Source organism: Nothobranchius furzeri, chromosome 1, assembly GCF_043380555.1.
Source record: "Nothobranchius furzeri strain GRZ-AD chromosome 1, NfurGRZ-RIMD1, whole genome shotgun sequence".
NCBI lineage: Eukaryota > Metazoa > Chordata > Actinopteri > Cyprinodontiformes > Nothobranchiidae > Nothobranchius > Nothobranchius furzeri.
The window spans coordinates 64304934-64373644 of record NC_091741.1 but is presented as its reverse complement, the minus strand read 5'-3'; the positions used below and the strand labels follow the sequence as shown (position 1 = coordinate 64373644).

At 43.3% G+C, this 68711-nt stretch overlaps 7 protein-coding genes across 11 annotated transcripts in view; 3 read left to right on the top strand and 4 right to left on the bottom strand.

Moving 5' to 3' along the window:
- The window catches only part of LOC107381130 (TBC1 domain family member 9B), a 12623-nt gene extending 1538 nt beyond the window's left edge, over positions 1-11085 (top strand). Inside the window, exons 2-23 of the mRNA XM_015952689.3 lie at positions 1302-1412; positions 1489-1607; positions 1692-1923; positions 2031-2289; positions 2380-2587; positions 3767-3964; positions 4038-4154; positions 4226-4376; positions 4464-4678; positions 4955-5072; positions 5475-5677; positions 6070-6152; positions 6264-6393; positions 6517-6615; positions 6699-6767; positions 6878-7118; positions 7215-7280; positions 7445-7513; positions 7663-7716; positions 9680-9724; positions 9865-9956; positions 10035-11085. Coding sequence (XP_015808175.3) covers positions 1302-1412; positions 1489-1607; positions 1692-1923; positions 2031-2289; positions 2380-2587; positions 3767-3964; positions 4038-4154; positions 4226-4376; positions 4464-4678; positions 4955-5072; positions 5475-5677; positions 6070-6152; positions 6264-6393; positions 6517-6615; positions 6699-6767; positions 6878-7118; positions 7215-7280; positions 7445-7513; positions 7663-7716; positions 9680-9724; positions 9865-9956; positions 10035-10631 — 3476 coding nt within the window. The 3' untranslated portion in view covers positions 10632-11085. The remainder of the gene's footprint in view (positions 1-1301; positions 1413-1488; positions 1608-1691; positions 1924-2030; positions 2290-2379; positions 2588-3766; positions 3965-4037; positions 4155-4225; positions 4377-4463; positions 4679-4954; positions 5073-5474; positions 5678-6069; positions 6153-6263; positions 6394-6516; positions 6616-6698; positions 6768-6877; positions 7119-7214; positions 7281-7444; positions 7514-7662; positions 7717-9679; positions 9725-9864; positions 9957-10034) is intronic.
- On the top strand, positions 11054-16052 carry mrnip (MRN complex interacting protein). 2 transcript variants are annotated; one of them, XM_015952727.3, is made up of 7 exons: positions 11054-11338; positions 11989-12048; positions 12675-12781; positions 13326-13377; positions 14210-14331; positions 14560-14623; positions 15666-16052. In XM_015952727.3, the coding sequence occupies exons 1-7, from the start codon at positions 11279-11281 to the stop codon at positions 15798-15800; spliced, it is 600 nt and encodes a 199-aa protein (XP_015808213.3). In that variant the 5' UTR covers positions 11054-11278; the 3' UTR covers positions 15801-16052. The 2 variants fall into 2 exon arrangements, with proteins under 2 accessions (XP_015808213.3, XP_015808205.1); XM_015952719.3 differs by having other exon boundaries at positions 15662-16052.
- Positions 15984-18911, bottom strand: sqstm1 (sequestosome 1). Of its 2 annotated transcripts, none has more exons than XM_015952700.3 (8): positions 18518-18911; positions 18260-18355; positions 17914-18188; positions 17643-17796; positions 17465-17533; positions 16637-16791; positions 16362-16560; positions 15984-16277 (listed from the first exon to the last, which is right to left on the bottom strand). In XM_015952700.3, exons 1-8 carry the CDS (start codon positions 18678-18680, stop codon positions 16117-16119), a joined length of 1272 nt encoding a protein of 423 aa, XP_015808186.3. In that variant the 5' UTR covers positions 18681-18911; the 3' UTR covers positions 15984-16116. The 2 variants fall into 2 exon arrangements, with proteins under 2 accessions (XP_015808186.3, XP_015808194.3); XM_015952708.3 differs by having other exon boundaries at positions 17643-17793.
- A 5024-nt stretch (positions 18912-23935) lies between these two features.
- rnf4 (ring finger protein 4) lies at positions 23936-47055 on the bottom strand. 2 transcript variants are annotated; one of them, XM_054739439.2, is made up of 8 exons: positions 46910-47055; positions 28408-28461; positions 28163-28310; positions 28011-28093; positions 27826-27838; positions 27626-27737; positions 24583-24634; positions 23936-24271 (listed from the first exon to the last, which is right to left on the bottom strand). In XM_054739439.2, the coding sequence occupies exons 2-8, from the start codon at positions 28417-28419 to the stop codon at positions 24122-24124; spliced, it is 570 nt and encodes a 189-aa protein (XP_054595414.1). In that variant the 5' UTR covers positions 28420-28461; positions 46910-47055; the 3' UTR covers positions 23936-24121. The 2 variants fall into 2 exon arrangements, with proteins under 2 accessions (XP_054595414.1, XP_054595415.1); XM_054739440.2 differs by having other exon boundaries at positions 46865-47009.
- Positions 47056-47820: 765 nt separating this feature from the next.
- On the bottom strand, positions 47821-51084 carry selenot2 (selenoprotein T, 2). Of its 2 annotated transcripts, XM_015952739.3 has the most exons (6): positions 50802-51084; positions 50437-50547; positions 50231-50357; positions 50056-50143; positions 48663-48797; positions 47821-48282 (listed from the first exon to the last, which is right to left on the bottom strand). In XM_015952739.3, exons 1-5 carry the CDS (start codon positions 50990-50992, stop codon positions 48676-48678), a joined length of 639 nt encoding a protein of 212 aa, XP_015808225.1. In that variant the 5' UTR covers positions 50993-51084; the 3' UTR covers positions 47821-48282; positions 48663-48675. The 2 variants fall into 2 exon arrangements, with proteins under 2 accessions (XP_015808225.1, XP_015808232.1); XM_015952746.3 differs by lacking the exons at positions 47821-48282; positions 48663-48797 and adding an exon at positions 48843-48982.
- Positions 51085-54533: 3449 nt separating this feature from the next.
- Positions 54534-57867, top strand: cox18 (cytochrome c oxidase assembly factor COX18). The gene is made up of 6 exons (XM_015952793.3): positions 54534-54991; positions 55487-55587; positions 55727-55881; positions 55952-56067; positions 56900-57007; positions 57559-57867. The coding sequence occupies exons 1-6, from the start codon at positions 54668-54670 to the stop codon at positions 57721-57723; spliced, it is 969 nt and encodes a 322-aa protein (XP_015808279.3). The 5' UTR covers positions 54534-54667; the 3' UTR covers positions 57724-57867.
- A 504-nt stretch (positions 57868-58371) lies between these two features.
- Positions 58372-67359, bottom strand: polr2b (RNA polymerase II subunit B). Its single transcript, XM_015952780.3, has 25 exons — positions 67225-67359; positions 66640-66712; positions 66389-66539; positions 65704-65816; positions 65409-65628; positions 65175-65333; positions 64928-65092; positions 64657-64853; positions 64467-64586; positions 64001-64187; positions 63715-63858; positions 63492-63631; positions 63293-63404; positions 62644-62798; positions 62372-62570; positions 61882-62050; positions 61477-61573; positions 61300-61394; positions 60916-61166; positions 60510-60599; positions 60241-60348; positions 60010-60123; positions 58934-59094; positions 58661-58856; positions 58372-58588 (listed from the first exon to the last, which is right to left on the bottom strand). Exons 1-25 carry the CDS (start codon positions 67241-67243, stop codon positions 58499-58501), a joined length of 3525 nt encoding a protein of 1174 aa, XP_015808266.1. The 5' UTR covers positions 67244-67359; the 3' UTR covers positions 58372-58498.
- Between the last annotated feature and the right edge of the window lie 1352 nt (positions 67360-68711).

Below are 68711 nucleotides of genomic sequence, written 5' to 3'. Positions count from 1 at the left end.
TTCCTCCGGATTGGCCACTCCGAAGTTCTGCTCAAAAACTAACTGAATAACTCAAGAAGTCATCCTAGTTTTATTGATCCACCATGGTATGACTCTGGTGAATCAGAATTTGACATGTTTGTTGATGTTACCAACATCCCTCAGAAACTACACCTTCATCAGATACAAAAATGTTCTAACTCTGTGGATAAATAAACTTTAAACTTATGTGAGATGTGACCTTAACCATAATTTGTATCTTATGAACATTGTGTATGAGTGTGGATAGTGATTCACTTGTTAAATCAAACATCACTGATCATGACATATAAATGTTTCATTGTAATAATCACATTCATTTTAACTTCGTTGAATTAGGCACAGATTATCCAAACATTAATATTATTACCCATATAACATCTGGTTCAGTCAACCATATGATTATTTAATGATTAACTTATGAGTTGTAAAAGTTCACTTTTCATTCAGAGTGTGGAATCAAGTAGAAGCGATAAGGGGGAAAGCCGAGGCCATGAGAAGAACAGTTTGTTGACAGTAAGTAATCTTGTGTGCCAAGCACTGCAGAGGCCTGGACTTTAGGAGACAGCAGAGAAAATCCACCCAGATAGTGGATTTGTTCTCGCAGATGATGTGCTGGTCAAATATATTGGTGAAATCTGACCATTTCTGGACTCTACACCTTGTTTTGCGGTTTAGATCCATGTCTCAGTGTCATGTTCTGAAGATGGAAGGGCTGTAGTTTAGGCTTTAGTTCAATCTGACATTTATCTAAAATGTTTTAGGATCTTAAAGACATGTTTTACTGTCATTTCTCCATTTGAACAGAATCAGTGATCATACACTCACACACAGTTAAACCCAAGCATCTCATCTCCTGCTTGTCTAGAACTTCTGATCCACTCCAGAACTGCTTCATCCTACCCAGAACTCCTGATACAGCCTTGTTCCAAACCCCTGATCCAGGCCAGAACTCCTAATCCAATCCAGAATGTTCTCACCAGGTCTGTGATTGGGCCCTTGTTGGAAACCTGCTACAGAATGCATGCAGTCGCACCAATGAAGCCACAGTGACACAAGAACTTCTAGAACCTGGACTCAGATTCAACCAGCAGCAGGTTTTTAGGAAGATCTGGGATCTGGGGCTCTTTTACTTGAGTTGCCAAAATATGTTCAGAAGTGGTCTTTTTTTTACAGTCACTGGTTCAGACAGAACCAGTTCTTTATAAACCCTCAGACTAGTCTTTACAAACCAAATTTAGGACTTGAAAGCTTTTCTTCAGATCTAACAGGCTGCATTGCAGGTCTCCTGGTTGGGACTCTGGATGTGGTTCTTGACTCCAGTGCCAGGGTGGCTCCATACAGAATCCTTCTCCAGACTGCGGACTCTCAGGTCTACTGGAACATTGCCTGTGGTATGTCACTTGTTCTGGAAAAGCCAGAGAATGGTCTGAAAGCTGTCATTTGTTCACCCTCTGTTTTGTCTTACAGGCTCATCCAGGAAGGAGATTACGGAGCACTGGGATTGGCTGGAGTCCAACCTGCTTCAGACCATCTCCATCTTTGATAACGATGAAGATGTCATCACCTTTGTCAAAGGAAAAATTTCTGTGTGTCTTTAAATGTTTTATACATTTACTGTGTTTTTTTTTCTGTATTGGGTTTCTGATGCTGAGTGATGTCACTTCCTGCAGGGCATTATCGCTGAGGAGAAGCGTCTAAAGCAGGGTGAGGAGCAGGAGGAGGACAGCGGGAAGTTCCGGGAGGCGGAGCTGAAGATGAGAAGGCTCTTTGGGATGCCTGAGGAGGAAAAGCTGGTGAATTATTACTCCTGCAGCTACTGGAAGGGCCGAGTCCCCCGGCAGGGCTGGGTCTACCTGTCCATCAATCACCTGTGCTTCTACTCCTTCCTTCTGGGAAAGGAAGGTCCGATCAGCCAGCCGTATCCTCAACACCACCTGCCCTCAGGGTTGCTTATCTTTGTTGTGGCATCATTCAAAATCATAATTTGTGTCTGTTGGCTGTGACCTCAGTGACCCTGGTGATTCCCTGGATGGAGGTGACCCAGCTGGAGAAGAATGCCACACTGGTGTTTCCGGAGAGCATTCGTGTGAGCACTCGTCACACTGAACATTATTTCTCCATGTTCCTTAACATCAACGACACCTTCAAGTTGATGGAGCAGCTAGCCAACATCGCCATGCGCCAGCTGCTGGACAATGAGGCCTTTGCTGCCGACCGCTCGCTGCCCAAACCCTGCAAGACCCTGAAGAATGTCTCCACACTGAAGAGGTCTCACTCTGCCTGAAATAAGCTGACAGGCTTCCTCTGATCCATCACTCCTGTCCCCTTCATCTTTCTTTTTTTTTTTTTTATTTACAGGGACTTTGACGCCCGGGCCAAGAATGAGCGGTACAGGGCCATGTTCCGCCTTACGCAGGATGAGCGTCTAGACGGACACACGGACTGCACTCTGTGGACACCGTTTGCAAAAATGCACATCGTGGGACAGCTGTTCATCTCCAACAACTACATCTGCTTCAGCAGCAGAGAAGAAGACCTGTGTCAGCTAATCATTCCTCTAAGAGAGGTAAAACCAGAACCCGGGTCTGAATCCGTGCCTTAGCTCCTGCAGGCTGAGACAGATCTGTTTGTGACTGAAGAGAAGGACATTGGGCTGATATTTCTAATGTGAGCATCTGAGGATTTCTTTCGTTCACAACACTCAGAAACAGACCATAGGTCAGGAGCAGGGTTAGGGGTGGGGTCAGGTTAAAGTAATACATTTAATAAATGAATGTAATTCTTAGCTGCGTAATTACGAGATTTATCAAAACGATCAAATCAAACAGCATTTCAGACAACTTAAGTTAGAATTACGATTGAATCCAGGCCAAAAGAACAAATACAGAGGAAACCCATTATAGTTGTCATCAGGTGAAAGTCAGAGCTACACCTGCCCAGGTGGCCGGTCCATCGCAGAGACACAACCTTCAACCTGCTGGATTCTCAGTTGACCCAACTCAAAGAGAGGATGTGTTGTTTTTACTGTTAAGCTCTGAAAATATCCATGGAAATGTTTTTAAAATGAATTAAATGATGCCCAGATGTTGAAAAACATTGGCGGCTTCATAACCTATAACCATAAAAATCGGATCTAAAATACATGGGAGTGGGTCTAAGTCTCTGGGCGATGCTATATTAGACGCCGTGTTTCCTTCTATGGAAGGCTGTGAGGACAAAATGCATTTACTGATTTGTAACAAACGGTTACAAAACTTTCCTTGTTCATAAACATTGTTTTACACATTTACCTCTTTGCTCGTTGCCAGTGATGGAAGGGAGTCTGATGTGCTTGTCATTTTGCTGGAGGTTGTGCTTCCAGGGAATTTTGACCCTAATGGCCATCCGTTGGAAAGGTCTTACTTTAATACAAAGTTACTGCTTGCTTCCAATGATTTAGGTATGTACTGCCCCCTATCACCAGTGAAAATCATTCCATTGAAATAGGTTCTGTTATTTTAAACTCCTGGATTTGACCAGACTGAACTGAATCAGAGTAAAGTGGACTGTGATGGACTGGACCGAACCAAACCTAAACTTTAGAGTCTTTATTTCACCTGCACCTGTCAGGTGTGGGAGGACCCCACCCCCACCCCACACATGCACAAGGAGAACATGCTAACCAACACAGAAGGGACCAAGCAAGTTTCAACCCTGCAACGGGAGTGCCTACTAGTAATTTTACCCACAATTCTCTGCTCCTCAGGTGTCCATTGTGGAGAAGGCAGACAGCAGCAGTGTCTTGCCGTGTCCTGTCTCGATCAGCACGAAGAACAAGATGACTTTCCTCTTTGCCAACCTCAAAGACAGAGAATTCCTGGTCCAACGCATCTCTGACTTCCTACAGCGGACCCCCGACAGCTCATGGTTTGATACCAGCCCCCCGTCCCTGATTGGTTCCTCAGTATGTCAGTCATATCTCACACTGTTTGGTCCTCAGAATCACATCAGCCAGTCTGAGTTTCTTTTGTCCTCAGGTGCCCTCTGACTCCACCTACAAGGGGCGCCATTACCACTCAGGCCTGCCAACTGCTAGCCAGAGTCTGCTGCAGCTGTTCCATCAAAACAGTCCAGAGGACCTGGGACCCAAAGCTGTGAGTACCTTCAGATTAGAAGACCCATGACTACAGAGGAGATGCTGACCCCCTTGACCTTCTCCCTGTAGATGAAGGAGAAGATGAAGGAGGAGGCATGGAACATCCATTTCTCTGAGTTCGGTCGAGGTGTCTGCATGTACAGAACCTCCAGAACCAGAGAACTTGTTCTGAACGGGATCCCAGAATGCCTGAGGGGGGAGCTGTGGCTGCTGTTTTCTGGTCAGTGTTCAGTTCTGTGTTAGTTGGTTTGAGGAGAGCCATCTTGTTCCTGTCCCCTCCTATCTTCATATCTACCTTTTGTCCCAGGAGCTCAGAATGAACTTGCAACCCATCCTGGTTACTATGGCGACCTGGTGGAGCAGGCTATGGGGATGTGCTCATTGGCTACGGACGAAATCGAGCGAGACCTTCATCGCTCCATGCCTGAACACCGGGCCTTCCAGAACGAGACCGGTATTGCTGCTCTGCGCCGCGTCCTCACTGCCTACGCCCACCGGAACCCGGGCATCGGTTACTGCCAGGTGAGACCACACCTGATGACACCGCAATCAGGATTCTTCAGCTGCCGGTGTCATGCTTTGGCTGTACTTCAGACAGTTCTGGTCGCATAAGGTTTTATTTCTGTGATAATCCTAATTCATGTTTAAATCCAGTAACCCTGTAGTATATTCTTGGTTAGGGTCATGATGGCCTGCTGCTTGTTTCCATGGAAACGTCCTTTTAGCGTCTTTTTAATATGACATGTTTTTAAAGCCAGTGGTGTTCATTAAAGTTCAACTCTTTGCTCTCTCCTGTAGGCGATGAACATCGTCACCTCTGTCTTGCTGCTCTACTGCACAGAGGAACAGGCCTTCTGGCTGCTGGTGGCGCTCTGTGAGCGGATGCTGCCAGACTACTACAACACCAGGGTCGTAGGTCGGTACCAGCAGCTCAGAGGAGGACTAGAACCAGGATCTCAAACCAGAGCGGACAAAAGAAAAGTCCAAACATACCAGGCTCAGTCCCAGCACTGAACCTGCTCCTGAAAACATTAAAAGTTTACATAAACTAAAAGATTAACGTTTAAACCAGCTCTGAATCAGAGTTTTAAATAACAGGTGATTTATTTACTGATATCTACACTATTTATGAATCAGGAAATTATGGTGACATCGTGACAGAAATTGTAGCGGCTCTGCGTTTGGGGCCTCTCACCACCAGATGGTGCTGTGGAGCTCTAATTTGTGGGACAGAATTGTGTCATGATTATACCTAATGGCTTAAATGAGACATTGGTGTTGGAGGCTGAAGGATCTCATTGTGTCTGTGTGTTCATAGGAGCTCTGGTGGATCAGGGAGTGTTTGAGGATCTAACTCGGTCCTCCCTCCCTCAGCTCTATGAACACATGCAGGAGCTGGGAGTCATCTCCACCATCAGTCTGTCCTGGTTCCTCACCCTCTTCCTGTCTGTGATGCCGTTCGACAGCGCCGTGCTGTTGGTCGACTGCTTCTTCTACGAGGGAATCAAAGTCATCTTCCAGGTTCTGACTGACTCTCACTTTCACCGACCGTTTACAACAAGCACATGATCAGAGTACCAGGGAAGACAAATCCAGTTTAGTTTGATTCATCCGTTCATATTTTATACCCTTTTGATCCAGTCCTGAGGCAGTGTTAGACCTGGACAGGTGAGTAGTCACACAGGGACAAGCACACACACACACACACACACACACACTGGGGAACATGGCATGATTTTGCTTTTTGAGGAGAAGCTAGAAGAAACATTCGTGCAGGAAGAGAATGATTTTTGTGTGATTTGTTGTTTTAGTCTAGTTATGGTGAGAGAGTCTGAAACTCAGCTGTGAAGGAGAGCGTTCTGAGGGATTAATACCTGACTTAACTATCAAATGTTTGTCTAATTTGTCTGCAGGTTGCTCTGACCGTCCTTCTTGACAACATGGATGCTCTTCTGTCCAGCAGTGACGAGGGTGAGGCCATGACCGTCCTGGGCAGGTAGGACTAGCCCAGAACCATTTCAGACCTGGTTCTGGTCCAGTCTTAACTAGGTCAGACCCAGCCAGATACGAGAATGATGGTGCAGATTGAGTCACACCTGTGTTGCAGATACCTGGACAATGTTGTGAATAAGCAGACTGTGGCTCCGCCCATTCCTCACTTGCATGCCGTCCTGACGAGTGGGGATGAACCTCCGCCTGAGATTGACATCTTTGACCTCATCAAATCTTCGTATGAGGTCAGAGTGAGGTTGTTTACTTAAGACGTTTTCACCTCCTGCCATCACTTCCTTTGTGTCTGTCTCTGTCCCGCAGCTCCAACGTCTCCTTCTAAACACTGACCACTTTTCTTTCCTGTGCAGAAGTTTGGCAGCCTGTCCTCTGATGTCATCGAGCAGATGAGGTTCAAGCAGAGGTTAAAGGTCATCCAGTCTCTGGAGGACACAGCCAAGCGGAGCGTGGTGGGTGTTACAAAACTGTGAGCTAATTCTAACTCTTAACAGAGACATGAGGACACATTTCATAGGTGTGTGTCTCTGTGCAGGTGAGGGCAATGATGACTGAGTCTGCGTTCAGCATCGAGGAGCTGGAGGAGCTCTACTGTCTCTTCAAGGTCAGAAAGACTTAAAAATTCAGTCACCAGTCTCTACGTTCTCCTGTCTTTAAGGTCTCTGGTCCATAGCACATCTAACCTGTTTGTGTCGGTCTCTGACCTGGTTTCAGTCCAAACATATGACCAGCTGTTACTGGGGCTCTAGTAGCTCTGCAGCGGAGCGCCATGATCCCAGTCTTCCGTACCTGGAGCAGTACCGAATTGACCCAGTTCAGTTCTCCCAGCTCTTCTCTGCCCTTGCTCCGTGGGTTTGTGGAGGCCACACCACCACGCTGTCAAGCCGTCTCTTCAGACTCCTGGATCAAAACCAGGATCAACTCGTCAACTTCAAAGAGTTTATCACCGGACTCAGTGAGTCCAGTTCAGATCCAGCTTACAGACGTCCATTCTCACCTGGCCCTGGGTCCTCCTGGGCTTGGTTTCACCTTGGTGCTTGTATTTCTGCAGGTGGGATGTACCATGGAGACATGACTGAGAAACTGAAACTGTTGTACAAGCTCCACCTCCCTCCAGGTAACAGCTCACTTGTAGCACAACACAACATCAATCGTGATGACACACTTGTACTTGACAGTGGTTTTGTATTTCTCAACTAGTCTGTTGTGTTACCTCTGCTCTCTGACACACACGACCCACCTGAACCCACCTACCTGTGCTGTCTGTTCATATTTTTGCAGCTTTGAGCCCTCAGGAGGCAGAGTCTGCTTTAGAGGCCACACACTTCTTCACTGAGGATGAACCAGAAGGTGAAAACACACACATATTCTAACACACACGCACACACACACACAGTGTTCTTTTCCTCCTGCTGTCTGACTCCGCATGCATCAAACTTTGGTTAATTCTCTCTGTCTGCCTCTCTTCCTGCTCCTCCTGCTCCTCATGTTTTCTCCAGAATCTTCATTCTTGTCTGATCTGGACACTTTTCAGCAGCAGGAAGTGGCTCCAGGTTTGTGTCTTTTGATTTGATAAAGTTCTGTAAAAAGCAGAAATTGACTAGCTGAGGTTCCCTCAGTTCAGAAGCTAGTCGACTTTGGCACTTGGTTGTGTTACTATGGTAACAGATGCTGGAAAACTTGACCAGAGTTTAAGATTTGAAAGAAACCCACCTTTATGAACTGACCTTTAACTCGTGACTCTGAACTGGGTTACATTTGAGCTTTTAGAGCTTTTATCTGTATTTGTTGAATCATGAATCACCTCTGTGTAATATTTTAGCTCTCTTAGTGTTTTTATCTGTATAATCTTATCCGGTATTACTGACTGGTTCAATTGGCCAATTGGACGTCTCATGATGGCTTGTTAGTCTTGTATAATTACTGTATCACCTGGTCAGCTCACATGCTGTCTTTAAATGCACTTGATAAATAAACTGGTATGGCATTAGAGCTCATGTAAGACAAGAAACTGCCTCTCAGCCAATTAACATCATTTAAAACTTAAATAACATTCTCAGCGTCTGACAGAAAGTCTCTTTTTCTTCTGTTCAAGATAAACTGTGTTAACTGAGAAATCTTAGAACTAGATCACATAGGTTCTGTTAATCCTGACAATCCACACGTCTGTTTCCTACGCTTATTTGGGGTTGAGTCACGGAGGCAGCGGCCTAAACCAAGAGGCCCAGACCCACCCACCTGGGCCAGAACCTCCGGGCGAATCCTGATGCTCTCCCTGGCCAGCTGAGGAACATAGGAAATATCCTGACTGCATTTAGTTAATCCTGACCTGGTCAGATTATTTATAGAGCTGACCAAAGTTTTGTACATAGAAGCAAAACCAAAGTGACAGGTATAGAATACGTAAAAAGTAGAATAAGTGTGAAACAATAAAAAACAAGCAGGTGAAGTGATTATCTGGGTTGAATGCCAAAGATTAGACGTTGGATTATGAAAACAGAAAGTGATGGAGCCTGCCTAACATTTAAAGGGAAATCATTCCAGGATTTTGGACCTGAATCAAAAAAAGTTCTATCCTCTCTAACATTGTGTCTTTTGAATAAAAGCATCTGGTCTGCTGATCTAAAAGAAGGGTGGCAAAAATTGCTGGCCCCCCTGGAAAAAGCCAGTGTTAATAAATCGTTAATTTTTACTCAAAGCATAAATTCATCTTATTTATTCAATACATAAATGTAAAACACAATGAAAATTAAATAATTAATGAGTAAAGAAATAATCTGAATAAAAAAATACACATGTTTATTCTGTTCGTCCTTAAAAAAATGTTTTCATCTCCTTCGTTTTTTTAACACAGCAACAGGTGAATTAAACTAAAAAAAAAAATTTTAAATAAATTTTGAAATAACTGAAATGTATTTTTCTGAAATGTTTGTAAAATTAAGTGTTTCGACCCCGTCTGGCCACCCTTATCAACATTTTCTGGAGGCGCCCCTGGGCTGGATCAAAAAAAAATTCCATGGATGCAAGATTGTCTTGGATGCAAAGCTTTAAAAATGACATGGACTTGGGGGGAAGTCCCTGTATCATATGTGGTCCCGACTTTTAGGAAAGAAGTTCCACCTGCAGCAGGATTACACTTCTCAGCCTCCTGAGAAAGGCGTACTTAATTGAATCTCAGATTGAGGAGGAGCACTGTGGTTATTTTCCGGGCCATAGGACTATGAAGCAGCTCTTTACCCTTGCTAGGGCTGATGCCCCTGTAATCTAATCCCAGATAAGTGGTTGATGATGAGTTAATAGATGCAACAAAGGAGCCTTTGGACAACTCTATCGATGTGAAAAGTCTTACCTGTTTTCAGCAGCTGCACTCTTCTCACCTGTCCTGTGATCTCATTACAGAAAGTAAGACTGTAGTGCAGTGTTATCTGATTTCTGTCTGTGTAAACCTTTGCCTGTTAAATTGGTTCAGGCCACTTCCTGTTTCTCACCTGGTGACGAGGAGTTTCTTCTGTACAGGTGAGGAGGTGAAAGACAAGGGAGGAGACGTTGAGGAAAAGAAAGGTGAGAATCAAGGTCCACGTTGTCATTCAGCACGACCTCAAAACATATTGCAAAGTGTTTGTGTAAAGCTCATGACTTAGTGAAAGGCGGTGTCAGTTTGTGAGGATGCCTCACGTTTTTTCACCTGTGTGCTGTTACAGAGGTGAAGGACTACAGGTACTATCTAAGGATGTGGGCCAAAGAAAAGGAGCCCAAAAAGGAGACCATTAAAGATCTGCCGAGGATGAACCAGGTAAGTAGCACCACAGGTGAGCACGCAGAATGGAGAGCAGCACTGTATTTACCTGTATTGTTGTGTCCATGTGTGCAGGAGCAGTTCATTGAGTTCTGTAAAACTCTGTACAACATGTTCAGCGAGGACCCCTCTGAGCAGGAGCTCTATCACGCCATTGCCACCGTCGCCAGCCTGCTATTGCGCATCGGAGAAGTTGGAAAGAAGTTTGGCAATGGTGGGAAAATGCAGGAGACCACCTCTCAGACCTTGCCCATAAGCGCAGAACAGGAGGAGGAACCGGATGAGGGAACGTCAGGTGAAGCTCTGCTGTGCCAGGCTCTCGCCGATGCCCAGCTGGAGCCGGCCGTGCTGCAGACGTCTGACGAGGAAAACAAGGACGACACGGAGTCGTCTTACTCAGTAGTGAGCTCTGGCTCACTGCTGTGTGAAGACATCGCTCACGACACGGTGCTGATAGGTGCGGAGCAGAGACAGGGCAGCACGCTAGATGTTGATTGGTCAATCACCTTCGAACAGGTGTTGGCGTCACTACTGACGGAGCCAGTGCTTGTCGAATACTTTGAGAGGAAAATGGACATTCAGGCAAAAATGGCTACATGTAAGGCTCAGAGGGTCGTGGAGCGCCAGGTGAGCTCCCCCTCCGAACAGGAACTCATGCATCATTCCACCTGATCACCTGTCCGCCTCCAACAGGCACCAGATAACCCATCAGCTGATTTGATCACGTCACCATGTCTGATAACGACATTTGGATTGGATGGGCCTGTATAATGAAAATCATTCTAACATGCAGTATTTCACTGACTTGTGACATCATTACGTCATTTTTTTCCCGATGTTAGAACACATCTCCAGTCACATGATTCTGTTCCAGTCAGCTGTTTTACTTCCCCATTTTCAGTGATTTTATTGAACTTTTGACTGAAAGAAAACCATGTTTATTTACTTTTATTTTGAAGAATTTTTAATGCACTTGTTTTTTCTGTTTCCTGTTTCTAATGACATCACTCATGTTTACTTCTAGTCAATATTTTTATCTCATCTCTGCTGTTTAATTGCTTGCTTTTGAATCTGTTATACTTACCTATTCTACAAAGTTATAATAAAAGTCGAAGGAAATATTAAATTTGGTTTTATCGTTGGTCTTTTTTTAAAACATTTTATTTTGATGTACCTGCAGAGCAAAACCTTGTTGCCAGTTTGCCAGCACTGCGGTTAAGTCACGTGGGACGCGTCACGACCGGAAACGTTTCAAAACAGACCCGCGAAAGTAGTTGTTGCGGAACCGACCCAGAATCGGTACCGAAATAGTGTCCGTCATGGTGCAGGAGTTTCACGTTGTCAGGTGTTTCAGCTGTGAGAGCTTCCAAGTCCAACAGGTAACACACCTAAAGTACGACCTATCAGTTAGCTATGGGCTAACATGAAGCTAAACGCTAACACGAAGCTAAGGGCTAACTTCATGCCGACAGACGGTGAGTCTGAGGAGAGAGAGGAGGATTCCTCGTTTCAGCATTAAACCTGACTGATGACTGTAAAAGCATCAAAGACCCAGGAGAATTACAACCTTTTAATGTTAATTTGAAATTCACGTGTTTTTCCTAAGGAGTCATGGAGTCAAATCTGTGAATAGCTACTCTTTTTATTTATTTATTTATTGTCCTGTCATTGTCAAGTTTTTAATTGAATATTGGTATGACTTACTGGATTTACAAGTCCATTCCTCCATATATCCAAATGTAGCAACATATAAAGACTTGTTAAAAATTCAGGCAAGGGAAAATTTTTATTTGTTCAAAATTCAATGAAAACATTCTTCATACAATGAAATTTTTATTTTTAACAGACTACTATTTACGTTTCCATCTGTTGGTTTAAGAACCGCATCTCTGATATCAAACAAGAAACAGCTGCAATTTATCTCCCTAACCACCAGGGGGACTGTTAGTACTAGAGAGGCAAAGGCTTCAGAAGGCTTTGCCGCAAAGCTGCTGGTTGTTGAATGTTTGCCCTGGGTTTTGTCTGTCAGGTGAAGAAGGTAAACAGGTGGAGCTGTAAGCTGTGTGGACAGAAACAGTCGCTGTTAAAGGTCAGTACCAAACTTGTTCATTAAATGTGTAATCACTCCTATGTTTACTAATTTATTTCTAAGTACTGGACCATTTTACGCTCAACAACACTTCACTGATTAAAAGGCCTATAGGAGCACTTTTAGATCAGATAACCCTAAACCACTGTCCACATTTATAATATATGGGTAATCTTTAGTCCAGATTTATATTGGATAAGCTTCAGTCCAGGCTTATGATATATATAACCCACCAAAGTTTAATAATAAATAGATAACTCTTTCAATAGACATTTAACATTGTCACGTGTTGGCATCATTAGGAAGAATTCATCAAGCGATAAAGACCCAAATGACTTGCTTGATGAAAGGGTGAGTTGACGACTCACCTAATCATGATTTTTCTGTGGCGACTAATGAGGCCTGATCTCCCAACCTGTGATCAGAACAGGATTTAGAGGTGAAAAGTCTTCAAGCAACAAGACGAGTAGTTGTCTTTTTTTAACCTTATAAAAAAAATAAGTAACCCTCCCAGGTTTGTAAATAATGGGCTCATGGAAGCTCAGATAACAGAGCTTGGTGCTGCTGTCCAGCTGTGAGTGCAGGACCAGCCATTGGTTCATCTAAAAACTGGATTTGATTGACAGGAGTTTGGAAGGGGATCCGGAGCAGACTGCCGTCGGCACGTTCAGAAACTAAACGCCTTAAGAGGAGCCCAGGTCGACGAGCAAGAACACAAAACCTCATTTCCATGGTAACCATGCAGTCCATGCACATCGGCCCAAAAACAACTGACATGCATGTTTTTATCTGATTAGTGTTGCTGTACAGTGAGTGTGTGTATGTGTGTGTGGGGGGGGGGGTGGGGGGGGTGGGGGGCTGGTCTCACTCTGATCTTTTAAAATTCAAGATTAAAAATGTTCAGAAGTTTAATAACTTAGAATTTATCTGTCAGACAAATCAGCTGATCAATCACATTTTGTTTGTTCGAGACTTTATGAACCAGGTGAGAATAAATTTGGCTATTATTGATGTTTGTGACTCAAAACCAGGTTCAGCAGGTGGGACAAAAAGGACCTGAAAACAACAATTATTTTATTATAACAAAAAAGAAACCATGAACACAATCTAAGAAAGAAAATCACAAGGAGGCAGTGAAGGGCTTTGTGATGAAGCAGCAGTTAGGTTGGGTTTTATATCAGCTGGAGACATCTGATGTTTAATAACAACAGCTATCTAATGTTATCCAGGTGTTCGGACTTGTTCCTGTGTTCTGCTTTAATGTCTGATGTTCACAGGGAACAGGAGGAGGTGAAGGAGGTGCAAGAGGAGGAGCAGAAAGATGAACATGTGGGTCTACTTTTCCACCAGGATCCAAAAACCACACAGTTAACTAATTCAGGACAAGAGAAGAAAAGCTGCTGCGGGTTGGGCCTCATCAGAACATCTTGGTTATGTTAATTGTTCATCGGTCTCACTAACAAGAAGCCAGGCTTAAAATGAGCAACTAAATCAAGTCAGGCTTATTTAATCCTGCTGACTGAACATGTGAGTCCTGGAGAATAATTAGGGTCTCAGCAGGGTTAACCTCCAGTCCTACCTGGGTACGTTACCATGGTAACCGATGATAGAACCCAAACCTGGTCCAAAGCAGTTCTGATGGTGTTGTGCAGATTTATTGACTTATCAAACAATGAGAAAATAGTCCTGGATTCCATCAATACAGTTTTTATTCTTATTGTAAAGAGAAGAGGAAGTTAGAATGTTCCTGTGATCGTCTCCTAGCAGACACTGAACATGCTGCATCTAAATACCCGCCCATCCCCCCTCCCCTCCAGACTTTTCCAACAATGAGGTCATAGGACCAAGCAGCCAGTTACTTCCTGTAACTTCTGAGAGCTAGGGAGTTTTGGGAACCACCCTGCAAAGTGTCTCATAGCCTTGAGAACAGCTACAGCACTGAGCAGAAGCTGGGAACACGTTTTCCATCACAATGGTTGGTTTGTATAAGAGAGTGTGACTTTACCGATGGATATCAGGTAACCTTTCTAACTGGCTCTGTAGCAGGGTCTGTTGGCCTCTTTTAAAACGAGTTTAGAACCTTAACACGAGTCCGCATGGTGAACCAATTCTAGTCCATATGTGGGCTTACTAGATGACTCAGGTATTTTTCTGGCTGTAGGTGAAACTGGTTAGTCGCTGGAGCAGATACCTGGACACACCTGGTGAAGATGACTCACGAGAACATGAGACCAAGAACAAGGTTGTGATGAATAGTCTCCATGGCAACATCAGGAGTAACAGGTGACTGCATAGCGTGTTTCAGGCCCCGCCCACTTACCTGCCTGTTTGTGTGTGTATAAACACAAAACCAGTAGATATGCCTGGATCAAACAGTAAAACCTCCTGTTTGTTATTGATTTAACTGTTCTATAGTGGGTCTGAACTGGTTGTTGTATTGGTTCTGTTGTACAGGCCTCGATGCGGCCTGTCTGGTCTCTAATTATTATTGTAAAATTCGTCTTGTGACAGGAAACGGCAAAGATCAGGAGAGTGCACAGATGAAACACAAGAACCCTACTGCACACCTGCACAGGTAACCTGCTGCTGCTATGTTGTACAAGACCTTATAACATTGTACTGTCCTTTTAAGAACCACCTGACCATCAGCCAACACACAAAAGTGCCTTAGTCAGGCGTGATCAGCTGTGTGGCTCAGGTGGTGGTTTGGCCGGTTCTTCATGTCAGACGCAGAGGTTTATTTTGATTATGTTTATTGCACTGGGGCTGCAACTATGTTGACTTTAAATCTAGTCTCATTCCATTCAATAAGATACATTTTATTAGTTTTATTAAATTCAGTATTTATGTAATCGGAAGGTTCCAGTAAGGGTGCACATTTTATCTTCCAAACCTGTCGTCTTAATGACTAGTAGCTTTTAAATTGCCATTATCAAAATTACATCAACCGGACCAAATGGGTATTAATCATTAAACAAAAATGACTCCTACAAAAAGATTCCATTGGGTCAAAATATCAGATATTACTGGACAGTTTTCCGTGTTTATACTAAGTTTTGTTTGTCTATGTTGTTTATCCTTGGGAGCAAACTTTAGTCCTTCTTTTCTTCTGGTTGGTATTAAACTGGCCTCTATTACTCCCTATTATTATCCAGAATCTGCGTTAAACTATAATAACTAAATGCTAATTTGTCTTCTATGGTAAAGTTAAAGTCCTATCAGTCGTCATCACACACACTGGTGAAATTACATCACCACATTTGACCTATCCCTGTGGGGAGTGGTAGGCTGCAGCTGTGGCTGGGCTCGGGAACTATCTGGTGGTGTAAACCCCTCCAGTCCATCTCTTTAAAGGTGAATGTCAAGCAGGGAGGCATAGGGTCCCATTTTTAAAGTCTATGGTATGACCCTACCCTGATCTCCCAGTCCCAGGGAAGACACTTTACCACTAGGCCACTGAGATTAACAATGTTGCAAAAAGTATGAATATCCAGTTTCAGATCGTAGTGATGTCACACGACCAATCTCTACTCTGATTTGATCTTTATTGTAACAAGTGAGATGTTTTGCTGAGACAAGTTAAAATATTTCTAATTTTAATTCCTCTGTACAGCCAGAATGTCCACCAGGAACGCCTCCAGCCCTTCCTGGTCCAAGCACTGCCTCCAGGTGGGATTGTTTCCTCAGGGATGACAGACAGGATGAGGAAGACGAGGCTTTTGTTTGTGGCCAGAGTCAGACTGATGCTATAGCTTCACAGCTGTGCAGTAGCATCACTGCGACCCGCCCTCACATTCCTGTTCTTTCCATGTTTGAGAGTGGTGAAGACTTCAGCTGTGATGATGACTTCCTTAAGTTTTAAATGTGTTTTGTGCCGTTTACATCTGAGCTGCTCGTTTAGGATTGTTATGAGTCGATTCGTAGACATTTCAGAGTCATGTTTTTAAAATGCGTTTATTGATTAGAAACAAATCAAAAGTTTAATAAAAGGTAAACACAGAAAAGTGATTAGTTATTAGGTGTGGACAGGTAATTGTCAGACTAAAAACAGAAAGTAGTCAAATGATGTCACTGGCGTGGGTGGGACTGCTTGGCGTACTGGATGGCATCGAGTGCAGCTCCAATCTCGAAGTTTTTAGCCTGAAGGAGCCGAGTCAACCAGCCGCCTTCATCTGTAAAACCCATCGAGAGCATTGACGCCAGCGACTCCACCAGGCGGGGGTCAGCCTCTGTGGGGGACAAAGGGGAGGGGCTTAATAGGGACAGGACTACCAAAAAAAAAAAAAAACTTGAACCGCAGAATCTGAACTCACCTTGAGGCAGGTGTGGATAAAGAGCTGCCTCCCGCAGACCTGTGGGTCCCTCCTCGGTCCCTGACAGAGGAGCTGGACCTGGACCTGGACTTGGACTTGGGCCTGAGCCCTGGCCCTCCAGCGACTGAAGCTCACCTGTAGATGGATCAACCTCTTTAGAGCTGAGATGAGTCCACTCATCATCTTCATCTCGGCCCACCTGCAGATTTGTGTATTTGGTCAGTAATTGTCATTAATTAGACTGATCTATTAGTTTTTGTCTGAGGAAGACTGACCTTTGGCCCCTGCTTTGCTCCACCTTCATTGCTGGCTCCACTTTCGCCAGCTCCCACATCCATCTGCACTTCACCCTGCTCTTCCTCACCTTGAGTAGGTGAAGTCACCTTCATCCTTTGCCCCTCATGCTCCACGTCGATGTCCACATCAATACCTGCACATGCACAGATAAAGTCCCTACTTCATCAGGATTCTGTTGTCAGGAAGTTTAATAGAAACGGTTAAATGTGATATTCTGATCTTTCTGAAGGGATGGTCAATAGGTCATATATCTACAGTACAGACACTGCCTGCAGGTGACATCACCGAAGGTGAAACAAAGTGCTCCTCTGAACAGAGGCTAACTAGTCAGCTTGGTAATGAAATAATACATCGTTTCTGGTGTTTAAAAACAACCCATAGTGACGCGTTAGCACGCTATATTAGCAGTTTTTAAAGCCCTACAATTTTACATGAGATTGTTTCTTTAGTTTATGCTGTTTGTTTTATTCTAATAACGTTTGAAATACTATGCTACTGCTACTGCCTGTGTGCCATTGGGTTTTCACTCTGCCCAAGTGGAGCAGCCAATTAGGAAAAGCAGGACATTGAGGTTTTTCTTCTGGCTAATCCTGGAAATTAGCTTCTAATGTCACAGATCCAGCTAGCCAAAAGTAATGCTCTGGTCAGAGGACTTCCTATTCCTAGAAACAGTAGTTTGGAATCTAAATTGACAGAACAGCACTTTAAAATGACTTTAAATGTCTGAATGACACTCGTGTGCGTATTAGGATGAGTTCCCTCTTGTTTATTGCACATTAAAAACATCTCCAGGTAAAACAACTCACCTAGTGGGCTCAGCATGGCAGCCACGCCCTCGCCAATGTTCTTCAAATAGTTCACGCTGACCTGAGAAGCTACAGAGGTCAGAGGTCAGTCTCTGTTATTGGACAATGGCTCTGAGTTGGACTCCTTTTGACTGATGACCAGTTTGTACATAAACACAGATCTGTTCACATCACCTACCAGAGGAGGTGCTGCAGTCAGATGCTGAGCTGGAGGGAATGGTTTGCTCCTGCTTCTGGTTCTGGTCCTGGTTTTGGGTCTGTGCCTGGGCCATGTGCTGGTTCCACGTGCAGTGTTTCATCTTTTTCATCCATTTTCCTCGAGGAAACCACTGCTAAATAAAATTTTAAGAAAACCACCGATTTATCACATTTTAATCAGGAAATGTGACTTGTTCTGACACCTGCCAGTGGTGACCTGAGCTCTGACACCTGTCATCCAGGTTACTCACCTGTAGAGGGTGCCACACGGGCAGCAGAGGGTGCTCAGTGTGGGTCCCTCGAGCCTGGCAGGTGGAGCAAAGGTCGTAGTCTGGACACACTGAACACTTGAAGCGCGTTCCGACCACAGGGCCCTCACAGCCGTCACAGGTGACGTTGGGATGGACGGCAGGGGGCGGGCCCGGGTGAGGAGGTGGGGCATGAGGAGGTCCATGTTGATGAGGGAGCCCGAAAGCGAAAGGGGGGAATGCATGAAGAGGGAAGTCCCGGCGGTGCTCCTTCTTTTCTGCAAGAGTTCAACAAAACTTTAGTCAGATGGAACCTTACAAAGAAATAACAGGAAGACGACTTGTTTACCTTTAATGAAGAGGCGAAAGGTGGCGTCCTTGACAAAACCCAGTCCCATCATCAGCTCATCATCAGAGGAGAAGGCCACCAGGTCTCCATCTTCATCTAAAACACCATAACTCAAACATCAAGTCCAAGCACAGATCAGGTGGCACCAAACATCATTCATCAGAATATTAAAAACAATCCAGAACCAGAAAGACACGCAGCAGAAATCCAGTCAGTGTTTGGGTTGAAACAGAACCAGCTCTGATATAAGCGCCTCACCCTTGTAGAATAGGTTGAAGTTGCTCAGGTTGGAGAAAGCTGCCGCCACCTTCCTGCTCAGGTACTCGAAGCTGCAAGAGACGTCCTGGTCCACCGCAAACCTGCGGATCTCCTTCACCTGCTCGTCCTTTCCCAGCAAGTAGGCTTTCACCGTCACCGACATTACGAACTCAATCGAACCAAACTCCGAACAGAGACAGAAAAACAACCAAACGGAGAACCAAACTCTAGAACTTTGTGACGCAGCGGTAAATTTCAGCCTCTTTTATGTTTACTTCCGCATTCTATGTCATCGTCTTAAGATGACGTAAAGACGCACACAGCCTCCCATTGGTCCTCATTGAGCTCCGCTAATGAGGGACCATTGCCGTCTAGAAACATCTTTTTACACAGCACGGTGAGGGACTTTCCAACTAGTCACGTGAGCAGGTGTTAGTTGGGAAAGCCGCTTAGTCATTGTGACGTGGCACATTGTTTTATTTGTTAGAAAAGTGATTGATTTGTAGTTTATTAATAAAAAAATATGAAAATCCTAAATGAGTGGATCCAGCTGAGAACGCAACTGCAGGTCTAGAAATCCAGCAGAGAAACATAAACATGCATGTTTGTGTGTGTTTTAACTGAGCTTTGGTTTCAACCCCGACATGCTTTTTCTGTTAATTATCTGCTGAAGATAACCCCAGTCCGTAATTACTACAACAGAGTCAAGAACCCATACACACTTTTACAGAATTAATCTACAGCTAAAACGAAAGCAATCTGCAAATCCTGCTCTAATCAGTCCAGATTCAAGCTGATTTTCTGCTGTCCAGTTGTAAACAATTAGATGGGATATGAAATGTAAAACATAAGTCAAACTCTCAGTATTCCTCAAACACCTGAGTCATCCTTGCATCACTCTTTTCAAATGTCTCATGAGCTTCTGTTTTGATCAAATGTTTGTTTGCATCTGTGATGTCACCCAGCCGCTGCAGCCAATCAGCAGCAGCATGAGTCATATGACTTGCTGACTCAGAATCACAAGATGAAGCTGAAAACCACCCAAACCTCTCATTTAAAGCCTTTAAAGGTCAATGTAGTGAAAGTCACTGCATTTGAAACTGTTATTCAGTTTTGTCAGCTTGACTAAAAACAATTTATAGAATCAAAGATTTTTAATGGAAGAATTAGCTAAATATTTTCTGACTACATTGTATAAAGAGCTCTGATTACATAATCAGGTTTCAACAACCTTAAGGTAAAATTAATTTAACATTTAATTTCAATTATTTAATTGTAATCATTTGTTTTTATTGCTTTGGTCCAATGATAAACATGCATGCTTGGATTTCTTTTTGTTCTTAAAACAAAGTTAAACAATCCCAGAATGCATCAGTGCTCTCAGCATCCTGGAGCTAGAGTGAGGTTCTTCCAGTGAGACTGATTAATAGCCAAATGAATCCACTTTTAAACCAGGTAACTGAATGAATTACAGACATTGAGACAAATATTTATTTAAACCAGTTAACACCTTGCACCAGAATCAGGTCCATAAGGTTTTACATCTCCAATCAGTCAAAGTTGCTTCTATAATAGAAACCAGCTGATTGGATCAATCCAAAGCAATTCTCTATCCTGGGCAGCACCAGGCTATTGATTGATCGATCCTTTATTTTGGTTGTCATGTTTACAGAGAAGATCTTCAAACAACTAAGATACATCACGATAACGTCATGAATTACAACCAAAAAAGGAATAGGCAGAAGCAATGCTTATTTTGGCCTATTCTCCACCTACAGCAGGTATGTATGTGCTGAATAAAAGAGAGAAAAAAACATTAATATTTTACACATCCTTTTCATATTCTTTAAGTATTTCATACCCAACATATGCTTTAAATATTGGTAAAGAAGTACATGTCTTCAACTCATCATTTAACTCATTTCATAATTTCACACCAATAACAGACACATCTTGAATTAGCATTAGGTTTTGCTCTAGCACATTCAAAATTAAATACACCTCTAAGATTATATCTCTCTATATAGGTATCTCTAAATTTGAAGAAAAAAAATCTTTTATACTATTTGTGATATTGTTATTAGTTACTCAATTGAGAATTTCAAAGATTTTAACTTTTACAATATCACTTAATTTTAAACTTTTATTTAGTATAAAACTGTTGGTTGGTGTAAGATATTCTACTTTGTTAATAATTCTAATGGCTTTTTTTTGTACTTCAAATAGACTATATACATATTTTCCATGCGTTTCCCCAAATCTCAGCACAGTATGATAAAAGGGCAAAACTAAAGAACTGTAAATCAAAAACAAAGCCTTTTTGTTTAGTATGTCGATGGATTAGTAGAGTATTTCAATAGATTTTGAAACTTGACATTTGATATATCCAATATGTGGTTTCCAACTAAGTTTACTATCCAGTCACCCCTAAAATTTTAGCTATGTGTACTCGTTCAATTTGAACACCATTTAAGTATAGTTTAGCATCATCATTATCTCCGTTTCCTGAAAATATCATAAATTGAATTTTGTTTTAATTTAATGATAACTTATTATGATCAAACCATTTTTTTATTAAAAAAATTATTTTTCTACCATTTGCAGTAATTCTTTCATGTCTTTCCCTGTACAAAGAAAGTTTGTATCACCTGCAAACGTGATAAAGTTTAACTGAGTCGATGCAGAAAATATGTCATTCAAATAAAGCGTGAATAATTTTGGTCCTAGAATTGTGCCTTGCGGCACACCACATTTTACTTTATCAAGTTGCAAATCCCTATTGTTGACAGTTACAAAACTTTGCAACCATTGATTTGTTTTTTCTCGAAGACCATATTATTCACATTTTTTAAGCAGTTGTGTATGGTTGATTGTATCAAAAGCCTTGCTCAAATCAATTAAAACACCCACTACATTTAGTTTCTGATCAACTGCTTTTGCATTATGCTCTACAAATTCCATGACTGCTAATGAGGTTGAACGATTTTTCCTAAAGCCACTTTGATGGTCATTTAAAAGATCAAACTTGTTGGTAAATGCTTCCAAGTCGAATTTCAAAAAGTTTCTCTAATACCTTTGAGAACAGCAGCAGTATAGGTCTATAGTTGCAAGCTAGTGTCTTATCACCACTTTTGCAAATAGGAAAAACTGGCTATTTCCATTTGTTCAGGAACTATACCACTCAAAAAGGATTTATTGCAAATATAAGTAACAGGTTGAACAATGCAGTGTATGACTTCCTTAATGAGAAACATATCTATCCCATGAAAAACCAAGGACTTTTTACTTTTAAATCTGTGTACTACTTGTAAAGCATCGCTAGGGCTTACACCACTTAGAAACACCATACTAGTATTAATTATTTAATAGTTGTCAACTTTTGAGCTAAATTAGGGACATTCACAAAAAAATTATTTAAACCATTTACAATGTTCTTATCTTCATTGTTAGTCATTATACCTGCTTCTTATTATTTGCCATTAGTGTGTTTAACACCATCCAGGTACCCCTAATATTGTTTTTATGTTTTAGAAGTAGCTCATCATAGTATTTAAAAAAATATATATTTTTTGCTTCCTTACTATTGTGGTTAATTGATTTTTGTATTCCTTATACCCTTTCTCTTTTTCCTTTGTTGGATTTTTAATAAAATCCAGACACAAATACTTTTTTTTTACAAGCCCTATTGGCAAAAGTGGAAACGAAAACTGCCCTTGAACAGGAAGAAATCTTTTGAACCAAAACCAGAATGGACAGACTGGGGTGTAAGGAACAAGACCCCACAGGGTTAAGCAGTCGTCATTTCTATTGAAACAAAATTTATGGCAGCAATAACTGTAAGTAATGGAATCCTCGTTCTCATTTAGGACCTCAGATTTGTAATTATGTATCATTAGCAATAAAACGGTTAAAAAAGCTAAAACAAAACCATACTTGGGAACACTGATGTTTATCAGCTACATTCATTTCTTTACATTAACTTGTGTGTGTGTGGTGATAAATACTGTCCAACTAAGGACCAGATAAAAAAAAAAAACAATGTTTGCGTTGTCCTTACATGCAACATTGTCTTTTTGTGCTGTCCTTGTCAATATGTCCTCCAACAGTCCAGGCAAGACATGTCATGTCCAAAGAAGATATTTTCTGAAATATTTTATGTTCAACCTTTTACAAATATTACTTTACTAATAAGAAGTAGATTACTACTGCCATTTTGTTATCTTTTGTGTAGAAATGTGTGCCTTCGTTCTGAGAGCTACCAACAAAATTTTGTTATGCGTGTACGCATGATCATAAAGAATTCTTACATTTTTTCCTAGAGTGGTCCTCACATATTCATGGTTAAATGGAACTGTTCATCACTAATATAGCAATGGAAATGTATCCCAGAATGTCTACTAATTTACCCCGTGGAAACAAATGTAAATGTCTGACCACTGTAGCCTAACCCACTGACTGAACAGTGAGCACAGGTCAGATAACAACTAATTGCTAAAGCCTCACAAAGTCTCCACCAGTAAAAAAATTAATACTCTGAACATACATCACAATGATTCATTTAGCATAAAAACTAGCTAGAACACGAACACAAGTTGTCACTTTCTGCCACCACTTAGGCTCCTCCCACAAAATACAGTGTTTACAGTAGTTTATAGACACCAGTCCAATGTCTAGATCGGCAGACACCAGCTCTAAATAAAGTACCAAAGCGGTTTCCTTCTAGCCTAGTGAACAAGACCAAATTATTGCTTTGCAAAGTTTGGTCTAGGAACACTCCAATGGAACCTCTGCGGCCCCTAGCAGCATTCTGGCGAGCTAATCACAGCTCTTTATAGGGGTTTCAAACTGATAGAACACTTTGTGGGCGAATCAGGGCCCTCTATTTGTCTGGTGGACGGGATAATGCGGCGACAGGTCATTTGAAACAGCCTTTACATCAATTTTGGACTATTTGGACTTGGGCTTTATTAGAATGAGGAGCAGATAGATGTATTCAAGTCCTTTATTTAGAAAAAAGGATATATTTCGCCTTCAACAGCGGACTGCCTCGTTTACCTACACCTGTTGCGGTGAGTTAAGACACGTTGCATGTACATGAGATCGTTTGAAAGACAATGATAGAACCAGCTCCACAACCAAGAACTGTCAATGAAGCATTGCCAGACTAAATAATGTATTTGTCTGGCTTGCCAGGCTAGTTTCCTTCTGTTGTTTTTCAGTTTTTTCCTATGTGTGTCTCCGTTGGTTCATCATCTTTAATCTGAGTGAAAACAAAATGGTGGCAGTAGGAATGATGACATATTAGAGAAGGTGCGTTGTGATGGGTGAGACTAGTCCTAAGAGGTGCCACATCATGATGGGTGGAGCCAGCTGCCACCTTATTTATCCTCTGAGTTCAGATAGAACATTCAAGGTTCATTGGTTTATTTTGTTTTATTTTAGCAGCAAAAATCTTATTACATTTGAAATTAAGATAAATAAAATAAACTCATCTTTGAAAGACATTTTTAGATTTTGAGTTAAAGAATGCATCATATTTTAATAACATCGTGTTGACCTTCAGATACAAGCATGGTTGGATGACAATGTCAAAATAATGGGATGTCAAACGTAGAGAGGGTGGTACTGGCGGGAGGTGAGCTTATTTCTGCATGTGGGGCAAGTGTGTGAAGTCCTCAGAGCGTCTCTAAGACACTGACTGCAGAACACGTGACCACACTTTGTAGAAACCACCAATCGGCCGCTGTCAACAATCTGAGGAAGAAACGACAGCAAATCAGAGAACAGGACCAGTGTAGCTGAAAAGAAGGTATGTCACATTACTGCATGCCTTTAACACACACGCGCACGCGCGCACGCGCGCACGCACGCACGCACGCACGCACGCACGCACGCACGCACGCACGCACGCACGCACACACACACACACACACACACACACACACACACACACACACACACACACACACACACACACACACACACACACACACACACACTGCTCTAAGTTTACCTGCACAGGTGAAAAATCAATTAACATTTCTGGAGTTGTGCGAGAGTCTCACCTCTGAGTAGTGGTCCAGACATATGGGACAGCTGATCAGACCCGGGGCTGACCTGAGAGTAAGTGAGAGGAAGAGAGTGAGACAAAGTCAACAACTATGTTTATCCCAGTGCTTAAAGAGCAAGTCACCCCCAAATAAACTTTTTTTTGCTGATAAACTAAATAAACGAGTTTCTAATCGTGCTGCTGACACGTGTCGTCTATAATTTGGCATTTCAGTGCATCTTAGTTAAAATTTAAATATTCTGCCTAAAACTGGCAGTGTTATGCCGTTGTCAGGTAAAAATTCTGCACTGTATTTTAATTTAAATCTGCCACCGCTATTGGCTAAGAGGTATGCTATGATGGAAACTGGTACATTATGATGTCACAATGCTGTCGTGAGCCTGTGTGTGTGTGTGTGTGTGTATTTGTTAGCAGCTCCGCCCTCTCGGTCTGCCAGGCAACAGCATTTGTTGCAATTTTCAAACATGAAGTGGGAGTGGAGTTAGACTCTGGTAGGGGTTGACTTGCTCTTAATTTGTAAATCAAACGTTCCTGGAATGTAAATACTGACGTCAAACCAAAGTTCACTAAAGGCAAAACAGATGCCGGAACACGTGGGGGGGGGCTAATAATTAAAATTGCACCCACGTTTTCTAAGGTAACACACATCTCTTCAGTGGCAGACAGGTAATCGGGAGGAGCGGGAGATTTCCCAGTGGCCTGGCAGTTAAACTGGCCCGCTCAGTGATTGCCGGTCATGATGTGTGGAATATCTAAATGAGCAATCCGTCATGCAGCTCATCGGGGCATCTGCTGTCTTGATGCTCGCACAAATGGAGCAAACTGCGTTGTGGGTGGGTGGGGCAAACTTTCCACTCTTCATTTAATGGAAAGGCGCGAGGAGTAGCCATCTTAATCCACAAAAATATCCCTCTAGCAGTCACGGAGGTGGTGTCAGACCCCAATGGGCGTTATATTTTTGTGAGTAAAATAGGAGGAAATAAAGTAGTTCTAGCCAATGTGTATGGATCGAATTGGGATAATGAGGACTTAAGAAACTTTTCTTCTCACTTCCCAATTTGAACAGTGGCCAGCTTATCATGGGCGGTGATTTTAACTGCTGTCTTAACCCAGCATTGGATCACAGCTCAGTTAACCCAAGTCCTAGATCTAAATCAGCAAAAGCAATACAAATACTTATGCAGCAATATGGAGTTCTGGATGTCTGGCGTCATCTGAATTCTGCCACAACAAAAATTCTTTTTCTCATGTACATGGAACCTTTTCACAAATTGACCTCTTTCTGGTAGATAAAAAATTTCTCTCCTTGGTTGACCATTGTGATTATGCCGCTGTAGTGATATCGGATCATGCTCTGGTTATTTTGGACATATAATTTCTGGATACTCCAATAATGCGATTCCCCTGGCGTTTCAATTATTCGCTACTTAATGATTCAGACCTTGTTGAATATATAAATCAGAGTATTGATATTTATATCTCTACCACTGTAACCCCAGATGTGATGGCAGCAACGATAAAGGAAGCTTGTAAAGCCTTCTTAAGGGGGAAGATAATAGCGTACACTGCTTATAAAAATAAGATAGTCTCCCAGAGGAGGCAGGCTCTTTACGACACTATATCAGAGCTGCAAATTAAGAGTGAAGAGTCCCCATCGGCTGATCTGGTGAAAGAGCCTCTAATAAAGAACTCTGAATTCGTTTCTATGGCCACTGATGAGGCTGTCCAGTTAATCACCAGGACCAAGCATAGTTATTACGAGTTTGGGGATAAGCCAACTAAAGTCCTCGCCCACTGGATCCGCCAGTCCTCTACTGGGCAGTGTATCTCGGAGATCTCAGGAATTGATGAGTTTTCCACCGACCCCCAGAAAATTAATGATCGATTTAGGGACTTTTATTCGTCTCTTTGTACGTCTGAAAATTTGCCAATGGACTGATGATCCCGACAGTTGCCTCAGATATTGCGGTGCACCTAGATAACCATTTACTGCAGGTGAAATTAAAACTGCAATTATGTCCATGCAAAGTGGAAGGAGTCTAAGGCCCAATGGTTTAAAGGACACTGCGAAACTTATAACACCGAATAGGGATTAAAAAATATATATAAAAATAATAATAATTAATAAATAAAAAAAAGAAATTAAACAGTGTTCAGAGAGAGAGAGAGAGTAGCTCAGAGAGTGCTACTGGTTTACTGGAGTCAATCCACAGAAAAACCGTCCTTTATCATGAGATGAATCTCAATGAGATCCTGATCAGGAAAAAAGAAGGACTGTGGTTTTGTCAGGATCTAAGTTAGGTTAGCAACAAGATCCGATTCAGAACCACTGATGGCTAAGGTCTGATTTAACAAAAACACCTAACTTTCTGCAGAGCCATGGATCTTTGTTATAGTTGTGAAAGTGAAATAACAATAATTTTGAATTTTGTGGCTACTGAGATGTGAAATTATTATTCACTCACTTTATAATTACACACTTTTAGGTCAATAAACATGCTTATAATGAAAATGCACAATTTAAAAGAATAAAATTTTGAAAAAAAGAAAGGAAAAGTGGTAAATGGCCTGTATTTGATATAGCACCTTCTAGAGTCCTGGAGCATCCCAAGGCCCTTTACAACACAATTAGTCATTCACACACACATTCACACCACAGCTGATCTGGGGCGCACTGACAGAGGTGAGGCAGCTGAGCACAGGCGCCGCTGGGCCCTCTGACCACCACCAGCAGGCAAGGGGGGTTAAGTGTCTTGCCCAAGGACACAATGACAACAACAAACTGAGCGGGCCTCCAACCTGCGACTTTCCGATTACGGGGCGAGCACTTAACTCCTGTGCCACCGTTACACCCCCCAATAAAATAAAACTGATTTCATAGGGCCCTGGTATTGGTGCAGATAGATGAATGAATAAATGTCTTTGGTGCTTTTTAATCTTCAGATTAATCTTCATTGTCAGAAGAATCTAAAATATTGTGATATGACTTTTCGGCCAGATCACCCACCCCTAGTTATCAGTAGGGATCAGTGTATTACCTGGAGGTGTTTGCCATGGACTTTGTGGCAGCAAGGAGGACAGAGGGTGTGTCTTCATCATCACTGCTGAGCACATAGCTCTCACCTTCTGGAATTCTCCTTTTCTGAGGACCTGATTGAGGACACAGATATGTTGGTCTGCTTTTTCATTTAATGTAAACTAAAATAAGACAATCAAACTATGGAGCTCAGAGTTTTACCTTCATCCACCAGCTAGAATGTCACAGCAAAGGAAAAAAAAAGAGGAAGAGTTAACAGGCAGCTCCGTGTGTGTGTGTGTGTGTGTGTGTGTGTGTGTGTGTGTGTGTGTGTGTGTGTGTGTGTGTGTGTGTGTGTGTGTGTGTGTGCGTGCGTGTGCGTGCGTGCGTGTGCGTGTGTCTCTTACCAGCACAGAATCATTGTTGGCCGTTAGGTCGACCACAGCTGCTTCAGATCCATCACAGGTTAGATCCACCACCTCCTCCACACCTGAACAGATAATGCTACTTCAAAGTCATGTGACCATAAACCGATAAGGTAGGTATAAATGGCACTGACCATCTTCAGTGTTGTTCATTACATCAATGAGGTCTGTGGGGGGAGCAGGGTCACTGATATTCACTGCCCTTTGAGTCTTTGTCCTGACATTTGCTGCTCTGTTTGACCTTTTGTAGGTCCTGAGGACCCGGGGACTCTTCCTCTGAGCCTGAAACACAGAAGATCATGGCAGCAGCAGGCAAAGCTTGTCCCACCTGGACCAGCTTGAGTTGCTCAGAGATCAAACAGATCAGGAGAATACTTACAGAGCTGCTCATATTAGTGTTGGAGCTGAAGATATAATAGACTCCAGGGGACACCTGGGACAGAGTTTAAAGAGACATCAGGTTATTTTTGTTTCAACACCTAGAATCAGTTGCACCAAACTGAAACTCAATGCACAAAGTCAGAAAGATTTTAAGAAACTCTTGAATAAATGTCTGGAGGGAAACAGACTACAGGCCGGTCGATATATCGACTGGCCAATATATCGGGTCGATATAGTAAATTTCTCCTATATTGGCCATCGGCCAAAAATATTTTTAGAAACCGATAAAAAAATAAAAACAAAAAGTATCCGGCACCTGTGATGCCAACTGCCACCACTACTAGACTGAAGAAAGGACCCGAAGGACGCCAACACACCGTGAGCCAGCCCACTCAACAGCGCTGTGCTCCAGGTCACCTTGTGTTGAAATACACAGTAAAATGTGTTTCCTCATCTTTACATGAAAGAACATGCAATTTGATTTAGCCTTTAAAACAGATTTACTGTATCAAACTCGTCACGTAACCCGTTTAGCATTCTAGTACTAGGCTTGAAACATGTTGGCTTCAGATGCTAGTTAGTTTAGCACGCTGTTCAGCAACAAAGGCAAGCGCCAGTGATTACATTTACTGGGGTTTGTTAGTAAAATCTAGTCAGTTGGTAGAAGGCATAAACGGAAGATTGAAGACTGCAAAAACATAAGAGGGGATTAGGGTTGGGCATCGAGCATCAATTGGAACCGGGACCAACTGTCAGTTTTCCCCAGAAACGTTCAAAGATTTAAGTTTCGATTCCTAGCTTCGATGCCCAGTCCGCTGACCGGAAGAAGAATCTGCAGAATAAATGTCAGTTAAAAAAACGTGATCTGCAAATTCTGATCAACGCCTCTCAGAGTCGGTCAAACCAGCTGTCCTTCGCTGCTACTGTGGAGCCTAGAGATACCCTATATGCAGCATCGCATCGCCCCCTTCCTTCCTTTCCCTCAGACTGTAGGTGTGCAGCGGCAAAAATGTAAACAAACATATCTGCTGAACTTTAACTCCATGAGACTGTTGTTAAGTTTGTATCCTGCAACAAAAATATGGCGCGGAGGAAGCTAGTTAAAATGCGTGAAGACAGTAGATTTAATACGAGTTTTAAAGATGACTCTGGGTAGAGTGAGGCGAGTTTGTAAAGCTCGCTGCAGAAATAAAAACACGGAGCAACCAACGATCATCTGTAACTCATAAAATAATAAAGAGCATTATGCTCAGTGTCATTGTGATGACAGCTGGTTCTGCTCATTAGGAGCTGCTACAGGTATTGAGTAAATAAATATAATAATGATAATCATATCCTAAATCTCACAACACAGAGTTGAGATTATTTTTTGCCTTTTGAACTACACTCATCTAAAGGATTATTAGGAACACCTATTCAACTTCTCCTTAATGCAATTATCTAATCAACCAATCACATGGCAGTTGCTTCAATGCATTTAGGGGTGTGGTCCTGGTCAAGACAACCTCCTGAACTCCAAACTGAATGTCAGAATGGGAAAGAAACAATTTCTGTTGAGACATTCAAATGGTAGAGTCAGAATTTGGCGTAAACAGAATGAGAACACGATTCTTTGTCTTTGATAGAAGAAAGCCACATGTGGCAGAATGTAAAAGATAATGTGATTAAATGGTTATTAAGAGTGCCCCCTACAGTAACTGGTCCCATGGAAGAGACAGGAAGGTGAAGAAACTGTTCCTCTCTTTCCGGAGTCCGGGGGCAGAAACAAGAGATCTACCTCACAGGAGCTAGCTCGGCTTTTACGAAAAGGTCACAGTGAGTACGCAAATTACACAGGATATCAGAATTATGTAATTCCCATTAATAGTACATATTTTAATTGGACCTTTTTCAGCCTTCACAACGAGGTGAGCCTTCAGCCGCAGGGTTGGGAACTACATAAGATAAGAGACACCCTCCACACCGAATGGGTCTATCAAGTTCCAAATTTTAAACATCCAGGAGTGGCGCAGTGGATGAAAAAGAATCAATCTGACCCCACTAACTTAGACACAGGGTTCCAATGCATGGAACGAAGAAACCAGGAAGTGTTTAACTAAGAAAGCTAATGATAGTGCCTTATGGCAAGGTGGAGAACCACTCAGACTTAGAATAACGGGCGTATTATCAAAAAGGGACAGCTACTCCTGACAATAAAATCGAGGCAGACTCCATATTCGAAGCAGTAAATGAAATTATTAGACCAAGCCATAAAAAAGATTTTTATCATAGCCCAACCTGGGCAAGGAATTACACAGTAATGCTTGAAGGATGTCAGGCTGAAGTCTGCAATAACACCAAGGGTGGCCTGGTATTTTTCCGGGCCAACCAAGGCTCATTCTCAGCCCTCTTCTCGAGGGGGTCTGCTTCAGGCCGACCAGGGCCAACACACCCACTGCTGACAGCAAATCCACACCTTCCATTAGAGCAAGCCTCTGATTGGTGGGTAGAATCAGCCCACATGGGCTTAAGGCAAGGATGTGTGGAATCAACCGGGCCAGGCTGGTGCCGACTGGGGCCGACTGGGGCTACCCGGCCCGGACCGACCCGGTACAGATGGGAATGGCCCAAAAGGTACCCATCCCTATCCATTATATGGAACTGGTTTGGTTTTTCACCAGATGACAAAGAGCAGCGAAACGTCATTTGCAAAGTTTGCAAGGAGAGCATCAAGGCAAGTGATTGCAAAACCACAAACTTGTTTAATCACTTGAAAAGAAGGCATCCCAATCAATACAATGAGAGCCAGCTGGCAGCTAAAGCTAAAAAGCCTGCGGCTGCAGCGACTAGTGCTTCTTCCAGGCAGCAAACGCTAACAGAAACACTCACAAAACTCACTCCTTACGACAGAGACAGCAGACGATGGAACAGCGTGACAGATGCAGTGACGTACCACTTGGTTAAAGATTTGTGTCCCGTGCGAACAGTAGGAGCGGGATTTAAGAAAATGATAAAAACATTGGATCCGCGCTACGAGTTTTCCAGTCGCAAGTATTTTTCGAACACCGCCATTCCACGCATGTACGCTGAATGCAAAGTGAGAGTTGCAGAAAATATTCAGAATGCACAGTTTTTTGCTACTACAAGCGATCTCTGGTCCAGCCGCACATCAGAGCCTTATTTGAGCTTAACTATCCACTACATGAGCAACTGGGAGCTACATAGTATTTTGAACAAGTTAATGTTTGCACAATACGTTTGCAATTGACATGTTTGCACTTTAAATATGTTTACGATTTTAATTTATGTTAACTTACTTGAAAAACGAGAAAAACTGATTTTTGTAATTGTTTCTCTCAGGGCTTTTATCATCTCTGGTGTGAGTTTAAAATATAAGTGTGTTAACACTGTGTTGATTATCCCTAATATGAATAAATGTTTGTTTATTCAATGTTTCTCTTCTTTAATACGCAATTGAAGTTATGCTACTCATGGATAAAAAATCATGATAAAATCGAAATCGTGATAAAATATTGGAAATATCGTGATATTCTATTTTTGCCATATTGCCCAGCCCTATCCCCAGGACACACGGATTGAAGCAGAAACCTTTGAGAGAAAATTAATAGGAACTAAGACGCTGGTGTTAGAAAATGGACAGCTCCGGGTCAAGACAAATTGGTTTGCTACAGATAAAACTAACACATGGAAAAAGAATAATACTAAGACGGGGAATGGCCTCTTAGATCGTATAATGATTATGGGTGACAAAGTTAGAGACTTAGTGCCCCCCGGGTTTACGACCCCAGAAACAACAAAGTGGGGAGCATTCAGTCTGGTAAATTTTAATTACTTTAATGGATTAGGCATAGATCATCATGTGTGCTTTAACGAACCCAGAATAGGAAAGAATCCTCAACCTGAAAGATACACAATTGAACCTGACACGCCCAAAGAATTCCCTAACTTTAGAGATTATCCAAACACTGCTCTCCCTTTCGTAGAAGTCTTGACGAACAAGAAGCCGAGTGGTTTGACTATTTTGCATACGGAGTTAATGGCACGCTACGGGGGGTGAGCTTAATTGTAAGGGGAGTTGGAGAAATTTTGGCTGATTCCATTGTGACAGTTTCAAATAATGTTGTGCATGGTACCAGTCATTCTATTGAGACCGTGGTAAAAGGAGTCAGGGAAAATATAATAACCCCGGTGTGGGATGTATTATTTTGGCTAGGGCTGCACGATATTAGGAAAACCTGCGATATTTGATAATAGTGCTTAATATTGAGATATCGATATTACTCACGATAAATGAATAAATACTAAAGTATGCAGTACCCAGACGTCTGCTCTGGGTTCAAAGCAAACAAAAACTAATGCATGAATTCCATTACAACATAACATTTTTATTGCAAAAATATGCAGCTGCACCTGCTACTGTATTAGCAGCAAAACAACAAACTGCATGCATGCAGTTTCTCAGTGATTTAAAACATCACCACCACCATATAACTTTTTCTGATGCTCCAAATACAGAAAAACATCCCTTACCAGGGTTTTTTGAATAAATAAAAAAATCAGAAAGTAAGTTTAAATGTTAAATAATAGTTAACATCACTTAAATGCAACAGCAAATTCTCTCATTGCTATTGAGCATTTTCTCCACTTATGTGGTTATGATATAAGGCTGTTGCTGTAATTGGGAAGTGAACTGTGCTGGGCCAAACTAGGAGAATATTAAGATTTTCTGAGGGAAAGGGAAAAACAATCGTCTACCTTTCAGAACAGGAACTGGCAAAAAAACTACATGGAAAATATGTGAAAACGTTTGGTTTTAAGCCCAAATTGAACAAGTTTACCTAGATCTTAAAAAGCAGCTCAGATGATGAAACTGCAACTATGATTCTGATAACAAGCTAACTAATTGAACTAGCTCCTCTTAAGATAACCGGCTAGCAGAGTTTCTGACCGACAGTTTATGTGCAGCAGCAAATCAACTATCCTGATTAACAAGGTTGTAAAAGCTCATAAATGAAAAATCACTTTGATGTGTGGGGGAACTTTTCCAAGCCCTCTTTAGCAGGGTGGGACTGGGAGGAGAGTGCTGTAGACTTTTAGCTGGAAGCTAACCGGAGTCTGGGGCTAACAGTAGCGACATGAAGGTGGGTTGGTTCACCCGGTAAAAATGATTAACGACACCATGCGGAGTCACGTTCACGTTTGAAAGCAGCGCTGAATCCAGAAACATCAGCACAAAGTGCGTTCGTTGCTCTGAGCCAGCATGACGAACAAGGGAACAGCGCCGCAAACGCTGTTCGGGTGTTGCTTTCCAAAAGGGTCTATGTAGGGGGCCGGCGTATTACGTGAACGGACCCATCTGATTGGCCGCATATCAGAAGAACTACATTCGATTGGTCAAATAATACTTCCACGTAAAAAACAGAGCTGGTTTACAAAAAGCTGATGTATGACACGGATGGAAATGTTTGAACCAAATATTTATCGCTTTTTGTTTTTGCCGTGTTTTGCGATGGGCCTATCGCACGTCCTGTTATCGCGATGACGATAATTTTTCGATATATTGTGCAGCCCTAATTTTGGCCTTTATGCGCACTGGGATTAACGGCTGGGGTGATTGTTTTATTGATAGGGATGATATTAGCCTGCAGATATGAGGGCAGGCAGTTGAGAGGAGGCAAGCTGTTCAGAGATAAGAGACCTGATCAGCAGGACTATGACAGACAAGCAGGAAAGGCAGGAAGTGGTGACATCACCCCTCCTCCAGTAAGTTCTGTTTAAAAGAAGGAGTCCTGAAACTAACAGCTCCAGACCTGATCTGATCTGACAGTTTGATAGCTACACTGGTAAGCAGCAAGAATGGACCAGCAGTTTCAGACAGGAACTAAACCGACTGTAGAAGGTGGGTATGAGGTATGTCAGATTCTTAAAATTACCTCTATGTTTTTCTTTTTTACTGTTAGCTCTGATTAGAGACACTACTGTTATAACATTATTGTTATGCGCAAGCATCTTCGACTTTGTGAACGTGTCTAGATGATTAAAGGTGATTTCACAACTAGTGCAAGCTCGTTACCATGGTTATGCAGTGATGACATGCCAGCAAGTCTTGTGATTCTTAATACAGCTTGTACAGATTTTTTATCATGATCACAGGCATTTGTGCAGTAATGCAGTTACTCTGCAGTTCACAGGCTGAGTGAGGAAGATATAGGGACATGACTGTGCAGATTGCTAAAAATGAGCTTCACTGTGGAACTACTCTCCTGGTTTTGCCAGGAAAAGTGCACTAATTCATGTGGGGCATAATTATGTTCCTTCTAGATGGAGCCGGAGCTGCAGCGTATTATAAAGGGAATAATCCCAGCTGCAGATGCACCAACCCTCATCTCTTGGGAAATCGTAATTTATCTGTGCACTGTGAAACTCAGAGGCAGAGACTTGGGTCCGATTAAGACGGTCGCTCTTCAATGTGAGCATTCTGCCATGATTGAACACTGCGTGTGTTGCAGGCTTGTTCTGGACATTCGGACGAAATGGAAACGAAACCCCCGGGGACGATTGTTCAGGAAGCTGATGTGCTGATCCTGACTTCACCTGATATCCAAGAACTGTTCGAAGGAGGCCACCGGGAGGACCTGGGAACGGTGACCTCAGCACATGTGGCTGAAGATGAGGCTGATTTGGACAAATCCTGCCAAGCGAAGGAGGTTGTATCAGTAATGAGAACAGCTTCAAATCAAGATCCGAACCCAGATTAAATGTATTTAGTCCCTATGATTTCCCTTGATAGAGCGCAAGCAGACAAGCACTCCTCTGTTCAGCTGACCTCTAGAGGAGAGCTGAAATGGAAGATCATGTTTCAAAGGGGATGCTACTATATAGGTCAAAGTTAGCCCTTGGACTGCTACCAGTTCATGAATATGTTGTCTGTGAGGGATGGATGTTTTGGCCCTGAGATCAAAGTGTCTTTTGCAACAAGGTCACATTATCTTCTCTGCTGGAGAGTGAAACACTCCCTTTGTAGATAGCGAGAATTTATTTTTTCTTTCTGACTGCTCAAGGTCAGTTGAGGTCGGCCGATATGTTCAATTTTTTCTTTATAGGCCATCGGCTGAAATATTTTTTAAAAGCAGATGTAAAATGCCCATATCCATAAGCCTCTAGTTGAGGTGGAAGAAAACTTTTTTTTCAAGTTCACATTGATCTGGTTTAATTTAAAGGGCAGTTTAAAGGAGTCATCACACTAACATGGATTTCTACATATTAAAAAATTTTAGGCCATAAAAATTATTTGTATTGGAAAAATAAACTAAAAAGTGCTTTTCTGACCTTTTTTTTTTTTAAATAAAGGACATCGCAAGAGCACACGTGATATTTTGGCTGTGCCGGACGCGTCATTTGGAATCGTAGGATGTCCAAGGAAGATTCTGTCTTTCTCCCCTTATTTTTAGATCATTTAGCTCATTTTAATCCAGTTTTATTTCACTTATTTTATCTTGTTCTTTATTATCATTCGTTACTCTTATGTCTATTTTTGTTGACAATTGTATGGGTCAGCAATGTTTTTAATGCATGCACAGCACTTTGGTTTGCCTTCCGGCAGTTGGAAGGTGCTATATAAATAACATTCTCCTGCCACCTCCACCAACAGAAAGCTGTTTGGGGGAGTTTTGTAAATCGATGGCCGATTTGTGCAGCCGATATTTTGTGCAGATTTTCATTGTAGATATCTAGACATTTTCCACCTCTTTTTCATGCTAAAATGTTACTAATACCATCAGTTGATTCACAAACACATGAAACTAAATCCGCTTTTGAATACAGAGTTTAAACCAGATGTTTAATCTTAATGTTGTGCATTGCTCAGTGTAAAAATCAGATATCCAACTAAAGTTAATCAAATAAATGAGTATACTGACCAAGTATTAATTGTTCAAAACTGGTATATTCTAATAAATGTTTGTTGAAATTTATTTTTGGAACAATAATTTAGGAACGTAAATCTAAATTCAAAGTCTGCAGCAGCACCTGGCTGCCCGGGGATGTGCCTGAATACTATGGAGATATATCGCCAATGCCTATTTATTTTGAAAAATGGTAAACATCGACCCGATATGGTGGCTGAGTGTAACCCACATCAGAATTGTGGTTTGTGCTGCGGCATAAGGTTGGAGGTGTAATTTCCCTCTCCGCCACTAGGAGGCGAGTATGCCTTGAGATGACTTCCTGTTAGTCAGCATTTCCTGTTGTGAAAGCCGTTACTCACGAGGCAACCGCCAGATTAACTGAAAGATCCTGGATCTGAATTCTGTGAAATACGGCCGTGGGAAGCTGCGTCAGCCAGGCGAGCTATCTCACCACGAGCTCCGATTGGTTTTTTGACCAGGACCGGATCATTTGAGATCTGAACCTTGTGGGTTCAGTGGCGAGCCAGTTCCAAGAGAGTGACTGTAGACGGACCAGAGTACGGTGTGGCCAGCCGTGAGATCCATCTTCAGCGAACCCCAGGACTATCACTACATCCCTTGACACAGATAAGACTGACACTTTTAAAAAATCTACCCGGGTAGTGTTAGATCCACTGGACAGAAACGCACACACACAAACTAATTTCTCTTTCCAAAGAGAAGTGGACTGAGCAACAGGAGTGGAAGCTCTTTAATTGAAACTCTTTGGAGAATTTCCTCAAAGAGGGTTTTGGTTTTATTTTGAGTCCTTTAATGTGCGTTTGTGCACTGTAGGAAGCCGGCTTAGACAGGCAGGGTTTGTAAACTTTACACCTTTTCAATACAGTTTCTATTTAAATCATATCTTATCTGTCATTGTGTGGTTCCTTCTCTGCTGATCCTTTCAAGGCTCCATAATCTTACCTAGAACTTTTGATACTGGTCCAGAGTTGTCAAGACAATAGTTCAATACCTATTTCATATTATTTAATTGTAATACCCGTTACAAAAGTGGCGAGCCAGCCAGGAGCCTAGTTAAGTGTCAGCAGTGAAATATATCTCATGTTTGGGAAATTGTATGAGAAAAAAGTTGTTTATATGCTTTAGCGTTATTGCCAAAGATGGAGTTCATAGCTAACTCAGGTATCAAAGTCCCAAATGCAGTGATTGTGAGTGGGTTGCTTGGATCGCCAGAAGATGAGGAGATTATAGACTTTCTGAAGAAATATGGTTCTGCTAGGCTCGTTTCAGTAACTGATGCTGAATCAGAGTTTTATAAAAACCTGATTATTGAGTATCAAGATGGTGCCGCCATAGAAGCCTTATCTTCTCTTTTGCCTTACACACATGAACTCAAAGAGAACCCAAGTGTCAGGTATCTCGTTCAAGCTTTGGCTAGCATTTACACTACAAAGGTTGGCTGCAATGTTACCAAAACCTACCTCATTGAGATAAAGAAATTGGCAAAATTAAGTGGGAAAGAGTACGAAGAAGTGCTGAGAGACATGATGTCAGAGATCAGTGAGGCAATTGGAACAGGCAGCGCTGATGAGGTATCTGTAGCCAAACCGTTCAACACATCTCTTGAAACAGTCGAAACCTCAGATCACCAGATGTTCAGAAGTCCCTCCTTGATGGATTTTGGTCAAGATTGCCCCGAACCAAAGCCACCCACCATCCTGAGGCAAAATCTACCCATCAGGGAGAGTGACCTACATCCACCTGAAGTTCAAAAGGTCATCGTTGAACACATTGTAAGGAAAAGTGACTGTAACATATATCCACATTTTCCCATCAAGCTTCACCCATTTTCAGGCAAAACCCCAAGGCCCAGTAATGAGAGCGACTACGACACATGGCGATCACATGCTGAGCTTCTCAGAAAAGATTCCACTCTGTCTAATCTTCAGAAGTCTCGGAAGATGGTTGAGAGCTTGCTCTCCCCTGCAGCAGATATTGTCAAAAGGCTAAGTCCTGAAGCTACCCCTGAAACTTACCTTCAACTGCTGGATGCAGCCTTTGGAACTGTTGAAGATGGCGAAGAACTTTTCGCCCAGTTTGTGAATACTCTTCAGGATCCTGGTGAAAAGGCTTCGTCCTACCTCTGCCGCCTACAGGCTGTTCTAAACCTTGCTGTTAAGAGGGGAGGAATTGCTGCTGAAGAAGCAGACAAATATATTCTCAAGCAATTCTGCCGCGGTTGTTGGGACAACATCTTGCTCTCTGACCTCAACCTAGAAGATAAGAAAAGTCACCCTCCAGCATTTGCAGAGCTCCTGTTACAGATCCGTACTGAGGAGGATAGACATGCAGCCAAAGTCACGCGCATGAAGAAGCACCTCGGCTCAAATCGACAGCGGGCCGTTACTAGCTCGCAAAGCACATGTGCCTGCAGCCAGCAAGTAGTGATCCCACCCGAGTCCAACACATTGGAGGAACTCAAACAGCAAGTCGCATCTCTTCAGAGCCAGCTTACTGCACTGATGTCAAAGAAACCCCAAAAGACCTCGAAACCCAAGGGGAGCGCTGAGCACGCATCCAGCCGACCAATCCAACCTAAACTTGACCCTAGAGCACCAAGCTGGAAGCCATCCAACCCAAAACAGAACGCAAGGCCAAAGGCCTGGTATTGTTTCAAGTGTGGTCAGGATGGCCATATATCTTCAACTTGCACTAACGAACCAAACCCCACTCTTGTTGATGAAAAAAGAAGTCAGCTAAGAGAAAAGCAGCGTCTGTGGGATGCGACAAACCATCTAACTCCCAATGAAAATTTTTAGATGAAGCCTCAGTTGTAGGGCAAACTGAGGCTGAAGCAGCTCACCAGTGCCCTGTTAATAAAGATGCTACACCCAAATTAAGTGCTGCTTTGAACCAGTGTAATGTCAGGAAACACCTTTCGAAGGTTTCCCCAAAACTGGTAGGTGCAAAGAGTACATGCCAAGTAATGATCCAAGATAAACAGTTTAACTGTCTGATGGACACAGGTTCACAAGTGACTACAGTTACCAAGTCCTTCTTTGATCAACATCTGTTTGAAACACAGATAGAGCCACTGTATGATCTATTGGAAGTTGAAGGTGCCAATGGGTTACCCGTACCTTATTTGGGCTACATTAAAATCACCATCACCTTCCCAGAACAATTCCTGGGAAAGGAGTGTGATGTCCCAACCTTGGCCTTAGTGGTCCCAGACAGTGGAACATCTGGCTTTCATGTACTGATTGGTACTAACACCCTTGATGTGGCATATAACATGCATAAAGAGGAAGGTCCAGTGATCCATCACCCCTCATCAGATGGCTATAAGACTGTGCTGAAAGTATTACAGCTGCGACATGAACAATGTCACAACAGTAACATTGGAGTGGTGAGGATGCATGGGAAAGAAACAAAGGTTGTTCCGGCTGGAGCAACTGTTGTTTTAGAAGGAACTGTAGCAGTCAAGGGGTTCCAGTCGGAGAAGTGTGCCATTGTGGAGTACCCTACATCATCTCTACCTGGAGGACTGCTGGTAAAGACCTGCCTCCTCAACATACCAACCAGATCCCCATGCAGGCTACCAGTTGTGATATCTAATGCGTCTGAGCACGACATCACTATTCCGGCCAAGAGCGTGATTGCTGCGCTCAATGCAATCCAAGCTATTCTACCACACAAGCAGAGTGCGACGGAGGGTCAGGAGCCAACTAAGCTACCTGGATCCAAGTCCCCTGATCAACCTAAGCTGGTCTTTGACTTTGGGGAATCTCAAATCTCTCCAGAGTGGAGAGACAGAATTGTGAAAAAGCTGAATGGCATGCCTGAAGTCTTTGCCATGAATGATATTGACTTTGGGAGGACAGATAAAGTAAAGCATCACATCAAGCTGTCTGACCAAACACCATTCAAGCTCAGGGCCCGGCCAATCCACCCAAACGATGTGGGAGCTGTCAGAAAACATCTTCAAGAGCTTCTTGATGCTGGAGTGATTCGTGACAGCGAGTCTCCATTTTCATCCCCCATTGTTGTGGTCAGGAAGAAAAATGGTCAAGTTCGTCTCTGTATTGATTACAGGAAGTTGAACCTGCAGACAGTGAAGGACGCGTACGCACTCCCAAGGATGGACGACACTTTCGCAGCACTCTCTGGTTCCAAGTGGTTCAGTGTTCTCGACCTCAAGTCTGGTTATTACCAGATTGAGGTTGATGAAGCTGATAAGCCCAAGACTGCCTTTGTCTGCCCGCTTGGCTTCTGGGAGTTTAATCGCATGCCTTAAGGAGTGACGAATGCCCCAAGCACCTTCCAGAGGCTGATGGAGAAGTGCATGGGTGACATGAACCTGAAGGAAGTTGTAGTTTTTCTGGATGACCTGATAGTCTTCTCGCGGACTTTAGAAGAACACGAAGTCAGACTCGTCAAGGTCCTTAACCGATTGAAGGAGTACGGTCTGAAGCTGTCTCCGGAAAAATGCAAGTTCTTCCAGTCTTCGGTTCGCTATCTGGGGCATGTGGTGTCGGAGCAGGGAGTGGAAACAGACCCGGAGAAGATAGCAGCGTTAAAGACCTGGCCAGTTCCTCAACGTCTAAAAGAGCTGAGAGCCTTCCTGGGATTCTGCGGGTACTATAGGAAGTTCATCAAAGGCTATTCAAACATAGTAAAGCCTCTGAATGATCTGACATCAGGGTACCCACCTGTACAGAAGCATTCCAAGTCGAAAGACAAGAGTGGCCAGTACTACCACCCAAAAGAACCATTTCTGGACCATTGGACACCTGCCTGCCAGCAGGCCTTTGAAATGATTATAGACAAATTAACAACATCCCCAGTTCTAGCCTTTGCAGATCCCACGTTGCCCTACATCCTACATACGGATGGAAGCTCCACCGGCCTCGGAGCGGCCCTGTATCAGGAGCAGGAGGGGCAGCTGCGTGTTGTTGCCTACGCTAGCAGAGGGCTATCACGTAGTGAATCCCGCTACCCAGCTCACAAGCTCGAGTTCCTGGCATTGAAGTGGTCTGTGACAGAGAAGTTCAGCGACTATCTGTATGGCAACCAGTTTATGGTGGTCACTGACAGCAATTCCCTCACTTACGTACTTACTTCTGCCAAGCTCGATGCAACCAGCTATAGGTGGCTGGCTGCACTCTCCACCTTCTCTTTTAAGCTCCAGTACCGCCCTGGGAAACGAAATGGAGGCGCTGACGCGTTGTCACGACGGCCTCACGGCAATCTGCATGACGACCTACCATCTCAGAAAGAGTGGGACAGGATACGTTGTTTCACTCAACATCACCTATCTGACCCAGGAGACATTGAAGTGGTTAAACCAGAAGTCGTTCAAACCATTTGTGAGAGACAACTCATCTATTGCGCCGACAATGCAATGGTCTGTGATGGTGGTATCTCTCTGGTTGAAAGCCTGGCCATTTCTGCAGATGCAGTGCCTGACAGCTTTGGGCATGAGGATGGGCTTGGAGGACTACCCATCATTCCAAACCTTTCAGAAGAGGACCTCAGAGACAAGCAACGAGCTGATCAGTGCATTAAGCATGTCATTTCCCAGATTGAGCAAGGAGTGAAACCACCACCTAGTCTAAGAACCGAGCTTCCAGATCTGCCTCTCTTGTTGAGAGAGTTGAACAAGTTTGAGCTCCGAAATGGCATCCTCTATAGAACACGCCTAGAAGAGGGACACACACAACATCAGTTAGTCTTGCCTGAAGAACTTCGAGACGTGGTTCTGAGAAGCCTACACGATGACATGGGTCACACGGGAAAGGAACGCACCGTGGATCTGGTCAGAGCCAGATTCTACTGGCCAAGAATGGCTTCAGACATTGAGAAGAAAATAAAAACGTGTACCCGGTGTGTGTGCAGGAAAGCTCTACCTGAGAGAGCTGCACCTCTGGTGAATATAATGACTACATGACCACTCGAATTGGTATGCATGGACTTTTTGTCTGTTGAACCAGACAGAAGCAACACAAAGGACATTCTCGTGATCACTGATCACTTCACCAAGTATGCTGTAGCTGGGCCGACACAAAATCAAAAGGCTCGAACAGTTGCAAAGTGGTTGTGGGACAATTTCATCGTCCATTATGGATTCCCAGAGAAGCTGCACAGTGACCAAGGTCCTGACTTTGAGTCGCGGTTGATCAAGGAACTCTGTCAGATTGCGGGCATCCGTAAAACGCGAACAACACCATACCACCCGAGAGGCAACCCGGTGGAACGCTTCAACCGCACTCTATTAGACATGCTTGGCACTCTGGGAAGTCAAGAAAAATCTCACTGGAAGGACTTTGTAAAGCCGTTGGTGCACGCGTACAACTGTACCAGGAGTGAGGTGACTGGGTTCACACCATATGAACTAATGTTTGGACGCCAGCCAAGGTTGCCTGTTGACCTCGCATTTGGGTTACCAGTGACAGAACAGCGACACAAGTCACATTCCCAATACGTACAGGACCTTAAATCTCGTCTTGAGCAGAGCTACGAAGTTGCCACAAGGACTGCTGCCAAGGTAGCTGAGAAAAATAAGATTTGGTTTGATAAGCGAGTAAGTCCTTCTGCTTTAGGCGTTGGCGACAGAGTACTTGTCAGAAATGTGCGAATTCGGGGAAAGCACAAGCTCGCTGATAAGTGGGAACCCACAGTACATGTGGTAGTGAAGAAAGCTGGAGACCTTCCAGTCTATACAGTTAGACCAGAGAACAACGAGGGTCCCAAGCGCACGCTGCATCGCGACCTCCTACTCCCATGCAGATTTCTTGCTGCACCAACGGAGGAGTGTACTCAGCCCAAACGAGCTAGAAAGCATAGGACACGTCAGAGTACTCCTAGCAGCACAACGAAGCTTGACCAGTCTTCAGATGAGGAGGACATTGTTCCCATTGCTTGGTTTGAAATACAACCACTCTCTGAGACGACTGGGGGTGCTGCAACACAAAATGCCCCAAGAGACCTAGGTTCCAGTCACGCCAAGCATAACTTGACACCAATCTCTGCCGAGTCAACGGACGATCTGGAAGGTGCCAATGTTATGCCTGAGGTCACATCAATTTACCACAGAACAGATCATTGTGGCAATGAGCAGACTCCAGACGATGGTGAGACCTCACCTCCTGCTGCAAACGTACCAGCACTTGAACTCCATGAGTCTGTGGGAGGAGCAAAGGTGGATGATAGTGCATCCACTGAATCTGAGGGACAAAGGATGCTGCTGGATTGCAGTTCAGGAGAGGAGGAGTTGCTTAACGAGGTCAAGGACTTAAGTGAGGACCAACCTAAAGAGATCCCTGTCCTCCCAGAAGCGTTGGAGGATGTGATGAATGATCCTAGAACTGAAGGACAGGAGGAGGATGGTGAAGTAGAGGAACAAGCCGACACTGATACCCATGTTAGGAGGGCTGAGCGGGATCGCCAACCACCGATGAGGCTCGACTACACTGAATTGGGGAAACCAATTGTCACCGTGGTAAAGTCCTTCTTCCAAGGGTTGACCGATGCGTGGAATGACATGGTAAATGAAGGTGAAGCACATGCTTCTACTCTTGCCTTTACCCCCAAGAGACATTTGTGTGAACCTTGTCATGCACAGGGACGTGCAAGAGTTCAGGAGGGGAGAGTGTAACCCACATCAGAATTGTGGTTTGTGCTGCGGCATAAGGTTGGAGGTGTAATTTCCCTCTCCGCCACTAGGAGGCGAGTATGCCTTGAGATGACTTCCTGTTAGTCAGCACTTCCTGTTGTGAAAGCCGTTACTCACGAGGCAACCGCCAGATTAACTGAAAGATCCTGGATCTGAATTCTGTGAAATATGGGCGTGGGAAGCTGCGTCAGCCAGGCGAGCTATCTCACCACGAGCTCCGATTGGTTTTTTGACCAGGACCGGATCATTTGAGATCTGAACCTTGTGGGTTCAGTGGCGAGCCAGTTCCAAGAGAGTGACTGTAGACGGACCAGAGTACGGTGTGGCCAGCCGTGGGATCCATCTTCAGCGAACCCCAGGACTATCACTACATCCCTTGACACAGATAAGACTGACACTTTTAAAAAATCTACCCGGGTAGTGTTAGATCCACTGGACAGAAACGCACACACACAAACTAATTTCTCTTTCCAAAGAGAAGTGGACTGAGCAACAGGAGTGGAAGCTCTTTAATTGAAACTCTTTGGAGAATTTCCTCAAAGAGGGTTTTGGTTTTATTTTGAGTCCTTTAATGTGCGTTTGTGCACTGTAGGAAGCCGGCTTAGACAGGCAGGGTTTGTAAACTTTACACCTTTTCAATACAGTTTCTATTTAAATCATATCTTATCTGTCATTGTGTGGTTCCTTCTCTGCTGATCCTTTCAAGGCTCCATAATCTTACCTAGAACTTTTGATACTGGTCCAGAGTTGTCAAGACAATAGTTCAATACCTATTTCATATTATTTAATTGTAATACCCGTTACATGAGCAATATCGGTCTACCCCTAACTCTAACCTCATCATCTTCCTACCTATGTAATCATTGTCTCTCATCTGGACATATCCAAACCAACTCAGTCTGTCCTCTCTGACTCCAAAACATCTAACATAATGTAACGTTACCGCATGCTGTTGGAAAAGAAGCGTGCTTGCCTTCTAGGTGATCTACTGCTGTCGGCGTGGTATGTATGTGCGGTGCGCCCCCTCCCTGCACGCTCAGTATGAATATTCTTTTCTGGGTTAATAAGGTTTATTACCTTTTTTGTTTAGGACCCGAGGTGTTGTGATGCTACGACAAAGTGTTTTGAGTCACTGCTGTGACCCCCCTCCCCTCTCTCCCTCAACAACCGAGGAGCGGTTCGACAGAGCGGACCGACCTATCGGGAGCAGTTTGGGCCACCGCTCACTGTACGTTTACATGCAGCCAGTAACCCTTTTAAAACCCGAATATTCACAATAACCCGGTTCCGCACGGCCATGTAAACACCGCCAAAAGCCCGGATATGCTCATAACCGGGTTTTTAAAAACCCGGTTACTACACCTGGGGTAACCCTTTTCTAACCCGAATGTTTGGTCGTGTAAACACATATCGGGATATCCCCTTCAAAGCGTGTGTTCTGCGCATGCTCTGTTCGCAAGGGATCTTGGTCTTTTGAGAAGCGAGACGTCTTGTATGCGCCAGAACACTGGAAGTAAACAAGATGGGAGCAACATGGCGAGTCGCGGCACAGCACCACACTTTTGGAGTGACGAGGAAACCTGTCTTCATCGGTCTGGTGAAAAGTATGAACATTATGTCTTTTGTTGACAGCCGAAAGTACAGAGACAGCGAAATATGACGCATATTGCGTCTTGACGTAGTCCATACGTCCTGACGCTACCCCAACGTCCGCATTTAAATCGGGTTATGCAAGTTAGGGGTAACTCTTTCTATTTATTATGCTTGTAAACGGGTTATTCTGATCAACTCAGAAACCCGAATACCGACCTTAACCCGATCATAACCCGGATATTGGCTGCATGTAAACTCAGAGCATAACCGAGGATTTTAACCAGTGCTGGTGCTCCTCCGCCAGACGTTCTCCCGCCCAGCATGTTGGTTGGAGTGGAAAGGGAGACCTTTTCTCACCTCTGACGCATGAGGATTTTGGAGCACTATTGTATTTCAACAGAGTTTATTTTATTGTGGTTTTTAACTTTTATTTGTCCAGGCTGGAGCCAAGGGTGGTGGCGGTGGTTCTTCCGTGTGCGAGTTGGTGTGGGCCCCCCTTCACATCTGTGTGACTGTTCACTGGTGCTTTGGGTGACTATTGGTATTTAGTTTGTGTTGTTGCTAGAACCTCCAGTGGGTCCACCTTACCTTGGTAAGCTCCAGCCTGGTAACACTAATTATTTTCTTTCCTTGTTTTAATTCTCCCTTTCTATTTTTAAATTAGTAGTTTAAACTGCTGTCCTTTTAACAAAACACGAAATAAAATTGTGGACTTTGCGTACACCTCGTTTCTGTCGCCTTTGTGAGAGCATTGAACCTATGTGCGCCTAAAGGTACCATTTTATTTTCCTTGGGTGAAATTCCCAAGATGGCATTGTTTTAATCTTTTAACTTAACATTCTGTTTAGTACCAGCACACCCATACCACCTCTGTCACCACAATAAGCTGCCCCTTTCTTCTTAAGCTGCGCAACCTCTAACTCTACTTCCTGTCTTTACCTTGTGGACGCTGTCTCTAAAGCAGACATGGCTGGTCTCACTAGTATCTTTACACCTTAGTAGAAACTCCTCACACCTGATACCTTCCATCTAAATCTACAGTACTTCCATCTAAATCTACAGTACTGAGGATGGTATTTGTTTACAGGCGTATTCATTTAAGCGCAATTAATTTCAAAGTGTTCTTCAAGGAAGTCAATGTGTCACTAAAATAACAAAAACAGGTGGCTTCGGTCCAAAATCTAAACGGATGGAGTTTCGTTTTACCATCACGACCAGAGACAACTGGTTAGCAGTTAGCTTCTCTCACAACTGGTTAGCAGTTAGCTTCTCTCACTCACCACCAGGTGTTTTCATGTGTTCGGCTCGAACGTGACACGTCTCACCTCAAACGGAGAATTCGCGGTCCAAGAAAATCTACTTCTGCCCCAGAACACCGAAACGAACGATTGTAATGTTAGCTTTTACTTTCTGCGCCTTCTGCGGTTACAACCGGAAGTTGTACTCTAACGGTGAGCTCACTAGCGCCCCCTGCAAAGTTCAGATGGAACTGCGACGTTAAAAATGTGTTAAAACAAATTTAAGAAAATCATATTATTTGATAGTAATATATTTATCTCCAATTCCATTTTCTTGAATAATCAATGCAGTACACAAATTTAATGGTTCAGTTTGAAACTGATTTTATTGATGCCAAAATCAAGCCTCCAACATGATAGAACTATTCCAGGACTAAACTTACAATCACTCTGACTAAGGTTCTGTTACAAAAATAATGTTATCAATAAAGTAAAAATAATATCAGTAAATTTTGCATATAATATTTTTAAAATGAAGTGTGATTTGCGTCAAAGTTCTCCATCATACAAAAATATTTAAAATTATTAGAAATACTCACCAGATCTATTTTGAACCTAAAATGGTAAACTCAACAGCAGAAAATACTGATTATATTTTCCTCACAAACCACCTTGAATTTACATCTGAACCACATGGGGTCCAGATCTAAACCATCACTGTTTACAACCATAGTCAAAACGCATTTGAACATATGCATTTTTTTTTAAACTTTCAACAAGTTTTATTTGAAGAGCTTGTCCAGAAAAACTCTGATCAGACCACTGAAACATTTTGGTGTGATCAAAAAATTTATTCTGAGATGATTAAAATCATTTATGATTTAATTTTGTATCAGAAGGCATTGACAATATGGTTCTTAACCAGAAGGAGGATTTGTCAGAGTAAAACAAACATCTTGTATTGACCAAGGAACAGATGGCTCAAACAGGTCAACATAAAAGTTTCAACATTCAGATTTTATTTGAAGTCAAATCAACAAATGCATCAATGACATCAGCCACGCAAACTTTCACAGCTTCCTGCTGTCACAAATGAAGCAAAAACATTCAACAAAAGATGAGCTGAAGCAAACAGGTCCAGTGGTGCCAGAGCCAGGTCAAAGATGCTGAGGCAGATGCACGAATGTTTACATAAACATGAAATAAACAAAATCAGTTTCATGTTTTAAGTAAAGATCTATGAGATTGGAAACATGTGACAAAAGGAAAGCTACATATCTATCCACCTATCTGTCAACAACTGCCAGAAGCATTGTGGGAGCTGCAGTACTGTATGGTGACCCAGTGCATTGTGGGAAAACCTGATCGGGGGCTGGAAAATTCCAGCGTGACCTGGCAGGGTCTGCTTTAGGGCCGCGCCTTCATGAGCGCCTCACCGAGCCAGATTCCTGAACGCAGCACTGAAAAGACAAGTTGTCAAATAAAGGTCTGTAAGAACAGAATCATTCACTTTTGATTTTAAACTGAATTTATTAAAAAGCTAAATCCTCTCAGGTGGATTTGGTCCACCCAGCTTTCACCCAAAACATGCATGTCACATGTCATGGACAAAAAGAAGGAACTGATCTTAAAACTGCCTGTTAAAAGTCAAAGCTTTGAAATCATCACATATAAGTAAGTAAGTAAGTAAGTGAGTAAGTGTGTGTGTGTGTGTGTGTGTGTGTGTGTGTGTGTGTGTGTGTGTGTGTGTGTGTGTGTGTGTGTGTGTGTGTGTGTGTGTGTGTGTGTGTGTGTGTGTGTGTGTGTGTGTGTGTGTGTGTGTGTGTGTGTGTGTGTTTACCTGTAATTTAGCTCTAAGTTGAGGTAAAAGTCATGGGATCCATCTGGTTCATCTTCAGGTGTGTGTCAAGGATCTGGAACATCTCCTGGATGTTTGGGATGTAACCTGACTGCAGCTTTGACCAAATGGGAACATCTGAGGAGATGAGCAGGTGTTACATCTGACTCCACTCCTCCCTAAAAAACTAAAACTTATCACACCTGAGGGGTATTCCAGAAAGTGAGGTTAGAACATCGGGGATCTCCTGATAAATCCCAGCTTGACAAAGTGCTCCCCTTCCCTCCCATTGTGCCGACTCCACGAACGATTCTCAGGTGGCCCTATTTAGTTAAAAATGAAAAGAGTTTACATGTTTCCATGGCAACCCAGACGCCCGCTTCAACTCTTGTTCCTCCACTTATTTTATCCAACTTTTCATCGTGTTTCATGTGTCGTTTTCATGTTTGGTTCCAGAGTCTGGATGTTTTGAGACTGGAGAACTTTGTTTTTTCTGGGCAGCTGTGAGTTTTAAGAATATACGTTCGTGGCGGTCATGTGACCCTAAAGGTAACTCTGGAAACTGTTTAGCACATATATTAAACACAAAGTAAAAAAACATCCCGTATGTCATTTACATCTAATTTTACCATGTTTGCCACATGTGACCAGAGTAAATATAGATAAGAGTCACATCAATTAAGTATTTCCTTTTACATATGTACCATGTTAGCAGCTGAAGGATAGTTTAAGGCCATTTTAACATATTCATAAAGAGGACAGCAAGTTATTTATATGGATCCATCCTAGACAAAAGCTGGTATATAATTATACTTATTAACACTGCTGACATCAGGAGCAATGCCAGTGGAATGAGACGCTCCTGGCTGCAAATGAGGATTAAATACAAAAAATGTTAAGTTGTAAATCCAATTAGAACTCAATTTTAAAAAATTTTAACTCCACATTTATAAAATAATTTAGCCATCAAGAACAAAGCTGCAGCAGCAGCTGCTACCGCTGTGGGCCAGCAGTGTCGCTATTTCACCACCTCGTAGCTGCCAGCCGACAAGAAAAAGGTGAAGCCACTGGCCTCATCCATTCAAATTCACAAAGCGTCAGAAAGCCTAGCTGCTCTCCAGCATGTGTTACCATGGTGACTTGGAGGGCTTTCAGGCTAGCCACTTTCGTAGAATTGATTTAGTCACGGTTGCACTGGGTATCTCAAAAGAAAGACAGATTTTGGTAAAAATCTCACTTTCTGGAATACCCCCGATACGATACTTTGCACAAGACCTGACTAACAGGTGACATCTATGATCCCCCCCCCCCCCCGACATAAAACTCAGCAAAGCCTGCCGAGATCTGAATTGAGGTTGAAACCATACAAAGAATGATGTCACACAGTACAACTTACCGTTCAGAGTGACCTCAAATGCTCCAGTGGACAGGAAGTGAGTCTCCATCATGTTACAGATGAAGAATGCCATTAAGCATGAGAAGATCTGACAAACAGGAAACAGAAACTCAGACTGTTGTGGCAACAAGCTGCTGCGTTAGTTAGCATGGTAATGTCAGAGGGGTTTTGGAACCTTGTTGTTCTGACTCCAGGTCCAGGCTGAGGGGGTGTCAAGGCTGAGGAGTGAGAAGGGGTTCTGACCGCTGATGATGAGGAGGATAGAGAGCAGCTTCAGGTAGGAGATCAGCTGAGCGAAACACCTAAGATAACGGAAGAGTAGCTTTAGAATGAAGATCCTTCAGAGTGAGGATAGTGGATGATACTGATGTCACAGCTCACCTGTTAATGGGGGTTGGGGGGTGGTTTTCTCCCTGAATACGGATGTCTGGATACACCTGGCTGATGGCGTTGGAATACTCCTGGAAGACTTTGCTGTAACCTCATGAGATGCTGAAAACACACAAATCTGTCAGCAGAGCTCCGAATAGAACTGTTCAACCAAGTGTTCGGGTGCAGGTAAAAATAATGTTGATTATGCTAAATGTAGCATCGACACATAACAGAAACAAAAGTATTACAGACAAAAAGCTCAGAGTTACATAATTATTCTAACCAAAACATCTCGGAAAGGCATCGGGTAGAAAAGCACCCTGACTGCTGTTCAGTAGTTCTGCTTAGGATTAGGTTAGCTAATGCTCACTCACCAGTATCGGAACTGGAGAACGGGGCCAGAGTACAGCGCGGCCTTAACCGTTTTCCCGGGATCGGAATCTGTTTCGGTTTCCGGGGACAAGCCAGGCCGCTGTTCCGACCTGCCGATGTAAATGTCACGTAGCGTGAGAGCCATGAAGAGTAGCAGAACCGCCGACAGGCCGCCTGGCCCGAACTCCGCCATGAGCCTCGTCTTCTCGTTCTTCTTCTTCTTCTTCGGTGTTTACTACTGGTGCCACCGAAATTTTACAACGGAATGGTTTCCAACAGCGCCATCTACAGCTAACTATATGAAGGTTCATGTCTCCCTCTTGGTCAGTGCAAATGATGCAAGAGACCTAAAGGGATGTATCCTATTTACAATCAAAAATTTCATTAAATAATCTGTTGGTTGTTCAGCTTGGACCAAAATAAAAGTTTCTTAATTCAATCAGAATTTTTTTAGTAGCTGACATGATGGGGAGCTATGAACATATGTTTGGAAATGTGAAGTCCCAATCCCTGGATTAAAACAAGAATAGAAAAAATAATTAAATGTGGATTGTTAAAACCCTCAGAACTGTAAAAACTCTCAGTAAAACTAGAAACATTTTTCATCATTTTGTTCTGATGCTAGATCATTGCTAAGATATACATTTTTTAAAAATATTTTTCTTTTCTTTTAAAATTTATTTTAAAAAATGTATTCCAATAAAGTGTCATTACAGCATTAGCCTACAGCTTTGTACAGCATCCACAGACTGCTTTGTAAATTATGTTTATGGTAGGCTGTATGAAAATTGTTATTCTGATTACTGACTTAAAATGTTCTTTTTTTATCCATCTACTTTTACAAGTTTAATGTTTTTATTGCACTTTGTAGTAAGTAAATTTTATTTATATAACACTCATCACAGAAACAAAATCACAAATTGGTTCACCAACAAAACAAAACAAATCAAATGGTCGTAAATCAAAATGCTTTAAAAAACAAAACAGTAAATAACGTAAATCAATTTTTAAAAAGTCATGACATTATAAAACGATGAATATCATAAAATTAAAGATTATTATAAATTCGAGTTTAAAAAAATGAAGGAAACATAAAAGATTTAGATGAAAGCAGCATCAATAAATGGGTCTTCAACTGTTTGTGAAGGTGACCAGACTGAATGTCAGTCACTAAATGTAGGGCTTGCATTTGTAAACTAAAACGTCATGAAACAACTCTTCCCTTTATTCACACATCATACTTTTATTGTGAAGGTAAAAACAGCAGTTCCGGGTTATCTCCCGTGAGTCAGCTGATATTTCCCACTGAAATTATTTATAATGTTTCAGAGCGTTCAGAGACTGGATTTTTTTTATGATTCAGAGCATTCAGAGACTAGATTTTTTATTTATTATTGAAGTTATTCACAAATACAAATATATGAGCTTTGGTAACAGTTACAGTGTGAATCTTATATATGCCTGGATGGAAAGGAAGAAGATAGAAAGATAATAAAAAAATAAAAAAGATAATATTAATTATGTCGTCGTCGTCTTCCTCCGCTTATCCGGGTCCAGGTCGCGGGGGCAGCATCCCAACTGGATGGATTCGTGGAACGAAAAAAGGATTTACGAGTGAGGTCTCCTCCTGTCAATAACCAAGCGAAGGTGAGATGCTGGTTGTAAATGCCATCCCTAGGTGTAATTGATATAAGTGTTTCCTCCATCCTAGGCTACAGGTGATGTCAGTTGTCTCCTCAGCATAAAAGGAACAGCTGGCAAGAGTCTTAACCTGAAGTGTACATAAGCTTCATGGACATATATTGTGAGTAAACTGAGTCTCCCTTGAGCTGCATAAAGATGGTTTTGCCAGAATCAGAGTCTAGGTTATTGGTGATTGCTAATTAGCTCCTACAGTGTGCAGGCAGTTTAAAGAGCGACTGAATGTCACGCCCACGCACAAGTAGAAATATACCGTAAGTCAACCATGAGACGTAACACCTGTTAAAGTTAGGCTAGCTTGGGAAGATGGCTTGTAACAGAGAGTGTCCAACCCCTCTCAAGGACTTGGGTTCCGGAGCCAATGCTATGAGTCGAGGTGAGTCAGACTTTATCCAGCCGGTACCGCTCAACCTCTGCCACAAGCTCCTGCTCCTTCCCCGCCAGCGAGGTGACGTTCCATGTCCCAAAAACCAGTTTCCTTGTCCGAGGATCGGACCGCCAAGACTCCTGCCTCAGTCTGCCACCCGATCCACACTGCACCGGACCCTTTATGTTCCTCCTGCAGGTGGTGGGTCCACAGTTGGATGAGCCCATGTATCCGGTTTGGGCTGGGCCCGGCCAGGCCCCATGGGTGAAAGCCCAGCCACCAGGCACTCGCTCACGGGCCCCAACCCCAGGCCTGGCTCCAGGGTGGGACCCCGGTAACCCTTTAGGCTGGGTACTACGACTCTTTGAATGTACATCCATGAAAGATCCTCTGAACCGTTCTTTGTCTCACCCTTCACCTAAGACCAATTTGTCATGGGAGACCCTACCAGGGGCACAAAGTGCCCCAGACAACATAGCTCCTAGGATCATTAGGGCACTCAAACTCCTCCACCACAATAAGGTGACGGTTCAAGGAGGAGTAATATTAATTTATTTTTTGTTATATTAATTACAAAAAATAAAATAATAATAATGCTAGATCACAATAGGGGTATTAGTATTCAAATGAAAACATTAAAAAGTTTACATATTTCAATAGTTTTAAGAGCCTTCTGTCTTTAGAATTATTAATAGAAAATAGGCCTGTGTATCGTATGAAAGTATTAAAGAATGCTGCAAAGCATGTTTTTTTACCAGAATATTTACAACAGTGGATATAAAACTTCGCCATCAGCATTAAGAGGTTAATGATGTATAGAGAGTTTTTGTTCAAACCAGTTTCAAAAACACCAAATGGCACATTCTCCCAAAATATAACAAAATTAGTAACAATATGGACATGAAGAAAGTCAAAAAGTTTCTGCCAAAAGGTTTTAACTGCCAGGCAGCACCAAAATAAATGAATAGCAGTTTCAAGACATGCCTTGCAGAAGCTACAGTTCAAGTCAATATCTTTCTTGAATGAATCTATATTTAATATAAGATCTAGATAGAAATCTATGAAGAAGTTGAAAGGATATTTCTTTTACTTTGTCACAAATCATATATCTATTAGGTAGTAGCCAGACCTTTTCCCACAGAATATCATTCACAAACGTTTTACAGTAAGATAAGGCACGGGGTAATGTTGTAATATTTCCCTGGAACAAAGCTCAGATAGATCTGTTGTTACTGGCAGGAACTGGAGAAACATATTTTCCCTACAGGTGTGTCACTTGGGGATAAGAGTTAGTTCACCAGCATCAACTCTCTGTTGATTTTTAAACAGCATACACACATCAGATGGGATGGCACCAAAAACTTTTGCATAAGCTCCAGGAGTTACAGGGATATTATATTTCCTAAGAAACTCTTCACATGTAAATAGAAGTCCTTCAGGATTAAACGATTGATCTACCCATTTAATGTTGTTTTGAAACCAATATTCTAAAATATTGTTTTGTGTTAGTACAAGATTTCTTTGTTGTTCCAGATTAAGTAGTTGTGGGGTGAGAAATTGTGTTTGTAAACGAGAGACCGTTCAGAGGCAAGAAAGAGAGGTGAGAGCTCGTCAGTGACGTAATATATGTGCGACGCACGTCAGTAGCAAATACGTCATAAGTGCGAGACGCCAGAGAGAAAAGTGAACAAGAGGAGTTTAAACATGTTTTCTTCTCCTTAAAACCGAGAAGCCGACAGCTGATCTCACGCACGCGACTCCCGGTACTGTGTTTGGTGTTTCGTGAGTCACGTGATCAGCATGCTCTGTGTGGGGGGGCTGGTACGGTCTAGGGTCCTGTACTTTAGCGGACAAGGACTCCTCAGACTGACCGAACCTGTTGTAGCCTCTACGACTGACACACGCACAAGGAGCGTGTCCGGCGTGGGCGGAACCAACTGGGCAGGTGGATGGTACGGCAGCCTGTCGGATTCGGCACCTGTTCACTTGTGTGAAAACTTTCTAGTTGGTTTCCAGCAGGCAAGCGGATTGCCATGGTGGCTAAGCATCGTCATGGCAACAGCGTCAGTCAGGACCACCATCACTCTGCCGCTCGCGGCCTACCAGATACTCATCATCTCCAAGGTGAGTGGAGCTCAGACACCTGTTCCAGGATCTGATTAGAAATCTAGCATGGACCATATCAGAGCATTCTGACGCGGTGTTACTGAAACTTTGTCAGGCTGAGGAGGTGCAGCCCCGCAGATCAGATCAGTGTAAGTAAAACTACTAGAAAATAATGAAACGGCTAGAAAGTTTAAACGACTATGCACAGATACACGCTTACTCTATAAGCTATTCTAGTACTGGTATCTGTAGATCAATGTGGTGTTACAGTACAGGAAAGGCTTGTGGACTGGTTACATGTCTAGGTGTGATATGTTGGGTAAAAAAAACAGTAAATACTAGAGATTCGCTGAAGTACTTAAATATTTTATTTACTTTGAATAAGAACACTCCTAACAGGAGGCATTGTGCTGTCAGGGAGGAGGATCTACACCAATGGGATAAGATTTGGATTCAGTGGTTCAGAGTAAATTCATAAAAACCCGTAACCATAGTAACTCTGGTGATGTGCAGGTGGAGTTGCTGCAAGCTGAGATCTCCGAATTGGCCAAGAGGCTTGCATATGAAGTTTCAGTCCGATCGAGAGAACGAGGCTGGACAGACAAACAGGAAAGGTAAGAACTAACAAAGATGACTGGAACCAGTGGGACAGACTGGCACGATGTCCCTTTGGTTCTTTAAAATGGATATTCTAAAAGGTTCTGGTTCACGTATGTACATAAGATCAGTCTGAGTTCTGTGTTCTAAAAACAGAGTCCAATTCAAGAGGAACCTGCGACGCATCGTCTCTCAGCTCTACATCCGGGACAACTGCCACCCCTTCAAAGCTAGTCTGCTGGTCTGGGTTCAGCTGCCCCTCTGGGTCAGTTTTTCCCTAGCCCTCCGGAACCTGAGCTTAAACCAGTCAGGTAGGAACTGTGATCGAACTGATTCCAGATCAGTTCTGGTGTGGCTCATTAACCTATGTGCTCTGTACAGCCCTGCAGGGTGAGCTGGCAGCAGGGGGTGCTCTGTGGTTCCATGACCTCACCGTCCCAGACTCCACCTGGATCTTACCTGTCCTTCTGGGCATCACCAACCTGCTCATTATCGAGGTCAGTTTGGTGTCCATAACATGGGTTGTGCATGAAGTTCATGTTGGTGGTGGTCTCTTGACATCCAAATTAGATGAGATCCAGGGGAATGTGGGCTTCCAAAAAGACGAGACAAAATGCTGCACTAAGGCCGTCAGAGAAGACTGGTTCAGTGAGCGACACCTCAGCACCAATCCACTTATCAGTGGCTTCAGGATTCCTCTCCAGCTGGGTCTCAACACTGACAACATGAACTAGAAAGGTTTTATTATTATTATTATTATTTTTTTTACCACACAAGGGTCATCAAACCAACCATCATCTTCATCGAACAGATGGAATCTTACAAATACCTGGAGTCAATCGGTTGATGTGTCTAGAAAGGGACACCAGCATCTGGACTCTTTGGATGTGGTCCCGTTTTCAAGTCAGGGAAATAATGCTGACACTGTCTGATGGAGCTTTTATTGAGCTTTAAGTTTTTCATGAGTGTGACGGTTTGGGAAACTGTCCCTGAGTGAGAGGAACTCACTGAACCAGCTGGGCAAAGGCTCAGGTCAGCTGATGAAGGAGGCTCTGATGGAGCTGGAGCTGTTGTATACCAACCACTATCTGACTCCATCTGCCATGATGACTCATCCTTTGTTTGACAAATTTCTGCTGCTTCGTTCTGGCTTGAGTGGAAATACGTGAGAATCAAGACTAAATGCCACAAAAACAGCTGTTTGTCTTTTGTATTGAGTATTCCATGTGTTTTTGTTCATTTTACATGTCTGACATATTTTAATGGATGCTAGTCTCTTGTCTGATCATCATGTGATGTCATCATACTAAGTTAAGGTCTCTTCTTCAGATGTTTTCTTTGCAGAGAGTTGGAGTGTCGGGTTTCCGGCGGCTAGTCTTGAACGGGATCAGAGGGTTCATGGTTCTGATGATCCCCATCGCTGCTACCGTCCCATCTGTGAGTTCAGAACCATCTGTCACTTATGGCTCAGAGCAGCTGACTGGTGTGGTGGCTGGTTGAGATCTGCAGATCAACTCCCACTGCACAGACTTACAGCTCAAACCGGGTCAGTTCTGTTAGTGACTCTGGTCATATCGCTGGACATCTTTAGTTGTTCTGTATGTCGAGCTGCTGCTCGTCTTGGCCAAGACATTCTTACAAATGAGTTTTATTCTGAAAGGTTTTTCCAGGTTTAACAAGAGGTCATATCTGGGTTCATTACCACCCAATCCTCATTATTTACACTCTAAACTGGGTCAGTAACAGTCCAAATGCCCAGCAGGTGAGTGTCATTAGTAAAACATGAGTCATGTTCAACTCTGTGTTCCATTCATTATTCTGCAGCAGTCTGACTCCAGGTGTAGATAAATCCACATAAACCACTGAAACATGAAAATGTTCTCAGGGTCAGAGGTTCACGGTTTCTGATTCATCTGGACCATCTGTTCTCTGGTTTTTATTTTGAAAGGAATATCTTGAACTGACTCTAATGTTCTACCCTCTCCCAGTCCATGGCTCTATACTGGTTCTCCTCCAGTCTTGTTGGATTCAGTCACAACCTCCTCCTTCGCTCGCAGACGGTCCACAGAATCCTGCGACTGCCAACTCAACAATCCCAGTCACCCTACAGAGACCTGATGTCTGCCTTCACTGCTAAATACTTCAAGAAGTAACTACTGAGATCTACACGGTACTGCAGAGATCCGAGTAGGTAGTACTATGGACTGGAGCCATTGTTAGGATCTGATCAGGTTGAACAAACTCAAATTATTTATTTAAATGTTTTTTTTTTTTTTATTAAAGTTCTTTTTAAACTGTGAAGTTCTTTTTGTGACCAGGGACGGGTTCTGGGTGTGTTTAACAGTAATACAGGAAATAATGATGTTATTTGTAAATCAGATATTTTCTTACTGACATCTAAAGTTCATTTTTAATGAAATTTACTTAAAATATTAACGGTTTACTGACATGGACGTTGGGCTTGTCACACACAGTGCGTTTTATTTTACGGATTTCTTTTTATTTGTGAGATGATTTTACCTAAAGCAAACCGGTAACCGAGCATCTAGTTGATCGGTGGGAGAAAACTGGAGTACCAGAGGAAACCCACACATGCGTAGGAAGAACATGCTAACTCCATTCAGAAAGGCTGTAGCTGGGATTTTAAGCTCAAGGGAACAGTGCTAACTCCGCCACCATGCAGACTTTAGTGGTTTTCTTCTGTATCAAACTGAACTGGCGGTTTTAGTGTGAGAGAACATCAGTTAAGTATGATTTAAGCACAATCAGGTGAAGAATAATCTAATAAACCAGAACACAAATACTGAAAAAGGTTAGTTTATTTACTTTGACAAAAAAGATGTGAATCTGAAAAACAAACATCAATTTCTATTTATTTATGGTGATGTCATTTCTTCGGCGAGGAGGCATGTGATTGGGTAAGCTTCTCTATGAGGTCATCATTCGAGGAGCGATGCTCATCGACATCAACTCCTGGAACAGAAGCTTGCAGGCGTACGGCATCCGGACAAGAGAGATCTGATAAAAACGAGATCATTTAGGAAAAGAGATGCACCACAGATGGGTCATCGCAACACCGATCCATCTTACCTGTGTCTTGTTGCGACAGCCCCGACACTCATATGTGTGTGTGCGAGTGTTGGCGATGGCCATCAGGCCGCACAGGTTGCACACATGAACCTGATATGGGTCAGAAGCCTCAAACAGACGCTCTCTAAGGAACTGAGCAGCGCCGTGAGCGATCTGACAATCACGCTCCATCTCCCCGAAACGCAGACCGCCGTCACTGAGGACAGGTGAGTTCAGCTGTTAGAACATACTTGCTGTTGACTCACGTGCACATCAGACAGGTAAGTCACTCACCGAGATCGGCCCTCCATCGGCTGCCGGTTGAGGATCTGGACAGGGCCCCGGGCCCTCGAGTGGATTTTATCGTCCACCATGTGCTTCAGTCGCTGATAATATGTGGGACCAACAAAGATCTGAGACGTCAGCTTCCTCCCAGTGAAGCCGTTATACAGGACCTGATCACAGATCAATACTCAGTATCAGTTTAACCAATCACAGACGTTTCACAGTTGAATTTTTTAGGTTAGCTGTGAGAGAACTGGTGATACAGAACTAGGTACTGCTAAGAGATCAGTAGAACTAATATGACCAACATGGTTTCATGTTTTAATCACAGCAACAATCAGGTATGAGCCGCTACTTCATCTGCTCAGAGGGAATCCCAGAATGCGCCTGTACTCATTAACAGTTTAATGAAACGTGTAATGTTATCAGAATTGAACATGCAAAAACTCCCACACGGCAACATTTGAGCCAGTAGGCCTAATCCCAATCCTCTCATTTCCATCCTTGTGCCCTTTAATTGCACATTCCCATCCAGGACTGCAAGTGCGTAGATTTTCCCAATTCTGAAGTGCTGAGGTAGACCACGCCCCTTTTGCACCCTTGATCCGCAATTCACCCAAGTCTGCATCAAAGCAGACTTCGGCCAAGGGTATAACCCACAATCCATTGCTGTGTGGGGACTTTTGAGAAGTAGGTGGAGCAATGTCACAAATGCTTTTTCTGAAAATATTTATTTTCAAATGGAAGACGCTAATTTTAGGAGAATTAATGATATTCATTCATGCTCTGAATGTTTTAGACTAAGATTTAATGTTAACAGCAATAAATGTACATTTAGTCAAATAACTGATTGAAAGTTGTTATTAAAGACTTTTAGAAAAAGTCTTTACAGCAACCTAGCATGCATCGCGGTCTATGACACAATGCTTCCTGTCTCAATTTGGCAATTTTTTTGCACACTTGTGAACTACGCACTCGAAGCCTTACTGCTTCTCCTCCAAGTGCACTTCACAGAATACCACAGGGCGCAGTACGAGTGTTGGGATTGGGCCTTAGACAGGAAGTGAGCAGCAAATACTTCTGACCTCATTTCCTCTCAGGTGGTATCCATATTCAGACAGCAGGTTTGACACTTTCTGCACGTTGACAGCATCATTAAATGGTGTGGCGTCCCCAATCTCTCCTTTGTTGGCAGAAACCTGAAACAAACCAATCAGCCTGCAAGTCAAAACTCAGGACATTATAACACTTCTGCGCCATTACCAACAAGGTCTAATAAGCGAACAGATCAATATGTCCATGTGTGTGTGGATTACTTTGCCCTGCAAACACTCGATCAAATGGCCGACAGTCATCCTAGAAGGAATGGCGTGAGGGTTGATGATGATGTCAGGTGTGATTCCCTCACAGGTGAATGGCATATCCTTCAAAATAAAACAACAAATCATGACAACACTTCGATCTTTTCTTTGGAAGATGACACAGAGGATGCAGATTGTTTGTTCCCACAACAAGATAAATAATCTGAAGTCAGTATGTTCACCAGCAGAAAAGACCAGTATAAAGCACTGTACTTCCTGTTTACCTCTTGTCTGTACTGAATCCCACAAGTTCCCTTCTGTCCGTGACGACTGGCAAACTTGTCTCCAATCTGAGGAATTCGAACTGAACGTACCTGTGGAAGTGAAGATGCTTATCAGAGAAGCAGGACGAAGAATCAGGATAAAACTCTTTTCAAGCTGTGCTGATTCTGGGTTTTTATCTGATTTAACTACCATGGCAACAGGTGATGAACACATAAGCTGATCTGCTCAGTCTAAACCTGGGTTTAGCTGCTGCTGCAGCTCAGGAGTCTAACCCTAAAGAGAAAATTTCTTACAAAATGATCAGGACCACGATGGTAGAACCTGACCTTGTTTACCCATGAGGACAATAATAAACGGATCCTATGTTCCCTTTCAGCTGTTTCAGGCCTTGCTCTGCACCCTCACCCTGATTTTGCAGAACTTGTAGCCTTCCTGGTTCAGGGTCACCATGACCTGGTCCACTATGCCTGTCTCACTGGTTCTGAGGAAGGTGCTGCAGTCTCTCTTGGTGTAGCGCCGGTTTGTGCTGTCCAACTCATCTTCGTTGTCTGGCAGTGTCACGGTTTTCCCAATAATCACGTCCTCTCCGGACACACGAACACCAGGAGCAATGAGACCGTCGTCGTCCAGCTTGTCATAGATGGCGTGTCTCATACCTGAGGACGCATTAAGTGTCGTAGCTTTAGAGTGGCTCTCATGGCAGACACTAAAGCCTGAACCTGGTTCTAGAGTAAAATGTCCCGCCAGACTCCAGAGCTGTTGGGTTATGAGTCCAGAATCACTTCTCACCCTGACAGGTTTCACGAGTCGGCTTCTCAAAGATCTCTTCCTGATCAAAACCTTTCTTAGACTCCTGCTCTTTGTAGGATCGATAAAAAACAGACCTACGTGGAAACAAAGCATGACGTAAAGAAGCAACACAAACACTCAGCTCAGAAGAAACTGCTACGTGTTCCTGGAACTCACCTGAAGAACCCTCGGTCTACAGCCGACCTGTTCATGATCACAGAGTCCTCCTGGTTGTACCCGGTATATGAAGCAATGGCAACTATTGAATTGATCCCTAGAAACAGAAAAACACCATCAGAGAAGAGCTGTCAGCGAGGACAAAACTTCTGCTATGACCTACAAACTAACCATCAAATCTAATCAACTGTAAAAACCCGGCACTTTCAGTTAAAACTAAAGAAGTTTCTCAAGTGACACTGTGTCTTGGATGAATCTACAACTAAACTAATGGTTTCGTTTGCTGATTTATTGTTCTCCAGAGCTTAAAAGTAGCTAAAGAGTCCAGAATAAGTTTAAATAGATGTCTCAACAGTTGGGTGTTTGTCTGATGGGAACAGCCATGACTGGAAACACCCGGGTTACCTGCTGGCAGTTCTCTGAAGCGCAGGTACTCCATGGATCGAGTGGTGACCAGTGGTTTCTGAGGGTAGTACAACACGTGAGCCAGCGTGTCCATTCTCACATGGAAGTTGGTGATGTAGACGCCCATGGCCTGTTTGCCCATAGCAGATTGGTACGTGTTCCTGGGGGACTGAACAGAAACCAGACATCTTGTTTAGTCTGTGCAAGACACATCAACCTCATCAGGCCATTTTCTGTGCTGCTAAACTCTGATCTGGGCTCTGTAACCTTAACTTATCAAACACACAGCTGTCCTCTTAGGTTTGCTGCAGAAATTAAAACAGAGGCAGCGATTTCGGGGCATCCTCCACCAGAGAACCTTTATCTATTATGTCAGAAAGTGTTGGCCATGCTGCTTCGCTAGATCTGATTCAACGAAGCTTTCCTCTTTAAGATCATCAACCTGATCATTTCATTTTGCAGCCAGAATCAAACGATGTTTTGTTGGAACCTGGTTGTGATCCGGGAACGGGATGATGGAGGCACACACTCCGAGGATCATAGATGGATGGATTTCACAGTGGGTGTACGTCGAACAATAGGCCACGCCTTTTTCCTGAAGGTCATCGGGGGTCATGGCGAGCATGACAGTTTCCTCCTCCAGCGTGTCAATGTATTCCACTACACCACTCGCCACCAGGTCCTGCCAGCTGATCAGCAAAACAAACAATGTTCAAGAAAGTGCACGAACGCCAGTCTGCACACCCGTCAGCCACCCCTCACCTGTAGTTGTTATATTCTCTCTCCTTCAGCTGGTCGATGTGTCGTCTCTTCAGCAGAAGTTTCTGCTTCTCTACAATCAGCAGCGGTCTGCAAATCCTCCCGGCATCCGTGTAAATCCTGATCTCACGTTCTCGAATGTCTCTGATCATTGATACCTGGAAGGATCAGAACCACCCAGAAGCAGATGAGAGTGATCATCACTTGGTGAGCAGACTGATATCAGACTGTTTACGACTTTAAGCCTTCAGTTATGTTTATTATTAATAATAATAATCATAATTACGTCCAAATGTCATATTTCCCATTTTACTTTAGCAGAAACTCAAACTAATGTGTTTTTGGTTCATTTACATAATGTCTCCTGTCTGGATGTCGGAATTCCCTCTGGGATCAAAAGTGTTCCAGAATTACGTCTGAACCAAAAAATAAACCTCAATGCAACTTTTCTCCTGTTTGACTGAAATCTTTAAATCTAGAAAATGGACAACTAAAATCGAATAATGTCCCTACATTGTGAATGGTCTCGGTCTTCAGAAAGTCTGAAGTCTCAGTCTGGTAAATCCAGCTGTTTATGTTTCAGCTCCTAGCATGCAGATGTTCCTAAAGCAGCCTTTCCGGTCAGAACTAATGTGAATGTAACTGTCCACACCTCAGACACAATGATGTCCATTTGTCGGCGGAGCTTCCTCAGCGTGTTCATCAGCTGCTCGGGGTCTTTGTGGATTCCGACCCAGCAGCCGTTCACAAAGATTTTAGTGGCACTGAAGAACAGGAAACACAAACATGAATGGAGTTTGAGCGATTATTGACGTGAATAAAATCGCTCAGATTCAAGCAAGGGAACCAACTCAGCGATGGCAGCAGGGGAGATCTCCTCCAGGTTCTCCATGCTCCACTCCTCCAGAAACTCCAGGATGGGTGACGGCTGCGAGCCCACAGAGATGTAGGCCATCAGGGCCAGGTTCTTCACCAGACCCACAGCATGACCCTGCAGGCGGTGGAAAGGTAATTATGATATTTATCACCAAGACCATAACGAAACATAAGACTCTGACCTGGTGTGGATTTTACCTCAGGAGTTTCAGCTGGACACACCATGCCCCACAGAGTGTTGTGCAGCTGTCGAGGCTTTGCCAGTTTTCCATCTCTGCCGATGGGAGAGTTGACTCGACGAAGATGTGACAATGTGGAGGCGAAGGTGAGACGGTTCAACACCTTTGATTTCAGGTTAGAGGAACCCAGTTAGACTTAGAGAACTCGAGGGAGAGCTGATTCCACAACAAACATCTTGGATCTACAAAACCAAACAGCTGGCATGGAGCCAAGCATCTGTCTCAGGTGAGACAGGTATTCTAACCTGAGACACTCCAGCTCGAGCCTGGTGAGCCTTCTTAACGTCGCCCCAGTTTCCTGTGGCCAGCGAGTACTTGAGTCCATCTGAGATGATACGAGTCTTGATGGCGAGCTCCAGGTTGAAGTCTTTTCCTCTATCGATGAACTTCTGAGCATAAATCCTGATCTCCTTTAGAAGGTTCTTAAACATCCTGAACAGAAGAATTCAGAGTTTAGCTTAAAACTGTCCAATCAAAACAAAATCCTACCTAAAAAGTGAAAACATAGAAAGCGATTCCCTCAGCTGATTAAGCCCGTTTCTCATTTTTTTATCATTTTAAATGCAAACTAAAAGAAGTTGTTTCACAATTATAGCCTTGTATCAGCTGAAGGACTGGAAGCTTTTAGTTTGAAACAGACAGGAAATTATGAATTTTTTTTTAATTAGAAACTGATGTCTAGTTTCTCATCCAGCGTGTGTGTGGACCCACCCCCTGAACAGGAAAGCCAAAAGCGGTCCAGCCAGATCCAGTCTCTTGTTACCATAGTGATCTCTGTCATCCAGCTCCCGTCTGCCAAGAGCAGCGAGCAGCAGCCGATGGACCATGTACCTGAAACACAGCAGCACATCTGTAATTAGAATCAGCCTTAGTACACACACGCATGCACATCTGAACTCACCCTAAGAAATACGCCTTTTTGGTCTCACAGAAGTCACTGACTCCGACGTGTGGCAACATTTCTTTCTGCAGAACTTCTTTGGCGTATTTGATTCTTCGCTCCTTCGTCACTCCAGGTTTGGCTCCTCTGGAACCAATGAAATTCAGCGCCACATTCTGCTCCTGGATCACAAATGCTTCATCCAGAGATGGCTTAACCTGGAAACAGTGACATCATAGTGAGCAGAGCCACCTATGATAGAAGCATGTGAACTGAACAGAATCAGCTTTACCATCTCCATCATCTCAGGGTCGTCAAAGTCGTAGATGATGTGTTCCAAGATGTCTCTGTCTGAAACAAAGCCCAAAGCCCGAAACACGATGATGATGGGAACTTCCTGTCTGATGTATGGCAAGGTGGAAACGATCCTCTGACCGATCGCACTCTTCTTTACCCCCTGGGAAAGATGATGGGAGTTGATGATTCTGTTATTACTCGGTGGCTCTCAAACACCTGAGCTAATCTGGAGCTGGACTCACCTGTCCTCCCCGAGCCATCATGCTGACCCATATGGTGCTGGTGGGACGAGAGGAGTTCTCCAAACAGGAACGGCACTCAGCTGTGTAGGCATACTTTGAGTCCTTCTTGGCGAACACGTAAACCGTGTTGGTAGCCATCTTCTCCTGGGCGATCAGCACCTGGAACCAGCAACAGTCTGAGATGCTCATCAAGCCCATTGTATCTTTAGGTAAGGTCAGTTTGTGTCATGGTACCTTCTCAGAACCGTTAATGATGAAATAACCCCCAGGGTCCAATGGACACTCATTGAGCTCACATAGATCTCTGTCGGTCAGACCACTCAGCAGGCAGTAAGTGGAGCGCAGCATGATGGGAATTTTACCAATGAAGGTCTTCTGGTGTTGTGTATGAGCTGGATCTTCACCTTCCTTCATGATGGTCTTTGTGATGTCCACATACAGGGGGGCTGAGTACCTGGAGGGGAGAGCAGACAGGTAAGATTAGGTGGGAACAGGTGGTCTCAGTAAAATGACTGCAGGTGAGACGTACGTGAGGTTTCTCAGTCGGGCTTCGTTGGGCATCATGGGAGAAGGAGCACCATCTCTCTCCCAGTGGGTAGGTTTGGACAGGTAGATTTGCTCAAATTTCAGCAGGTAACGAGGCTGAGAGAAACACAGTGAGGCCACAGGAGATTTGTAATGTTCAAATATCAGTAACCTCCCATAAGAACAACAACGGGTCAAATCTACTGACAAGAACCATCTAGTTCCTGAACTGTTTACAGTTCACTTGACGAAGGTCATGAGATTTCTCAGTTTATTAAAGATTCAGTTTTAACTGATTACTGTAAGAATTCAGCTGAATTAATTTTATTAAAAAAGTATGTTAGAATGGTAAATGGCCTGCATTTGATATAGCACCTTCTGGAGTCCTAGAACCCCCCAAGACACTTTGCAACAATTGTTGATGAGCTACAATGTAGCCACAGCTGCCTTGGGGCACACTGACAGATGAGAGGCTACCAGACACAGGTGCCACCGGTCCCTCTGACCACATCCAGCAGGAAATAAGGGTTACGCCTCTTGTCCAAGGACACAGCGTCAGACTGAGCGGGGATCGATTAAGGGGCAGACACTAAACACCTCTGCCACTGTCGCAAGTGAGCTGAATCATGACACTACTCCAATCCTCTCCTGGTTCCATCCCTAGTGCTTGGTACTGGTCCCCATCTCACCGGCTCCTCCACCTCACCCGAGGTGTGTTGGGCTTCAGCCTGCAAGTCGATGGGCGGAGCATCTTCTACAATCCTCTGAACAGACATCTGAATGAACTCATCAAATGAGTCCAGCTGTTGCCGCACCAGGCCCTTCTCATCAAAGTAGGAGCTGGAAGGAAAGACAACACCAAGCTGTGGTTCTGATGGGTGCTACTGGTCCACTTATTTACCCACATGTGTTTGTTTACTCTGCTACGACGTTTGTTTACCTGATAACAATCCAACATGCCTCCTGCCACAAGTCCGGAGTGATTTCATCATCATCTTCATCATATTGATTATCTGACAAAGACAAACAAAACTTCACTAGTTACCACTAGTTACTCAACAGCAACACGTTAATGTAATCAACCGCGTTACACGATTATAACACGTTCCTTTAATCTAACATTACTTAACATAAACGTTACTTTATGGTTACTTTACATGGACCACGTACTTTATTTTATAACGGTCAATGATTACGCGTTACTTTACGTTATCAAAACGCACCTGAAGATCTTTGTTAGCGTGTTAGCACCCGCCTTTAGCTTAAACTGGTGCGCGGATCAATGAGCTCGTTCTGTCAGAAGAGCACACCGTTAGCACACGCGTGCGTGTGTGTGTTATCTAGTCTTATTGATCGTGTGTTACTGCTGGTGTGTTCTTCACCAGCCGAAATTCAGTAGTGCAGCTAATGTTAGCACTAGCTCCGTTTTGGATGCTCACATCGTGTTAATGCCTTAACTAAGTTTCAAGTCACTTTATCTATAAAAGCTTTAACCGATCAGTCAGAGTTAACACCACCAGCTCACCTTCGTCCTGGTCGTACATATTTTATCGTCACAAATCAACACATTAATTACAATCGACAATCAGAAACAACGGTCCTGTTGACGACAATCACAGGAAACCATGAATTTCTTCCGGTGTGCTCTTCTTCTTCGACTGGTTTTACTTGGAGCAAGCGGATTACCGCCACGCGGTGGACAGTTTTTTTTCTTGCTGTTGTTTTTTTTTTAATTTTTTTTTTATTAGTGAACATCAATCACATTACATTGTAACAACAACCAAAACTCAACAAAAACAAAAAGAACAATTCAGTAGATAAACCAAAACCTTATAACTAGACCATTAGAAATATTCTAATCAGCAGAAACAACCGGATTTATAAGATTAACAAGACACGATAAAGAAATAAAAATAAAATAAATACAATATTAATATTAATACTACTACTAATAATAATAAAACGCGGTGGACAGTGGCCGTTGACGTCCACATTGCACGTGCAGTGGCGCTCCCAGAAAATTTTAGAAGGGGGCCAGTGAAATTTTTATGGTGAGACTTCAAATTGGTCCCTGTGGCGACTCTGGGAGGATTTCGCCTGTAGCCAACACCGTTTCAAGGCATTTGGGGGCCCAAAGCACGATGGATTTTGCCCCCCTATCACAATTAACAAATCAACCTGCCCCCACCCCACAAGCCACAGCAGGATTGCATTAACCTTTTAATAAACAAATACCATGGCACAGTGCAAAACTGTTTACATGTCTCACATATTAATGCATGTGGTCATGTTTACATTTGCTAAAACCCTTCACCATCCTGTGCTGATTTTTTTAGATGTAAGAAGTGAGTCTACTCTTTCTTTTGGTAGTTTTGGTATTTACGGGGGAGAGGTCCTACCTCAAGTGGAGGAGTTTAAGTATCTCGGAGTCTTGTTCACAAGTGAGGGTAGGAGGGATCGGGAGATCGACAGGCGGATTGGTTCGGCATCTGCAAGTGATGCGGACGCTGAGCCGATCTGTCGTGGTGAAGAGGGAGCTGAGCCAGAAAGCCAGGCTCTCGATTTACCGGTCGATCTACGTCCCAATCCTCACCTATGGTCATGAGCTTTGGGTAATGACCGAAAGAACGAGATCGCGGATACAAGCGTCCGAAATGAGTTTCCTCCGTAAAGTGGCCGGGCTCAGCCTTAGAGATAGGGTGAGGAGCTAAGACATTCGGGAGGGACTCGGAGTAGAACCGCTGCTCCTCCGGATCGAAAGGAGCCAGTTGAGGTGGTTTGGGCATCTGGTCAGGATGCCTCCTGGACGCCACCCAGGGGAGGTGTTTCGGGCATGTCCTGCCGGCAGGAGGCCCCCGGGTCGACCCAGGACACGTTGGAGAGGTTACATCTCTAATCTGGTCCGGGAACGCCTTGGGGTCCTGCCGGAGGAGCTGGTGGAGAAGGCCGGGGAGAGGACGGTCTGGAGCTCCCTAGTTGGGATGCTGCCCCCGCGACCCGGACCCGGATAAG

Bases quoted from the DNA above. Each gene is read 5' to 3' on its own strand.
- mrnip (XM_015952719.3), top strand. From the start codon at position 11,279: ATGGTGCAGGAGTTTCACGTTGTCAGGTGTTTCAGCTGTGAGAGCTTC. The intron at 11,339-11,988 runs GTAACACACCTA...TTTGTCTGTCAG, and splicing joins AGAGCTTCCAAGTCCAACAG to GTGAAGAAGGTAAACAGGTG. The intron at 14,332-14,559 runs GTGACTGCATAG...GTCTTGTGACAG, and splicing joins GGCAACATCAGGAGTAACAG to GAAACGGCAAAGATCAGGAG.
- sqstm1 (XM_015952700.3), bottom strand. From the start codon at position 18,680: ATGTCGGTGACGGTGAAAGCCTACTTGCTGGGAAAGGACGAGCAGGTG. The intron at 17,797-17,913 runs GTGAGTAACCTG...AATTTTATTTAG, and splicing joins CCGTGTGGCACCCTCTACAG to CAGTGGTTTCCTCGAGGAAA. The intron at 16,561-16,636 runs GTCAGTCTTCCT...ACAAATCTGCAG, and splicing joins GAGCAAAGCAGGGGCCAAAG to GTGGGCCGAGATGAAGATGA.
- rnf4 (XM_054739439.2), bottom strand. The intron at 24,635-27,625 runs GTAATACACTGA...ACTTACTCTCAG, and splicing joins TCCATGGCAAACACCTCCAG to GTCAGCCCCGGGTCTGATCA. The intron at 24,272-24,582 runs GTGAGACTCTCG...TTTCTTCCTCAG, and splicing joins GTCTGGACCACTACTCAGAG to ATTGTTGACAGCGGCCGATT.
- cox18 (XM_015952793.3), top strand. From the start codon at position 54,668: ATGCTCTGTGTGGGGGGGCTGGTACGGTCTAGGGTCCTGTACTTTAGC. The intron at 55,588-55,726 runs GTAAGAACTAAC...TTCTAAAAACAG, and splicing joins TGGACAGACAAACAGGAAAG to AGTCCAATTCAAGAGGAACC. The intron at 56,068-56,899 runs GTCAGTTTGGTG...TCTCTTCTTCAG, and splicing joins CCAACCTGCTCATTATCGAG to ATGTTTTCTTTGCAGAGAGT.
- polr2b (XM_015952780.3), bottom strand. The intron at 66,540-66,639 runs GTAAACAAACGT...CTTTCCTTCCAG, and splicing joins GCATGTTGGATTGTTATCAG to CTCCTACTTTGATGAGAAGG. The intron at 58,857-58,933 runs GTGAGTGACTTA...ACCTGTCCTCAG, and splicing joins CCGATGGAGGGCCGATCTCG to TGACGGCGGTCTGCGTTTCG.